Here is a 72,089-nt window from a genome sequence, read left to right as displayed (position 1 = left end):
GTTTTGGTGTGCATCTGTGTGTGATCCTAGTGGAAACTCTCATTTTATTCTATGTATCTGCATTCTGAAGCGCATCCGGGTAATTCTTTTGTTTTTCGTGTTTTAATGGTTAATCTCAGTGTTTATGGTTAATCGCAGTCACTAGTGTTAATAGCAGGGATAGAAGATCATAAAAGGGTTTGATTGGGTTGAAGTCTCATACACAATCGTGACCACTGATCGAAAGTTCAACTGCTGACATCATAGTCAACAGCGGGATTAAGCCTGTGTTTAAACCGTGTGTTAGATGGAAAGCCGCTAGTCGTAGAATCTGAATGAACGTTGTTATCCAAGGGATATCGGGGTCTGAAGTAATTGGGATTTAAGTCTAAAATCCGGACCCGAACTTTCATAAACCAAGGTTTATAAACCATATCGGCTCCGTGAGGCGGGTCAACATCATGCAAGTCCCCCGATGTGATATCACTGGCGACCGTTAGATCTGGTCAGATGAGATCAACGGCGTAGAAGGAAGTGTTGTTCAATCGCTAGACTGTTGTTCAAATACGGATTTTTGTTCAATCTGACTATTGTTCAAATACGGATTGTTGTTCAATCCGACTACTATTCAAATATGGATTGTTGTTCAATTGCGGCTATTATTCAATTGCTGTTTAGTTGTTGTTCAATTGGTGATCTGCGTCAGTAATGGTTGCAAATGGAGGAACCATAAATTGCTCTGGAAAGTGCCATAATATCAAGCTATACATGGGAGAATATGTCTTCAATAGTACAATGCTTTCCATTCCAATGGGTGGTGCAAATTTTGTACTAGGAGTCCAATGGCTACAATCTTTGGGTACGATAGCTTCAATTTTCGAGAAATTTTCTTCAAATTTTTTTGGGAAGGAAATGAAGTTGAATTAAGGGGTATCGCAAGGAAATCGGGAAAGATAATCAACTCTAACAGCATGAAAATTCTTCTAAATAAAGAAAAACGGGGCGTAATTGCACAATTATGTTCACTAGAGGTTCCCACATCGAAATCATATATTTCTCCAGATCTTCAAAACGTTTTGGACAATCATTCCAAGGTATTTGAGACTGCCAAATGCCTCCCACCTATTTGTGATCATGGTCATGCTATTCATTTGATTCCAGGAAGTGTTCCCCCAAACATCGGGCCTTACAAATATCCATATGCCCAAAAGAGTGAAATTGAATGTATGGTTGCAGAAATGCTAGAGGTTGGTATAATTCAACCTATTCAAAGTTTTGTCTCTACTCCTAGAAGGATGGATCATGGCGGATGTGTCCAGATTATAGGAAGCACAACAAGCTTACCATTAAATATAAATTTCTCATTCCTATCATTGATGAATTATTGGATGAATTACATGGATAAATTTACTTTACCAAGTCGGATCTTCGTTTAGGATATCATCAAATCATAATGAAGACTGAAGACATTCCAAAAACAAATTTAAAACTCACGAGGGTCATTATGAATTTTTGGTCATGCCCTTTGGTCTTACCAATGCACCTTCTACATTTCATGATTTGATGAATTCCATTTTCAAACCCTTCCTTAGAAAAATTGTGTTAGTATTTTTTAGTGATATACTAATCTACAACAAGTCTTGGAAGGATCATGTTTAACATGTTGATAAGGTGCTCAAACTATTGGAGGAGAAACAATTATATGAAAAAATCTTGAAATTTTTCTTTGGAGTACAAGAGGTGGAATATTTGGGTATTCAATTAGCTCATAGCTTATCTTATCATCCTCAATTTAATGGGCAAACTAAGAAAGTGAACAAATATTTGGAAGGATATCTTCATTGCTTTATATTTAATAAACAGACATAATGGGTCAAGTGGTTGCCTCTGGCTGAATGGTGGTATAACACTTCCTTCCATTGCTATAAGGATTAATGCATGGGTGTTCGCTAATGTAGAAACCCTCAAGGATCTTCCTGAGATCCTTGGAAAATAGTCAGATTAGTTGCAGCTGTCACAAAGATGCATGCATATCTATGCTTAACAAATGAATATCAAAGCAAGAAGGACTTATTACCTCGAGTCTTAGTGTGGTGTTGTTGGAGAGCGCAATGTAGCTAGGCGGAAGAACCCTGAGCTAGCTCTAGATCAAAACTTGCACATAGAAAAGACAAGCATAATATCACAACATAAAACCTTGATAAAAAATGCATGAACATATAAATATATCTAGTTGCATATATCTAAGCCACTCATGCTGACAATGTTGCATAAACATATAAACAAGTTATACTACCAACATCACGTAGTGGACAACACAATTGCAGTTCTATATTGATGTAGAAAGAGTGATTATAACCATTAGTTTTATCAGCCTTCCCTTACCCCTCCATCTCCTCTCTCTCTCTCTCTCCCTTCTTAAACTCTTCTGATGCCTTAGTCTAAGACTCTGCTCAACAGTCAAATAGGAAATCCTTTCAAATGGTTCGACCTCTTTCACAATGGCCCTACCCTTGCATATATAGCATGTGAGGATAGGGTTGCCAAGTCCTTCATGAGTTCCATTAGGCAAAAGCAATGATGTTTCCATGCCTTTGTTCTCTTTCCCGTTTGCTTACTCCATTAGGAATTAGTAATTCCTCCAAACAGGTCGAGTTTTGATGTTTCCCTGCTTTTGTGAGTTGACATATGAGAAAATATCGGGATATTTCTTAGTCAACTCGTTCCCTTGACCCATATAAACTCATTAGGGTTCACTAACGCTCTTCTCGAGGTAACAGACAGAGTTACCCTAGGCACTAACACACCCTTAGCCTTGCCAAGAAGCTTTAGAAAGTAGGGTTCCAGTGTTTAGATAGCGTTAGCTTGACAATTGGGCATGTGAACTTGATCAGTACTTCAGTCATCATGTCTTTCTCCTCTGATTTCGTGAGGAGGTCATTTTCTTGTATAACAGATGCCCCCTAAAGTGTGAGATCAAAGGCTATGACGATGGCCGAAATACTTTATATTTAATTGTCATTTTCTTTGAAAAAAGAGAGAGAGAGGATCAGATCTTCGGGCGGTACGAGAAACCCGATACAACACATATATAAAAAATAACTAAAATCATGTCCTGAGTCAGGAATTCCCACGCTCAGTAGCTATGTCAGAGTGATTTTCTCAATAAATAGATATGACGATGCTAGTCACCAATAAGCACAATGTGGAACCTATATCATAATAGGATCATTCTGATGAGTTGTCTCCAAAAAAAATTAAACACAACTTGGGAGAGGAAACAAGGCTGAGTGATGCAAGCCTCTACCCAAGGTCTTGATTTCTGCTTCACTACAACAACATAGATCGATACATGTGAATATAGGCATTGAGATCGAACATGCATGAAATAGTCTGATTACCAGTCAATAATGGAGATCGTTAACAGACGCGAGGATGGCCACCGATAATGATGATGGTCTCCAAGATGCACAGTGCAATCTAGCAAGTGTGAATAATGTTTTTGTCGCCAAACACTCGTAGAATCGTTTAACCTGGAGCCAATAATGAAAACCCCTAACCAAGCACAAGGTGACCTACCACTAATGTCTGTAAGTACCAAGGCACTGAAGTGTTTTTGGGTCTTCTTCCTAGATAGAGTGATAAAGTCGATAGTAAGAGACATGTCGAAAGGTAGGTAATAAGGCATCCTACATCAGTTGACATGAAACGGGACAAGAATGATTGTTTTTTGAGGAATCTTTTCAGCATTGGGTCAAAGCTACAAAGGGCATGATGATAGGATATGCTTGATGGTTTGATGGAGGAAATAGAAGATAAAGGTTTTCCCTTGAACAATAGAAGGCACGACAACGATTTTAACCATGTAGCACTAGACTCATGTACACCAAAGAGTGTTAGGATACAAAGATGCAATAACATCGGGGTATAAGAGCTAAACTCATAGGATGGTAAGATTCATATTGAGAGTTTGTCACAAGGAAGGTTTATCTAAGGGAGTGCCATGTTCAAGGGAGTGACTACTGCCAAAAAACTCTTTTCACAATACAAAACACAAAGCAATTATATTGTCCACTTTCCCCATCTGATTAGTTTAGTAAGTCCAGACGAGTAAACTCATCGATCTTTTCATGTTTTAGGAGTCTTGAAAAGGATCATAAAAAAAGCGACTTTATGCCCTATCTGATTAGTTTAATGAATATAGACAGGAAAACTCATCGATCTTTTCATGTTTTAAGAGTCTGAAAAGGATCGTAAAAAGAGCAACTCTATCCCTCATATGTTTAATTTAATGATTCCAGATGAGACAACTCAATGGTCTTTTCATATTTCGAGAGTCTGAAAATGATCCAAAATGGATTCAGTTTTGCCTCCAGATCAAAGTCTTCAAATGCAGATGAAAGTGGTATCAGAGCAGCGAAGCACAGTCGTTGGATCAATCAGATCAATGAACGAGAGTGAGGGAGATAGACGGCTCAGATTAAGTCGCGCAAAATAAAGTTAAGAAATGAACAGATCAGATTAAGCCACATATTAGCAGAGCAGAGGAGTAGTATTCGTAAGCGGTAAGCAGTATCTCGCGCGCTTATAAAATGGTAAACAATATTCCTCAATTTCACGCGATTAACCTTAGCTGGCGACATGTAGCATGAGAAAACCACTTTTCTCACGCGCTCTCAATCTAATATCGATCGTGCAAGAATTCACATGAGATTGCGTGATAGTCGTTGGATCACGCAGGATTAATCCATGGTGGATATCGGCCAAGATAGTTGGTGAACGGGTGATGTGATCGTTGTTGGATCGGACAGGACTTGGTAATGGATATGATAAACTTGTATTTATTTTGGTGTCTGGATCTCTACCGGAAAAAATCCAGACAGTAGGGGTCAACCCCATGGCTATCGTTCCTTTGATTTTATGTTATCACATTATCCCACATTCACCGCAGATTGCAACTACATATGGTATATCAATACCATATCACTGAAACAAAACCAACATGCCGAAGGGTGGGGCTTGGTTAACCAAGCCACCAATTTTTCAATAAATCATTGCAGGTGTTGAACCTACCCTACCACCAGTGCATAGTTTGAGGTGGTTTTATGTAGGATGAGGCGGTTTTTGCCAAACAGAGGGTGGTTTTGCAGGGACATAGGTGGTTTTGGACCACTCCAAGGGGTCTGGAGGTCACAATGGCCAAATATGGTCGAGTTTATACTCGTTTGACTCGAAATCTCGAGCTAAACGCAGTGGTGATGTCCATTTTCTTATTTGAGACTTTGTTTTTGAGCTCATACCTATAACAACAATTTGAAGACAAAATAAAGAGGTCAACACTGGAAGCGGAAGGACCAGGAGACATAGCCAGAAAGTTTGGTGAACTGCTTTATTAAATTTGACTATGTTGATGTGTTTGAATGTGTTTTCAAGTTGTTTATGTGTTTATGTTATTCGCAATCTTTTCAATCCATTGCACTAAGTAACATAAGAAAATTCACACATAGTCTATAATACCTTTTTCATTAACGGATCAAGTGGTATCAGAGCAGCAAGGTTTTTAAGGTTTGACAAGTTTGTGTGGAGATTTGAATGCTTACTAGGTTGAGGCTTGGACGAGGTGAAGGTGAACTTGTTGAGGTGAATCCAGAGATTGGAAGGGTCTTTTCACAAAGAAGGATGGCAAATGAAACTCCACTTGGGTCAGAATCTCAATTCTTGGATAGTTTCATGACAATGCGTGCAATGGTGGAAGAGATGTATCGCGAATTTAAGAAGAACAAAGATGAAGGCACTTCATCACCTAAAGATCAAGAAGATAAGGGAAAGGGAGGAATCCTTCCTCCACCATCTCCTCCATCATCACCATCATCATCATCATCATCCTCTTCTTCTCATAAATCTAGTCCTTCTAAGAAGAACAAGAAGAAATACTATTTGATCAAATTAGATGTAAATTTTGATTTTCCAATTTATGATGGAGAACTTAACGCTGAAAAGCTTGATAATTGGATAAGACAAATTTAAGTATATTGTAGGGTGCAAAAAGTTGTTTCAGAAAGAAAGAAGATCTAGCTTGCTAGCCTTCAACTTGGAGGAACTGCACTTATATGGTGGGAAGGCAAGACACAAGTAGATCTCCAAAAGCATGGTAAAATCATTTCAACTTGGAATGAATTTGTTTCTGCTATTAAAAAATAATTTTATCCTTTGGCTTATATGCAATGAGCAATGATGAGTTGGAAAACACTACGTCAATTAAAAGGTCAAAGTGTTCAAAGTTATACTCAGGAATTCTGTAAGAGATCTTTAACACTAGGCATATCATTGGGCTCACCAGAGACATTGTTGAAATACATAGGTAGTTTTCATAGTTATTTGAGGCATGCCATACTTATGTTTAATCCAACTATCTTAGATGATGTATCAGTTCAAGCAACTCATCTAGAAACTAGAGGCAAAAATGTAACCCAAGATGTTGGGAAATCATCCAAACCTATTGAAAGCAAGAATAAAGGCAAAAAGAAACTTAAATGGAAGGAGAAGAAAACAAACACTGTGAAGAAGGATAAACCTTCATGAACTCATTGTAAGAAGGAAGGACATGATGAGGCACAATGTTGGTCATTGCATCCGGAACTGAAACCTAAGAAGTTTGGGAGTAAAGAGCGAAAGAATGTTGTTGTTATTCAAAAGGACTTGGGATCAGGTAACGAGACAACGGTTATAGCTACTGGTATAAAAGGTAAATATTCTAAAGCATCTACAAGTACTTCTTCACATTCTGTTGATAACGATAAGATGAGAGGAAAAGAAATGAGTTATTTCATATTAGATTCCTTTCCAAGCATACTAAAATTGATACATCATTTGATAGTGGGTCACAAGTTAATTTGATTTCTGAAGCAATGGTAAAGAAGTTGGGTCTAGAAACAAAACCTCATAAAAATCCATATCCATTAGGTTGGGTGTGTGATAAAACTAAGCTACAAGTTACGAAACAATGTAAACTTCATTTTGTTATTGGGTCAAAGTCTGTAGATGAGGTTGAGTTAGACATAGTCCCATTGGACATATGTGGAATTGTATTAGGAAGTCCATACTTGTATGATAGAAATGCTATCTTCTTTCAAACTGAAAATAAGTATCAACTCACTAAGGATGGAACTGAATATATTGTAAGGGCTCATAAACTCAAAGATAATTTCTCTCTCATAAATTCAGGACAGATGAAAAGAATTTTAATATCAAGTAAACAATTTTTACTTATGATCGTAAAAGCAAAGGATATTGATAAATTTGATGCATTCCAAGATTGTAATCCTTAACAGAAAGCAGAGCTAGTTAAATTTGTTTCCAATTATGATATACTATTCAAGAGCCTAAAGGGCTTCCACCCAAGCAAGAGATAGAATATGAGATTTATTTGCAGCAAGATGCTCCACTACCTAACATTGGAATGTACAGGTTATCAACTCTAGAGAATGCAAGGATAAAGAATCAGGTACAGGAGTTGCTCGATCAAGGGTTTATTCGACCAAGCACATCACCGTGTGGATCACCTTTTGTGTTAGTGCAAAAGAAAGACAGTTCATGCAGAATGTGAATTGATTTTAGAGCATTAAATAAAATCACAATAAAGAATCGTTATCCTCTTCCTCGTATTGATGATTTGTTAGATCAGTTAAAAGATGCAATTTACTTCTCTAAATTGGACTTGTGAAGCGGCTACCATCAGATCAGAGTTGCAGAACAGAATGTATGAAAGACTTCTTTCAAAAGAAAGCAAGGACTCTATGAATGGATGGTTATGCCTTTTGGCTTAACTAACGCTCCAGCTACATTCATGCGAGTCATGAAAGGTGTATTTAGACCATTCATTGATGATTTTGCAATAGTCTATTTAGATGATATTCTTGTTTTCAGTAGAACATGGGATGAACATGTAAAGCATGTAAAGCAGATTTTAGATGTTTTGAAAAGAGAAAATCTCTATGTAAAACTATCAAAATGTGAATTTGGTAGAACATCTTTGAATTATTTGGGTTATATTGTAGGGGATGGTGAATTGAAGATAGATCCCTCTAAGGTCGAAGTCATTGAAAATTGGCCTAAGTCCAATACTGCTATAGAATTTAGAGGTTTTTTACGGGCAGCGCAATATTGGAGAAAATTTATTGCTAACTTTTCTTTGATTGCAGCTCCTTTACATGCTTTGACGAGTGTGAAACAGGTGTTTTAGTGGGGAAGCAAATAGCAAAAATCCTTCGACACATTGAAAGAAAGGATTAGTAGAGCGCCAATACTAGCACTACCAAATCTTCAGCATCCATTTGAGATCGAGACAAATGCAAGTGAATATGCCATGGGGGCAGTGTTGATGCAGCACAGAAAGCCTATATCCTTTCATTTTGAGACATTCACATCAGCAGTAGTTAACTATCCTACATATGATAAGGAACTATATGCATTAGTTAAAAGTGTTAAAAAGTGGAAACATTACATAATGGGTAAAGAAACAATCATACACACAGATCATCAACCACTACAATACTTACACTCACAAACTAAATTGCAACAATCACGACATTACAGGTGGATGGGTTTTCTACAGCAATTTCATCTTGTTATCAAATATAAGAAAGGCATACTAATAATGTTGCAAACATGTTATCAAGACCAATTATAAATGCATCCACAATACTTAAGCATAATTTGGTAATTCATGAAAGTTACAATGAACAATATGATCAAGACACAGATTTTAAGGATGTATATGCAACTTTAAGTCATGGCAAGCAGGTAGAAGAATTGGATTATTTCATAAAGGACAAACTCTTATATCATTTGGGAAAGTTATGCATTCCACAAACTGAAAGAGTTAATATAATTTGAGAAGCACATACTTCTCTCATATCAGGTCATTTTGGTGTAAGTAAAATAGTTGCACAATTACAAACATTCTTCTATTGGCCACGAATTAATTAGACAATTTCTATATATATTAAAGGGTGTATTATGTGTGCTACAAGCAAGAAAAGTAATAGAAAATTAGGCTTGTATACTCCACTTCCAATTCCTTCTCATCCTTGGGAAATTGTTTCCATGGATTTTGTTGAAGGATTGCCAAAGTCTAGAAAGAGTCATGATTATTTGTATGTAGTTGTGGATAGGTTCAGTAAGATGTATATTTTGACACCATGTAATAAATAGGTCACATTTGAATAAACTGCAAAGTTGTTCTTTCAAAATGTATGGGTTCATTTTGGGTTACCCACTTCTATTGTATCTGATCGAGATTCTCGATTTGTCGAGAAATTTTGGTCAAGTCTATGGGAGTTAATGGACACAAAGTTAAAGAAGAGCACGGCATTTCATCTGCAAACAGATGGTCAGACAGAAGTGGTCAACAGGATAGTGATACAGTTGCTTCGAGGATATTGCAGCAAGCATCCCAAACTTTGGGATGAGAATTTGTGTTATGTGCAGCATGCTTACAACCATGCAAAACATTCTTCTACTCAGAGATCTCCTTTTGAGACTTGTTTTGGTTTTATACCAAAGTATCCCTTGGATTTTGTCTTTGGTAAAGACATAGCAGTTGATGGACACAGTGATGTGGACAAAGCAACCAAGTTCATTGAACAAATCTAGGAAATTCACCAGGAAGTACAGGAACAGCTGGAAAGAAGCCAAGCAAAGTATAAGGTGCGACATGACAAGCATCGAGTTTAGCATAGTTTTCTATTTGGTGATCAAGTTTGGTTGTACATCAGCAAAGAAAGACTTCAAGGGAAAGGTAAAAAGTTGAAACCAATTAGATATGGTCCTTTCAAAATACTTGACAAAATTGGTGAAAATGCCTTCCGCCTAGATCTACCACCTTACATGCAAATATATTCTGTCGTAAATGTTGAAAACTTGCGATTATATGAGCCCTCATTGATTGAATATCCCGAAGAGCAAGGTCAGCTACCTTCCATTGAAGATCTTTTGCCCGAGTATCTCAATGAGCTACAGGAGGACACAGTTATTGACAGGACGATAAGGACTTCGCAATGGGCAAATGTTGAGTATCTTCGAGTTGGAATCAAAGGTACAAATCCAAGTAAAGCACGACAGATAGAGATTGGAAAAGTGAGGGAACTTTATCCTCACTTACTCGACAACTAAAACCAACTTTTGGTGGACTAAAAGCTTCCAGTAGGGAGGAGTGATCCAAAATGGATTTAGTTTTGCCTCCGGATCAAAGTCTTCAAATGCAGATGAAAATGGTATCAGAGCAGCAAAGCACAGTCGTTGGATCAGTCAGAACAATGAACGAGAGTGAGGGAGATAGATGGCTAGGATTAAGTCGCGCAAAATAAAGTTAAGAAATGAAGAGATCGGATTAATCCACGTGTTAGCAAAACAGAGGAGTAGTATTTGTAAGCGGCAACCAGTGTCTCACGCACTTATAAAATGGTAAAATACATTCCTCAACTTCACATGATTAACCTTAGCGGGTGACACGTAGCACAAGAAAACCACTTTTCTCGCGCACTCTCGATCTGATATCAGTCATGCAAGAATTCACGCGAGATTGCGCGATAGCCGTTGGATCACACGGGATTGATCGATGGTGGAGATCGGCCAAGATAGTTCGCGAATGGGTGACGCGATAGCCGTTGGATCGGACGAGACTTGGTAATGGATACGATAAACTTGTATTTATTTTGGTGTCGGGATCTCCTCCAGAAAAAGGTCGGATGGTCGGGGTCAACCCCATGACCATCAGTCCTTTGATTTTATGTTATCGCATTATCCCACATTCCCAGCAAATTGCAACTACATATGGTATATCATTACCATATCATCGAAACAAAACCAACATGTCGAAGGGTGGGACTTGGTTAACCAAGCCACCAATTTTTTAATAAACCATTGCAAGTGTCGAACCCACCCTTCCACCAGAGCGCAGTCCGAGGTGGTTTTATGCAAGTCGAGGCGGTTTTTTCCAAACAAAGGATGGTTTTGTAGGGACAGAGGTGGTTTTGGACCATTCCAGGGGGTCTGGAGGTCACAGGGGCCAAATATGGTCGAGTTTATACTCGTTTGACTCGAAATCTCGAGTTGAATGCAATGGTGATGTCCATTTTCTTATTTGAGACTCTGTTTTCGAGCTCATACTTGTAACAACGATTTTAAGACAAAATAAAGATGTCAACATTGGAAGTGGAAGGACTAGGAGATGTAGCCAGAAAGTCTAGTGAACTCCTTTATTAAATTTGACTGTGTTGATGTGTTTGAATGTGTTTTCAAGCTGTTTATGTGTTTATGTTATTCGCAATCTTTTCGATCCGTTGCACTACGTAACATAAGCAAATTCACACATAGTCTATAATACCTTTTTCATTAACGGATCAGAAAAGATCGTAAAGAATGACTCCAGGGTGGTCCCTTTGTCATAGTTATTAACCAGGTGCGACAAAGGTTTAATAGTATACCTAGAATGGTTCCTTTTCTGTAAGTTAATCCATTGAGTCCGCATAAAGAGAAACCTATGCTCAATAGATGTTTGCCTCATTTTGTTACAAGTACGAGGAGACAGATTAAACTTGATATTCTTTGTGAAATTTTAATGAGTCACGCGATGACAAACTCAATAGACCTTCATCGAATTTTAACGAGTCAAATGAAGAAAACTCAAGGTATCTTTTTTAGTTTAGTGAGCGAGGAAAAAGAGGTAAAAGAATTGTTCATTCCTTCTTCATAGATTTAACGAGCCTAAAGAAGGGAAAAACTCAGGGGATTTTCGATTTAAGAGCAAGAAATAGTCCCAAAAAAGAAAGCGCTCATATTTTCGTCATAGGTTTTTAATGAGTGCGATGAAGAAAACTCGGGGATTTTCTGATTTAACGAGTGAGAAAAGTTCCTAAAAATAATGCTCGGAGCTTCTTCATAAGTTTTTAATGAGCCTGAAGAAGGAACTCGAGGTTTTTTCAATTTTATGAGTGAGAAAAAAGTCCCAAAAAATAATGCTCAGTCAATCTTTTTCAGTTTAGTGAGCTAGAAAAAGAGACAAAAAGAGTTGCTTAGACCATCGTCATAAGTGTTTAACAAGCCCAGCGATGAAAAACTTAGGTATTTTTTAGTTTTAGAGCGAGAAAACATCCCATAAAATAAATCGCTCATTGAGAATCAAACATGGTCATTTTTGTTGTTCAATCGTGAAAGTTCTTTCATCAAAACATGAGCAATTTCTGCCAATATGGGGTCATGGCGCATGATAAATATCATAGAAAATGGACTACTTCTACTTTAATGACTTAAAATTAAGCTAATTCATGTCTCCAAAGTGACTATAAGGGAGTTCTTGAGCCTCCACTTTCACCATTTGCATCATTTGAGAGCTGTGAGAGTATTTTCGAGCTAAAGAGGAGCAAATTTTCCACGGAAAATTGCGGGAGATCCGAGTGACCATTCAACTTGTCGTCATTCCCAGGTAGGTGCCAAAAACCTGATCTTGCATTATTCAACCTTTTTTAGCTACTTTTGGGGTGGATTTTTAGAGATCTTGGGAGCCCTAGATCATTTATTGTGCCTAACGCCCCTTTCTAGGCCTGTAGGGAGCATTAAACGCCCTTTGCGGCCTGGGGGAGGGCGTTAGTGCATGAGGGTGCACCCCAAAACCCTAGGCAATGATTTCTTGAGCTTTTTTGCCCCATTTGCACTGATTTTTGGGTTGATTTGTGCAAGTTTTGAGCCATTATGACTAGTCTATGGAGAGAACGGGCCCATGACCAACAAGAATTGTTGATGCGAAATGATCCAGCTTGCATACTTGCATTGCGCCACTGTGGGTTGATGAAGTATGCACAGTTGGACTTGATGAAAGGTCAGGAGGACCTTTTGAGCTGGATTATTCAGTGCTGGGATGAACACGAATAGGTGTTCTAGATTGGGGACCATGAGTTGGCCATTGACCGAGATGATATATATTTCTTGACAGGTTTGTCATGTAGAGGAGCATGAGCAAACTTGACGGATGGTAAGCCTAATCCCGGATCCACCTTAGAGTTGGTCCAAGCTTACTATATCCCTGAGAGTGGACTCGTCAGCAATAAAGTCCCTATAGAGAGGATTAGATCCAGATCTATGAGGGCCATTTTATGGATGATTGTGCATTTGGCAGGGTCTAAAAGTCCCCATGTTGTGACAAAGGCCCAACTGTTACTTGCAATTGACTGTGTCCAGCTGCAGATATTCAATTGGTGTGAGGCAGTGCTTCATCAGTTGAAGGTAGAGTTGACCGCATGTAAGACCCAGACCCAACAGAGTTTTTGGTGTGGCACTCTCATTGTCTCCTTCATACTTGAGAGGGTGTCAGTTATGCCCCCGCAGATGAGCTTAGGTCCCCTTGATCCAAGGGAGCCTAGACAAAGGCGATGGGCATCGCTTGATCCTCGCACAGGAGGAGGACCCATCCGACATTTTTTCGAAGAAGATTTCTTCGAATGGCTCAGTGGCCAGATTGTGATGATCGACGACTATGCCTACGAGGGCATGGAATTCACAAGTGACCCTGACTTGATTTTGTCGCTTGGTACAAACTAGGGGCCTCAAGGTAAGAAGGATTATTTGAGAGAACTTGAAGTATTTTTAAGCTTTTGAATGTTCATGTTATGTTTTTGTTGATTTTATGGGTGAACAAGCACTGACATGAAGCTTTTTGCTTGACACAGATGTGGCACCGGTGCGACCTGCAGGCGAGCCTCACCAAGTGAGGCGAGGATGCCAACTACCTGAAGGTGGGGGTCATGCAGAGAGTCTTCGTGAGATTCTGAGTAACCGGAGGGCTTGAGCATGGGTGTGCCCCCCCTTCCTATGAGGGATATCCCCGCTCATATGCAGCGACACACAGTTGGTGTGCCTAAGCAGTTTCTGGTTCCTCTTCGGAGGATAGCTAGAGCAGTGTTATCTTTTCATGAGCAGTAGGCTCTATTAGTAGGCGCGTGGTATAGCCAATGGGTGTTTATAGCTAGGCTTAGTAGCCATTTTGTACTTAAAACACCCAAGTTTTGGGAAATTTTCTAATGTAAAAGACTGGATTCGATATATATATATATATATATATATAGAGATATATATATATATATAGATATATATATATATATGTATGTATGTATGTATATATATATATATATATATATATATATATATATATATATATATATATATATATATATATATATATATATATATATATGTATGTATGTATATACATATACATATATACATAGATATGTATATATATATACATATATACATATACATATATACATATATATGTAAATGTATATGTACATATGTATATATGTATATATATACATATCTATGTATATATGTATATGTATATATATATATATATATATATATATATATCTACAAATATTTTGGTATTTTATGATGTAAATGTTTTTTAAGTGTTTTTGTAAATTTTTAACTATGTAAATATTTACTTTCATACATGTATCTATAATGAATGAGACGAATGCCAACCTAACACATAGTTTCCCAATGAATCAGCAATTGTATTAAATTCTTGAGGAATGTGTTCATATGTAATAAACTCAAATTCATGTTCTAAGAGTCGTACCCTTAAATAATGGCGCAACAAGATTGGATTATGAACGTGATAATGATTTGTCAATTGCATAACAACAAGCTGAGAGTCTAACCTGACCACTAGATTGGAGATGTACCTTGATGACGCTTCAGTGAGAAGTGAAATTATGGACACGTACTTAGCAATATTTTTGGTGGCAGTACTAAGAAAGACTCCCCCGGAACTAAAGAGTTCCAACTCAGGTGCGTAAATGACCCAAGTAGATGTGCCGTGTGTGGCGACTGGCACCATCCGCGTATCCTATGTATGCTAAAGGTGAAGAAGACATCTGCATAACGAGAAATAGGTATAAGACAAATACTTCAAGAAATACCAAAAAATCCAGTCACATCAAAAAGAAGCAAAACTTATAAATACATAAAATTACAAAGCACATGGCTAGTGCAGTACTAGGCATAATACCTTTTCAGATAGAGCCCATTTCAAGGCTCAGCGAGTGGGACTCCTTCCCAATCCTGAAGTTCATATGTCCCTTTTGAGATGGCTTTCATGACGACATATGGACCGAGCCATAAGGGTTGAATTGTTCCTGCCCCCAAGAGGTCATGTTTTCTATCATAGAGTAAAACTAGATCTCCCTCTCGGTAAGAACAAGGCTTGACCTTTTTGTCATACTGGGCTTTGACCCAATGCTTGTGGGCTTCGAGTGCCAATTCGACATCTTGACGGGTTTCATCTATTTGATTTAGGTATAGCAGGTGCTCTTCTTCGGCAATGGTTCTGAGAAAGAGTTCAATGGTGATTTGTAAGGAAGGAATCTGAAACTCGATTGGTAAAACTACTTCTAGGCCATAAGCTAGTTGAAAAGTTGTGAAGCCTGTAGCAGTTTTTACTGCAGTTCAGTATGCCCATAGCGCAAGATATAACATTCGATGCTAGTGGATTTTATGAATACCTACTAACCTATGGATCATGGTTTTTAAGATGCCATTGACAGCCTCTACTTGACCATTAGCTTGGGGGTAATAGCAGGATGATTGATCCTAGCGAAATCCGAGCAACAATGTCAAGTCAGACATCATGTGATTCTAAAAATGAGACCCGTGGTCTATAACGATTGTGCGGGCACACCAAAGTGAAAAATGACCTGATTAAATAGGAATAACATTGCGATTTCTCTATTGGCCTAGAAGGTGGGAAGGGCTTCGGCCCATTTCGTGAAATAGTCCACAGCTACAATAATATAGTTGTGTCTGGCAAAGGAAGTGGGGTTTCAAGTTACGAAGTCTATCCCCCACTTGGTAAAGGGGATGATGAAGATCACGGGTGTAGTAGGGCTGGAGGAGAGTGCATTTTCTTTGTAAACACTTGACAAGGGTGGCACTGTCGGATAGCCTTGATACAATCTTTGAATAAGGTTGGCTAGTAGTAACATGCACGTAAAATTTTCTGAGCAGTAGATATGCTAGAAAGATGACTGCCACATGCCCCAACATGGCAATCATTTAAAACATGTTTCGCCTCCTCGTGAATGAGGCAACGTCAAAGAATTGTATTAGAACCATGGCGATATAACATATCATTAAGAACTAAAAAGTGTCGCGCTTGGTGGCGAATGCGACGATGGTCACCTAATGATAGTTCAAGGTAGAAATGTTGCACTTGGAGGTAGACAAGAATGTCACCATACCAAGGGTCAGCAGATTCGATAAGATAGACAGCTTCATCCAGAAGAGAATCATCTATCTCATTAGGATCGACAATGGGAAGTGTTAGCTCTGCTACATAATCCAACATTTTAGGATCAAATGCAGTCCCAATTGGGTTGTTTGCGCACAGAAGGATGCCAAAAAATGGATACAAAGTGCCCCAAAAGCCTTCAAAATCCTCTTAAGGCCTTCACCGATCAAAACTATTGCAAGAGGAAAGCCCTTGGGAAGGCGGAAATACTCTATCGGGAGGCACAAATGCGCTAAAATCATGAAAAAACCAAAGTTGCAGGCTTAAGGGTCCAAAACCATATCAGTCGTTGGATCTGGCCGATCAACGGTCCAGATCGCGTCGGCATATCGCAATCGGCGAAGGCAGGCAGTGGCAGCGACGTGGGACACTGCCGATGATCGGATCGGTGGGTCGCAATGAAGGACTTACAAGGAGGTCAGGGCCTTTTTGCACATACATGTTGCCGATGCAATAACCGAACCCGACGGTTATATATTCTCCATTGTATATTTTTTCAGTTCCACCAACGGCCATTTTTCCCGTGTTTGCAATGTTTTTCGAGTATAAGTCAAAGTGTATCGCATCGGCGGGTCACAAGTCAGCATTTCGCTATCGGAAAAACCAAAGGGGCAGGACCTTTCACTTAAGATATGCTTGCGACTCGATGAGTCGGACCCAATGGTGCTATAAGTGATTTTTTTTAAAATCTCAGGTCCGCGCTTAGGCCACTTTCAATATATTTTTGTGTGTTTTCAATGTATAAAGGAATTACAAAGGAAACCTTGGCGAGCACCGATAGCGATGAAGCCCAAACCCGAAAGGGCCTGGGAAGTGAAATATATATATATATATATATATATATATATATATATATATATATATATATATATATATATATATATTCAGATCCGGCAGAGGCAATTCTTCGTGATGTTCAGTGTTTTGCATGTATTTGCAAATAGAAGGAAACAGGGGATCGGCCGGCTATCATGTGCGATTGTGACCCAAAACAGACACAATAACAGAAAAGAAACATTCGCAGCTATTGTCTGAAAGGGGCCGGTGCACGGATTTCATAGGAACGATCACCACTCCATTGCAAGTTCAGGCGGCAAGCCATTCTTAAAGGAATCATGCAGTTATGTTACATACCAGAAAAGGGATTCAGCAGAGAGACAGTGACCGGCAAACAGAGCCCAGAAAGGGAAGGAGAAGGGCCGCTACACGCCTCAGCCCAAATCAAATCAAATCACGAAGAATTAACGGTTCGGCCATCACAGCAGTCATCCTGACAAACATAATGGGGCATATTTGGCATGAGGGAGTTCCTAATCATCACAACAAGCCACCCTAAGCATCTGAATATGGTTATTCCTCTATCATAAGAGGAAAACCTCCGAGCCATGCCTGCCTATTAAGGGAATCAAACGGTTATGGGACAGATCAGACAAGTCTAAGACTCCAAGCCTTCTAGAGAGCTCAGGAGCATTGTAAAGTGCCTATAAAGGGCAGAAAACTAAATGTAACAAGGGTTCAACTTTTGGAGATTATTCCTCCCCTGTTTTCTCAAGATTCTCATCTGTAGTCTTTAGTAATACAAGCTTCTTTTGCTGCTACATGTTTAATGTCCATTTCTCTTATGTTCTATGCTTGCACTTGAACAGTTTGTTCAGGTTTTCTGTTTGTTTAAGGCCAGATAACTATCATCCTATCTCTGCTTTGATATACTATATTTGCAAGCTTCTTTGCTGCCTATGGCTAGCCATTTATATGTGTGATTATATGTGCATCTGCCAGTATAGTCAGTGAGTTCTTTTACTGCATGTAGCTAGCCATTCATATAGGTCCATGTATGCTATCTGCCGACATAGTCAGTGTTCTCCATCTATCCATTAATCTACAAACTATTGAGCATTAGCAGTCTAAAGCCTTGTGCTGTTGGGGGTGTTCATGCATGTCTTGAGTGTGAATATAGCTGGAATGGTTATCCGACTTGATCCAAACCATATTTCATTCCAATAGTTCAAAGAACAATATTGAAGATTATATGTTACCAGGCATCTCTGATTTACAACCTCAGAGAGTTTCCTGGAGTGATAACATAAATGGCGTCGTTGTCGGGGAGAGGAGAATCGAAGCTCAGCTTCCCTGGGAGAACGACACAGCTTCAAACTTTGATGACAGACAAGGTTTGAACACAAACTTTGGTTGTAATCATCTGTCTGGCAACTCCACTAGAGGAAGGCCATCCTTTGGCGACTCCACATTGAAGTTCTGGTCTAGTTCGTGAAGCATGCTCGGAGAAATCTTCAGAAATCACTAGCTGGCCAGTGCCTGATCCTAAGAGGATCAATAAGTAGAAAAAACTTTGCGGAAGGAAGCATCAGGATCAGGTAAGCCTTAAACAATTTTTATGTGTCTCTGTTAGTGAAGTTCACCTTCAGAGATTCATACCGCTCCCGGTTATTCATTTCCTTTTCGCACCTCAGTTGAAAGAAGCTTCCATGCTGTCTATCGTGTTCCTCTGTCTCTTTCATCCTTCTCATTGATACATTCCACTCAGTCTACCAGTAGCCTTTTATTTTCCTCAGTCATGGCAAGCCAGCGAGCTCTTACAAGGATGGAAAGAATCATTGCCGCTAGGTATGAACCCTTGGTCTTGCCTGTCCCGTTGAATGCCATGCCTGTAGGAGATTATCAGAAATACATGCCTAAGTTTACTGGTACAGAAGGAGTAACAGCTGAAGAGCACCTTGAGTCGTTTTACAGCTATGTTGTTAACCTGAATATCAATGACGATGATGTGTTGATGAGGGTTTTTTTCCAAAGCCTAGATGGGGAGGCTAGAAATTGGTTTGTAAATTTACCCCCTAGTTCTATTACAGACATCGAGACATTAGGTGATGTGTTCCTCGAGCACTGGGGGGGCAAAGAAGATCTGCTCTATGATTATACTGAGTTTGGGAACTTGCAGAGGGATGGTCTCTCATCATCCTCAGATCATAGGATCGACGAAATGGCCAGGGTGATTGAGTCTTTGGCCTTTGAAGTTTCCAAATTAAGAGCTAAGCAGTATTTTGAGGAAGCAGGAGCTCCTTGTTCCTTTACTCTGCCAAAGCCCAATCCATACAGAGGAGCACAGGAGCAGTTGCAGATTTTGCAGAAAAGCAGAGATACAAACGAAGACAAAAGGGTGAAGACCCTTTTTCAGAGTATAGTCATGGAAGAGGAGCAATACGAAGAAGAGGAGGAGGTCCATGGTTTGGAAGATAAGGGCAGTGCCCCTTTCCTAACCAGAGCTGCATACGAAGAAGCCGTATCCAAGGGCATTGCTTATCAGTTTGTTGTACCTGCAGAACAACAAGCTTATCAGCAGAAGCAGCCAACAGCAGATCCTACCTCCCTCCAGGAGTCTGAGCCCGAAGTCAGCTCATCTTCACATGGCTATGAAAATCTGCAAATTAGCCAACCTGCTATCATCCCCAGTCCAGTGATAAAGAAGGGAGAAGAATGCTTCCCATTGTTACACAGTAATTTGTCACCATTGGTCACCGTCCCTATCGCCCCATTCCCGGATGCATTCCGGGACCTGTGAGCAGTGACATAACCCAAAAACACTTGCATTATGTTCCCCTGAGTATGTACTTCGTGATCCCTGAAGACACCTTCTGCAAATTATCCCTGAAAAGTGCTCTTTTTCCATTGGCGCAGGTCCACAGTGTCCTACCTGCGCCAATCACTGAGATCCTCAAAAGGGGGTGCGACCATTGGCGCTCTGTCACAGAACATCACCCGCGCCAACCCAGTTTGGTAATGATTTTTGACAAACGCGCGCCCATGTGTTTTTTCCCTTCAGATCACGAAGTCTTTTGAGGGTAAAATCCATCGGATAGAGGTCGAGAGTCATCAGCTATCCTTGACATCTATCCTTTCAGAGATAATGCCAATCCACAATGGGTGTCCTGGTTCATTGAATCTTCCTCCCTTCTCCATCTATAAATGTCTGTCCTCATGCATTAGACAAGCTAGTTTTTGAGTAATGCTAGTTGTGATTATGCTTTTCGTGAGTGATAGTGAAGCATAGAGAGGTTATGCTGCCGGAGAGGAGGTATATTGCAAGACACACATAGCTGCTCGCCCAGCCAGAGGAGAGGTTCAACGTCAGAACCTTGGTTGTAACTTTTCCGGTCTATTATTCATTAATGAACGACTACTGTTATGGTTCCAATCCCATTGTCTACTATAATGATGTTTGATTTATTTCCTTTCTGACTGAAATATAGTTGTACTTTGGTGGATTTTATACTTGTATCTGCTTCGTCCTTTGTGTGTGCAGGTGTCCGTTCGCGAGGATCGCTAGGATTGTGACCTGCTGGAGCAAGGGAGCGAGGATATCAACTCTGCATCGACTTTAGCATTGGACTCCAGGTTGGTCTTCTTAATTCACCCTTAGTGTACAACTAGGAACTTGCGTAGCAGCGTGAATTGATTGTGGCTAGTTCTATCTTAGGCTAGTGGGATCGCCTCTGTCCGCAGAGGGGATTTACCTATCCAACAATTTGGCGACTCCACTGGGGAGAAGCTATTTGGAGTTTGTCTTGCATGTTAATTTTCTCTTGTTTGTTTGAGTGAATGAGCTTTCTGGGTCGGTTTTGAGATTGTTATTTACTGTTTGATCCATCTGAACACTGTCGGCCCGATCTGGGGTCGTGTTATTTATTTTTTAAGCCGGCAAGCTTTGTTGGCGCGTTTTTTACTCTGACAGTCGCGCCAGTTGGCGCATGTTGCCCAACAGCAACCCGCGCCAATCTTTTGGTAGCGCAAGTTGCAGGCTGACAGTCGCGCCAGCTCTGTGAATTTTGCCTGTGTGTTTGTTGGAAGCTCTTTCGACTCAGATTTTTGTCTTTTTATATCTTTTGCAGCTTCTGGGAGTGTGTTGAAACTCTGTTTGACTGGTTGTGCCTTTATCCTTCAGTTGTTTGCTTATTTCTATCGACTTTGTATTCCAGCGCTAGAACATCTAGTGACTTTGCATGTCGAGCCTTCTGTGGGAAGTGTCGGTTCTTTGATTTTCCAGTCAACCTTTTGGTTGTTTTTCGCACATATCTAGTGGTTGTTGAAGCTTGTTATTCTATGCTTTGAGTGATTCACTTCTAGCTTGTTTGAATTTTGCTTGACTTGACTTGAACTTAGATCACATGGTTCATTGAGAGTCTTGTTGTTTTTCCTTGCTTGGATAGTTCATTTTGGTGTTTCAGAATTGGTTCTATTTTATTGAGTGAACTTGGTTTGTTTATACTTGTGAATATCTCTTAAGATTTGTTTAAATGCATCATGCCATCTTAAAAGAAAGAAAAACAAAAGATCTTTTGCATCATATTAGTTAGCATTTATTGTTATTTGTTGCTTTTAAAAAGAAAAAGAAAAAAAAAATTCATTTCTTGTTATTAGCTGCATTAGGATCTTTGTTGTTTGCTGAGTGATCATTTCGTTTGTGTAAAAATCTCAACCTTCCTGTACATAGAATTCATTGAATGAAATGATATAGTTTTGGCATGTAGTTTGCATTTAAGAAGTTTTTGAGAAATCACATACGGTAGGACCAAAAAACTGAAACATAATTGAAGATAAACTTTAAAATCAACTGAATGAACATAACAACGCATTGGAACCTAACGCAAACATTTTAGAGGTCTAGGTTAGAGACGTGTTCCGGCGTCTTTAAACCTGTTAGCTTACCGTCGAGTGGTTGGGTGATTCCTCCACGGTGAAACGATAGGTGCCAGTACGGATTGTGCTCCCATGTACCGTCGCGTATACATTGGGAGACCCCTATAGGATTAAAACCTTTTATCCATAAGAAGCCGAGTCTGCCGCCTTACAAACCATAATGCACTGAACACAGCATTCGGGAAGATTGACTGCAGTACGGGAAGTCCTTGGTTTTCATCTGATTGCCAAGGTGTATAAGCAGTTTTACGGATTGTTTGGTAAACCTCTTGCCTAGTTCTCCAGAGCAGTCACTTTTGATCCTTTTCGGACTCTCTAAAAGAAAAGGTGCCAGTGAGCTTCTTGTCACTTCGTGCTCATTAAATATTCGAAGGAGACTAGAGTCATCTTTTTGTCCTTTTCTCGACTCTTAAAATATGAAAAGGTCAAGTTCAGTGTCTTAAAATTTATTTGCCACGATAACATACTACCCGGTTAGATTTTGTTTGCGTTAGTCTGAGTAGGGTCTTGTCTCGTTAGATTGCCTAGGGTTTTGTGAAGTCCCATCCTGGCAGAATTACCAATTTCGTCTTCCGAGATACCGGTTGTGAGTGAAACTCTTTCTATTGTTCCAAGTATACAACCGCTCAATTCTCGTGCTCCGGGCGACGAGACTTATCAGTTTCATTGGAACCCTATTTGGGAACCTTCTGAAAACGGTATCCCTTTTTGGGAATACACTTCTCCTCGGGTTCCACCACCTCCATTTCCTTCCGACATGGAAGACACATCACCTACTACGACTGACGAATCCGGTATGCCCAGTGGTGAAAATCCCACCTCAATGGTCTCTACACCTGTCAGTGGCACTCCTACTGCTGAGAGGCTACCTCCAGGTTACAGAGCAATAAGCCATGTTATGTCTTCTCCCTTTCCGACCTCTATTTGGTCACAACTCAGTTTTTCCAACACGGGGCTTTTAACTCCACCAAATTATAGTACATCTGTTACCTCAGTCACAACCGCTCCAACGGTGTCTGTGGCTTCATCGACTCCTATGTTTAGTCAATCTTTATTCGGAGGTTTTGATCCTACATCGAACGCCCCACCTGAAGGCCAATACGATCAGTATTTGCCACCTCATGGGTATTTGACAGGTCAACCGATGGTTGAGGTCTCAGTCCCATTGTCTATCGATTGGAGTTCCACCGTTTTCCATGGTGGTCAAGCTTCGTATGCACAACCCGACAAACCACCTCAGCAAAACCTACAAGGTCAATCCTTCCAAGGAAATCCTTTTGCCTCTGGTGGTCCGTTTTTCACCTCTCAACCTACTGGTAACCCAGGTCAACCTTCTATGCAACAAACCCAACCTGGCATCCAGCAAGGTTCGCCTACTGGACACACTGGTCAATCCTTTCCTAATCTAAATCAACCCAATGTCCAGTATGGTCCAATATCTGGACAAGTTACTCAACCACTTGGTCAGCCTACTGTCCAGTATTCTCAACCCTCTGGGCAAGCTGGTCAGCCTCAAACACAGTTGGGCCAACCAACTGCCCAGCCCTCTCAGCCATCTAGTCTGTTAGGACAACCTTCAGCTGCGCAACAACAGCTCCAATCCCAGCAGGTAGGCCAACCTCAGTATCAGCAGGTACAACCTTCTGGACAGGTAGGCCAACCTCAGTATCAACAAGGTTATCCTTCTGGCCAGATAGCCCAACCTACAGGACAGCCTACTGGCGCTGCTCAATCCGGTCCGTGGCCCCAAGCGGGACCCCAAAACCCATCTGGTCTTCAAATGCAGGCTGGAGCTCAGTCACAAACTTTTTATCAAACCCAGCCTGGTGCTCAAACTCAATTTGCAGTCCCACCACCGTATGGTTACCAGCAACCTCAAGGGCAACCTTTGTTCGCCCCATACCAGAATTACCAACAACTGCAGGCGAATCCTTCGCAGATGTATCAACAGCCCTATGGCGCATCTGCAGCATCGTTTGGTAATCCTTATGCTGGGGGGAAAAATACAAATCCCTACGGCCAATACAATATGGGGCCAAATCCGTCCGGACAGAGTCCATGGGGGCAACCACCACCTGGTTGGAACCCTGGTGCTCCATCCTACCAGCAGCCCCAGATGTCTTTCAATCCTCAATTACCATTCTTAGCGACTTTAGAATTACCGGATGTGTCCAAATTGACCAATGATCCTATTCTTCATAATCCTTATTGGCCTCTGGTTCCAACCAAAATTCCTGGTGACTGTCCAAAATTCGATGGCAAAGCTAATGAAGATCCGCAAGCCCATGTCATGACTTATCATTTGTGGTGTTCATCCAATTCATGGCTTGATGATTCAATTCGGCTTCGCCTTTTTCAAAGGACTCTCACTGGCTCTGCCGCTAAGTGGTATATCGAACTTAATCGCGGGTCCTTTCAGGATTTCAATTCTTTGGCTATGGCATTTCTCACTCATTTCCAGTTACCCATTCGATATGAAACGGGCACACACCTCCTCACTTCCTTAAGACAAACGACGGCTACGCATATCTCTAATCATATCCATGAATGGAGACGGCGTAGACGTATGATCAAATTTTGGATTCCCGACCAGCTTCTTACCGATTGGTTTACGACTTCGTTCGTTCCTCCAATAGCTCGGGATATTGCCATGGGGGCGTGTGTCACTGAAGAGCAAGCTATTGTGCGCGCTCAGTACCTCGATTTAGTCTATTCTCAATAAGGTACATTATATGATTACTTGCCTGATGCCCCAAGACCAGGAACATCTAAAGCCCCGCCAACACCAACTGTTGATGGTATTATCGGTTCAGTTAGTTCATCCTCAAAGAAGAATCCCGCGAACCCTGGGAAGCAAAAATCGACTGCTTCAAGTGAACAACCTTCCCAGGCACCACCCGTTTCAAATGTCACTTCCGAGGTTAATGCCGTCCAGTCCAATACGGCAAACAAGGCCTCGAAGGAAAAGAAGAAAGGGAAAGTGAAAAATAAGCCAGAGCAACCCAAACAGGAAGCCACTAAACCTCCAACCGAAGATGGCGCTAAACGCAAACCCAAGTATCCTTGTCTTATCTGTGATGAGGATCACTATACCAAGGACTGCCCGAGGCGGTCCGAAGTTAGTCGTTTGTTGAAAGGCGCCCCTGTGACTCCTGCAGTGCTCAAAGAGCCCTTTCCCACTCAACAAACTCAAAAAACTCAAATGGTGGCTGACCCTTCTCAGCCTCCCTCTTCCTTTGGTTCTCAAGTGTTTATGGCTGGTATGGTACCTATTAATATCAGTACTCGAACGAAAGATTATCCGCCATCTGCCGGGAAGGAGCCTGAGATTCCCTCTAGTGCTCCTCCATTCAGTTCAGGTCCACTCCACATCGAGAGACCTACCACTGAGACGCCTCTTCGACCCCCTCCAAAAGGAGTACTCTGGAAATCCTCTTACAACCCGAATGCTCGTGCTGCTCAGCACTACAATATCGTTGAGGACTTAGCACAGACTTCGTCGGCTATGTCCGCTTTAGAAGCTCTCCAGAGTTGCCCTTCTCAGAGGAAGTCATTGCTATCTGCCATTGGTGGCATAGACCCGGCTGATTCGGATTTAATCACTTTTGACTTAGAACGCCATACTCAGAGACTGCCTCCCCAAATCGCCTTCCTCATACAGGTTATCATTGATTCCAAGACCATTCATCGTACAGTCATTGATGAAGGTGCCTCAAATTGCATCATGTCTGTTGCCTGTTGGAAAGCTATTGGATCTCCAACTCTGAGCCAGTCTCCTACTACCTTGGAAGCTTTTGATGGAAGAGCGTCCCGTCCTTACAGTATACTCCCACGGTTACCCATCTCTTTGGAAGGTGTTATAGAAATTTTTGTGCCTTACAGCATGAAGCATGAAATGTCAATAATCTGAGGGATCCAAAGTCCCTAAACAAGTTGTTCCTACCCTTAGAGGAACAAGGTCAGCAAACCACAGCACTGAATATCAGTTCTCCACCTGAAAACACTCAAAAACAAGCTAATTCTGGATCATGTCAACTGCTCCACTGAGCATCTGTGCTGAATGTCAACTGCTCCACTTTGTACCTGCGCTGAATGTCAACAGTAATGAAGGCTACCTGCGCTGGGCGAGATTGGCCAAGTGGCACAGTCATTCCACAAGGTGTCAAATGCCCAGGAAGCTTCCAAAATGACACTTGGATCAGGGAATTCGCCTTGTGATGAGTAAGAGGATCTAGATCTCCAAGTGGAAGCAAGAAACTCCAAGTGGACTCAAGAACTGAAGAATAACTGAAGTGGGAGAGGACACTAGTCAGCTCCATGCCAAGCTCAAGCTGACTCATCCTTTCTCCAAATCTCCTATATATAGAGCTCTCTCATGAGGTCTATGGAGGCTGGAATCTTGTGAATGTAAGGAAGTGATGTTGGTTTGAGTATAGAACTATTGGGTGATTTGCTTGAAGGAGGTGAAGAGGAGATTTCTTTCTGCTGGGAGGTGTTGCTGGATTGGGCCTCTTATGGTTGTAACACTCTCAGAACTTTACTTCTTCCATTAATAAAGCATTTGAGGTTCTTCTATATGCATGTGTCTCTATGGCGAATTGATACTTGTATATTTGATTTATTCTAATCCTTGAATCAATTATGAATGTATGCTTCTTGTAGTTTCCCTCTCTTGTTATTTTGCAGGATCTTGGTGTAGCTGGGCCAGTGAAAGAGCAAGGAGCTGGGAGCAAGCAGCAAAGAGGGAAGATTGGATCAATCATTAGCGGAAGATAACGGTTAGTGGATCTCTTTCTCCTCTCTCTTACATCTCATAAAGAAGTAATCTTGAATAGCTTTGCATTCGGTTGTTGCTGAGGTACTATCACCCTTAGAGTGGGATAGGGTCATTCCGTATTGGATACTTTTCCCAACAACAGAAGGGAAGACGGTCGAGATGGAAGTCGAAGTCGTTGATGCTACTCTAACCTACAACCTCCTCGGACGTAGTTGGATATACCCGATGCAAGTTGTCGCTTCAACTTTCTTTCGTATCATTCGTTTCCCTCATCAAGGGAAGATCGTTACCGTTGACCAGCTATCCTTCTTTGCTTCTTCTTCCGAAGGCACCATCCCGTTTGTGGAGCATACCTCCAAATTATCTGAGAGTCTGGGAGCTGGAATTTTCAAAGATCCCGCTCTTATGGGTGTTTTTCCGCTCCCTCCTCCAAATATCGCCTCTGTCAATATGATCACTACTGGTTCTGACCCGTGGATCATACCTCCCACAGACCAAGTAGATTCCTGGGGCGACCGGATGCCATTGAGTCCTGCCGAGCTTAACTATGTTGAAATCATTGCTGCCTCGGCTCCCTCTTCCACGCTTACTCCATCCTCAGGGCTTCTAGAAGAGGCTTCTTCGGATTCCTTAAGAGAAACATTCCTCTCCGACGAAGCCATTATTGAGACCATGTCTCTAGAGGAACCTCCTTGGCATGATTCTCACCATCGTTCCTCATTTCTACCTGCCCAGCAGAATTTTCTGACTTGCCTCGAGCGGTTTGCTCCTTGTCTCCCATCACAAATCCTTCAAACGCCTATTCAGATTGATCAGGTGTTTTCTGAAGGGAATATGGCAAACATTACGCAAACCCAACCCATCGACATCTCTGTCAAACCAGGGATTGTCGAGCATCTTCACATTGGAGTCACTTGTACTCCAGAGGAGATTCAACTTTATTCCAAACTTTTTCGCGAATTTCGTGATGTCTTCGCATGGTCCTATGAAGAAATGCCCGGCATTGATCCTAGTATAGTGGTGCATGAGATAATCACGTACCCAGGTGCTAAGCCTGTTCGTCAACGTTTACGCCCTGTACACCCCCGAAAGGCTGCAGCGATTAAGGCCGAGGTAGAGAAGCTTCTTAACGCCGGTTTTATTTATCCTATTCCTCTCACAGATTGGGTTTCTAATATTGTACCTGTAACCAAAAAACAGGGTACAATCCGGGTTTGTGTCGATTATCGTGATATAAATCGAGCCTGTCCTAAAGATAATTTTCCCACACCATTCATTGATCAAATTATTGACGAGTGTGCTGGAAGTGAAATGTATTCTTTTATGGACGGTTTCTCTGGTTATAACCAGATCAATATTGCTCCCGCTGATCAACACAAAACTGCCTTTATTTGCCCATGGGGCACTTTTGCCTATAAGAAACTCCCTTTCGGTCTAAAAAATGCCGGTGCTACCTTCCAGCGTGCAATGTCTTATGCGTTTCATGACATTCGACACATTGTACAGCCTTACCTGGATGATCTCCCTGCTCATTCAGCTAAACGTCAGGACCACCCTACACACCTTCGCGAAATCTTTCTTCGCTGTCGATACTACCGAATTAGGCTTAATCCCCACAAATGTGTCTTCTGCGTCGAATCTGGCCGACTTCTCGGGTTTGTGGTCTCCCGAGAGGGCATCCGCTTGGATCCCCTTAAAGTCGAGGCCATAGTGAATCTTCCTCCCCCTGCTTCTTTACAGCAATTGCAAAGATTGCAGGGTAAAGCAAATTTCTTACGTCGTTTCGTTCCAAACTATGCCGAGGTAGCCAAAGGTTTTACACGGTTATTAAAACGTGATGTCCCTTTTCATTGGGATACCATTGCTCAGGAATCTTTTGAGCGTCTCAAGGGTCTCCTTGTCTCTGCTCCATTACTCCGTCCTCCGAATTATTATCGCGATTACACGCTGTATTTGGCTGCCGCCGATACCACTATCGGCATGGTTCTTGTTCAAGCTGACGATGATGGCACTGAACATGTTATTTACTATCTCAGCCACAACCTTCTAGATACGGAAACTCGATATGCTTATGTCGAGAAGTTGGCTTTAGCCGTGGTTTGTGCTGTCCAACGTTTCCGTCATTATATCCTGCTGCGAACAACTACCGTGATTTCTGATTGCAACCCCATGACTTATATATTGTCACGCCAGTTGCTGGGGGGCAAATACTCGAAGTGGATTGTTATCCTCCAAGAGTTTGACTTGGAATTTACCACTGCCAAGTCTAAGAAATCCCTTGTGTTTGCTGAGTTAATTTTCTCTTTGCCATCTTCTTCCTCGACCTCGCATGTAGAGGATCAAATTCCGGATGAGACCCTTTTTCTCATTAGCACCCTCGATCCATGGTACGGAGATATAATCACATATCTGCAAACGTCCTCCTTTCGCCCGGGTGTGTCTAAAGATGCTCGGCGAAGGATTCGTCATCAATCTCAACCATACCGTATCATTGGAGATACATTATATCATCTCGGCGCAGACTCTGTTCTCCGCCGCTGTCTTACTCTCGAGGAAGCTGAGCGGGTTTTGAATGACTGCCACTCTGGTGCCTGTGGCGGACATATGTCCGGATATGCTACTGCCCAAAAAATCCTTCGTGCTGGCTACTTTTGGCCCTCTATCTTCAAGGATTGCATCCTTGCCGTCCGCTCTTGTCATGAGTGCCAGATATACCAGCGCAAGATGCGAGCGCCTCCTGCTCCATTGCACCCTGTTGTCACCGTCGGCCCTTTTGCAAAATGGGGCATTGATTATATGACCTGTAACCCTCGCTCGGCCGGGGGGCATGGGTTTATCATCGTTGCCGTCGATTACTTTACTAAATGGGCCGAGGCAATGCCTACATTAACTGAAGACGGTCACACAGCGGCGCAATTTTTATTCAATCATGTTATTTCACGATTCGGCGTCCCTCAAGCCATCGTCACCGATCACGGAAAGCATTTCCGTAATCATATGATGTCGGAATTAACAACCCAGCTAGGCTTGCAACATGATAGTTCAACTCCATACTACCCTCAGTCCAATGGTCAAGTTGAAGCTGTCAATAAGATCTTGGTTACAATGCTTCAACGTATCGTTGGCGTGCATAAGTCTAACTGGCATTTGATGTTGTTCCCTGCCTTGTGGGCCTACCGAACCTCCGTGAAGGATGCCACTGGTTTCACTCCATTTCAACTAGTTTATGGACTAGAGGCTACCCTTCCAATTGAATGTGAGATCCCTTCATTGAAATTAGCTGTCAAGCTACTTCCCAAAACCACTCCGTTAGAAGAACGCCTTCTTTATTTAGAACAGCTAGATGAGACTGGTCGCCTGGCCTCTTTGGCCATCGAAACGCAAAAGAAGCGAGTCAAGACTCACTTCGATCAGACCGTCCGTCCAAGTTCTTTCGTTGAGGGAGACTTAGTCCTGCTCTATGATCAGGCAAAAGATAAGCTAGGAGCAGGAAAGCTCGAGTCTATGTGGCTAGGCCCTTACATTGTCAAGAAAGTTCTGCAGAAAGGGGCCTACGAGCTGATTGATTATGAAGGAAACCCTCTTGGGAAGCCCCGAAATGGGCTTTATTTGAAAAAGTACTATGCGTAATGCTAGTACATTTTATTGTGTACATACATGTACTTTAGTGTGTTGTGTGTGTGTGTCAGTTTTCAAGACATAGCTACCACTTATTGTGTTTTTCGCTTCTTGTGCAGATGTCGGATGCACCTTATGTTGGTTTCGCTGATGGTGCCTACCGCAGTACTCGCGATTTGTCTTCTGCAGCATGGGTGATCTACGATCCTCATGGCGAGCTAATAGATTGTCAGGGTGTGTGTTTAGGTCGTACTACTAACAATGTCGCCGAATACTGTGCTGTAATTGAGCTACTTGCTAAAGCAATTAATTTCGGCATTCGCGCATTGGTAGTGAACCTGGACTCTCAACTTGTTGTCCACCAGCTCAACGGGCAATATTCCGTCAGAAACCATCATATTCTAAGGTTGTATCTACGTGTAATATTGTTAGAAAGGAATTTTGATTTTATCACATATCAACATGTTCCAAGACAATTAAACACATTATCTGATGCATTGGCCAATCATGTATTAGATAGACATTTGCATAATTTGTAACTAAAACAGTACATAAGCAAGCACATGAAAACACAATAGTAAACCATAGGCATATGTATATATATATGTGTGTGTCATAATGTTTGCGCCACGCGCATTACATAACCCAAAAATAATACATGTCTAAGTCCCATACAGCCGCTGACAACATGTCTCTCAAAATATGCAAAAATGAAACCTAGGCGTCTAAGCACGGTGATGCTCATGATAGCATGTCACCGCCCGCACCAAACGTCTCAACAGACGATGGACGCGAGTAGATACTCCCACCGTGTGCCTCTGGTACGCTCTAGGCACGTCGGCCAATCTGCCATAATCTGGAATTCCTCGAGTAAGTGCCTCAAGGTTCTGAACTAGATCGTCATCACCCTCTACCTGAGGGTCTGCTGCAGGTTGTGCTCTCCGTACGTTATGAGGCAAGTCAGTTGGTCGCTCTGCACCAACATCTGCATACATATAGATGTTGTAAGAAACAGACATGTATTATACAAAAAAAAACTTAAATACATAAAAACATCAAAAACACAGCGAGTTCTTACCTAGCTCCTCGTCCCAGTCTTCCCCTGCAGGCAATGGGAGATCGGGATCTCCAGTGAAATCCGTGCCCGCATAGGGCCAGTCCTCTATGACAATCATCTGGTGACGGAGCCAGATAAAGAACTCGGGCCTCCAGGCCATCTGCTGGCCCCCTCCTCCTCTGGGCATGAGTTCTGCCCATCGATTCAACCTCGGCTCCCGTGGCACTGGATCTGCCACTATACCCCCCTGTACCCGGAATATCGGCAGTCGCTCCAGGAAAAAGGTCACTATGATAGATCCATATCCAAACTGTTTGTTGCCATCACGCTTACACTTGGTAAGCTGCCTTTTGATGTTTGTTGTCACTGTCGTGGCCCAATCAAACAATGTAGGATTCAGACACTCAGTTGCCAGCAGCAAGTGATTCTTGCTGGCCTCGTGGGGTGCCTGTACCCCAGCCGTCCGGGTGATAGTGAATAGTACCACTCGTAGCACCAGGTCCGGAATAGTGACAATATCTACCTTGGCACTGTTAGATCCAAAATGTGCCCCAGGACAAACTCTTTCCATCACCTCTCCCATCTTCTCACCGGAAGGCCTGCTACCAGTCAAGATGGGTCGTGCACCTCGCCGCGATAGACCAGTAATAAAGTAGACATCGGAGACATCCAACTCCAATGTCTGGTCCTTCAGGCGGAATACCTGATCCTCCGTGTCCCAAGCATCCACAATAAATCTCAGTAACTCAGGTTGTGCACGTAGATATGAGGTAAGGAAGAATTTCTTCAAGCCGCAATCTCTTAAAGCATCCATGCATGCATCATCCTCCAATGCCAAGGCATCTATGGCCTCATGTTCCCTTTCTCTCCATTCTATAGCCATTCTGACCAAACCCTGCAACCAAAGAGTCGAAAATGTCATCATTAGATCAATGGTGAAGACAAAAACCAGGAAAAATTGCAAAACAAACGGTGGGATTTCTTGGAAAATCAATTCGCGCGGTTGGCGCGACTGTTTTCAAAACAGTCGCGAAAATGGCGCGCCTCCTTTTAGGAAAATAGCCCATTGGCGCGAACCCGCGCGGGAAACTCGCGCCAATGGGCGCAACCCTAGTTTTTGCAATCCCCCTTGCAGAGGATCATGCTGTGGATGGAAAACTGAATAAATGGAATGAAAATGAAGCTAAGGAGGAGGCCTCTTACCTGCTTCAGACAGCGGCTCGAATGGTCTCCTGGATTGATCGCAATCAGCGCTTGAACTTTGCACCCAAAACCCTCCAATGGTAAACTCACAAGGTAAAAAGTGAAAAGTAAATTTATTTTTTTACCATTTCACTATTTATAGCATTTTTTTGACCTAAAAATACTTCAAAAATGATATTTTTTGAGTATTTTTGGAATATATTTATGTCAAAGTGGGTTTTACACTGTTCTTTGTATGATGACAGGGGTTGGTGCAACTCAAGCAACAAAACGAGCTCATTTTCCTACTTTTTCAGGCTCAGTAAAATAAATGAAAAGGTCACTCTAAGGTCTGCTTTCAGCTCTTTTTCTGACCGTTTAAAAAGGAAAGGATGGCCGAGTTACTCCTCTTGACTCGTTAAACGTTAATAAGGGGCGGTCGTTTTAAGTTCTTTTTATCGACCATTAAAACATAAAAAGATTATCGGGTTTTGTCGTTTCAAACTCGTTAATGGTCACGAAACGACGTGATTTTGACTGCTTTTTTACTTTTTCAGGTCAGAATCACTATTTATGAAAAGTACTCCTCGATCGTAATGGTCGGGCGGTTCTTTCGAGCATTGTTTTATACTTTTTCGGGCTCGAGAGACACAACTTTACGAAAAAGGACACCCCTGGAGTTTCCTTTTCTGCTGTCTTTTCAAACTCTCTAAACATGAAAAGACGTCGAGTTCTTCCTTTGTCAGACTCGTTAAAACCTGATGACATCGGATTTTGTCGAAATGACACACCACAAGCATATGCTATCCCCATCAAGCTTGTTAAAAATAATCGGGGTACTCGCCAGAAATGGTGGGGGAAAAGAAAATTTTGGAACCATAATTATTGTCGTGTCGGCAGTATGTCGCTCTTGAACATGGCACTTGTCTGCTTTCGTGTCTGGGTGGGGATATCTCATCTCATTTTTCACTGGCCTCCATGGATTTGGGTAATCCTATTTGACCTCTCATCTGCTCATTGCCTCGTCATCATGACCTCTGATCCATTGATGTCAAATACTGCCAATTCCACTGTCGTGCCGCCGATATGTTCAAGAGAAGTTGACCTCTGAAAAGAAACAACCTCCATCTGATAGTTCACATGATCTTGATTCACAACATTATCTCTCTGTCTCGTGTCGATGATGTGGGAAACATTATGGCCCACCTTCGATCAAGGTCACTTCCTGTCGACTTCAGCTCATTATCCAGGAAGCTGATCTAGAGACTCCCTTCCGGTGCCTTGGAGCCTGCATGCCTCAATGGCAGGTTCTTCATGTTCGACATGAGGTTTTCATCATTGGCCTCCGATCGAATGATTCTACGGGTGTTCGACGTCAGCTCATTAATTCGCACGCTGTAGATTGTACCTATAGTACCTTGAGGGCCATTGTCATTATTGGTGGTACCTCTCGCGTCTGTTAACAGTTTCCATTATTGACTGGTAATCAGACGATGTTCATGCATGTTCGACTTCAGCTCACATATTCGCATGCTTGAACTTGTACTCTTGATCGGGTCGAGATGGAGCGCAAGACCCTGGATTGTGTCTGTTGTAATCCAGGCGTGATTCTTGATACATGACTCATTCACTGGATGGCTGCGACCATACCTGAGTCAATTCATTGATCCTAACCAGATGGCTGCGTCCATACCATGGATCTAGATTATTTATGTACTCTCTTATGGATGGCTGCGACCATACCATGTACATCATGTAATTGAACTATCAGTCATTCCTCTCAATGCAGATCTTCGGCGGCAGCTATATGTGTTCTTGTAAAGCATTTCACCCCTCTCTCCCTCTCGGGCCTCATGCTTTGGGGGGCATCTGTTACACAATAATTTGTCACCATTGGTCACCATCCCTATCGCCCCATTCCCAGACGCATTCCGGGACCTGTGAGCAGTGACGTAACCCAAAAACACTTGCATTATGTTCCCCTGAGTATGTATTGCATGATCCCTGAAGACACCTTCTGCAAATTATCCCTGAAAAGTTCTCTTTTTCCATTGGCGCAGGTCCACAGTGTCCTACCTGCTGCAATCACTGAGATCCTCAAAAGGGGGTGCGACCATTGGCGCTCTGTCACAGAACATCACCCGCGCCAACCCAGTTTGGTAATGATTTTTGACAAACGTGCGCCCATGTGTTTTTTCCCTTCAGATCACGAAGTCTTTTGAGGGTAAAATCCATCGGATAGAGGTCGAGAGTCATCATCTATCCTTGACATCTATCCTTTCAGAGATAATGCCAATCCACAATGGGTGTCCTGGTTCATTGAATCTTCCTCCCTTCTCCATCTATAAATGTCTGTCCTCATGCATTAGACAAGCTAGTTTTTGAGTAATGCTAGTTGTGATTATGCTTGTCGTGAGTGATAGTGAAGCATAGAGAGGTTATGCTGTCGGAGAGGAGGTATATTGCAAGACACACATAGCTGCTCGCCTAGCCAGAGGAGAGGTTCAACGTCAGAACCTTGGTTGTAACTTTTCTGATCTATTATTCATTAATGAACGACTGTTGTTATGGTTCCAATCTCATTGTCTACTATAATGATGTTTGATTTATTTCCTTTCTGACTGAAATATAGTTGTACTTTGGTGGATTTTATGCTTGTATCTGCTTCGTCCTTTGTGTGTGCAGGTGTCCGTTCGCGAGGATCGCTAGGATTGTGACCTGCTGGAGCAAGGGAGCGAGGATATCAACTCTGCATCGACTTTAGCGTTGGACTCCAGGTTGGTCTTCTTAATTCACCCTTAGTGTACAACTAGGAACTTGCGTAGCAGCGTGAATTGATTGTGGCTAGTTCTATCTTAGGCTAGTGGGATCGCCTCTGTCCGCAGAGGGGATTTACCTATCCAACACCCATCATCTTTTGTTTCCTTGTCTGCTCAAAAGGAAAGCCCTCATTGCTGCCCCTTGAACACTGAGGCAGAACATAATTCAGTGCTCAAGGCTGAGACTGATCACCTCAGTTTTGATATTTTGATACCTACTCAGATGGCCTCCACACAAACTGAAAGGGCAGCTTGTCAGATAACAGAGGAAGAGGATGTGCAGTTTTGGGAATCCTCCTTGGATGAGGACTATTCTAAAGAATATTATGGAGCATGTGATGTCTGTGTGTCCTGCACACAAGAGTACATTGGTTTGCCATTCATTTTAACGGTGCAGTCCACAGATAGCACAAAGAAGTACACAGCAGCCATTGTTTTCCAGCAGGTGTACAGAGGCTCCAGTAAAGAACATCCAAGGAGGAGCACACATAGAAAGGGAATGAAGTTCAAGCCTCCTCTACCTGATGAGCTCAAATGCCCCAAACTTTTTAAGGTGGAGGATCAAATAAATCCAGTCCTGCTGATCTATGATGAACCGGGCTGAGAGCAGGAGAAACAGTTTTGATTGCCCTGCTAATGGGCAATTGTTGAAGTTTATGTTTTCTAGCTTTAATGTTTGTAATTAGTTTCTTTTACAGTTTCCTATTGTATTCTTAGTTGACTCCATGCCCAATGGACACTAGGCAAGTGTTTTTATAGCTTTTTTTGTATGAAGGCATTGGTCTGTAGGTTCTTGAGACCTAACAAGGAGGATCTCATCCCCAGAAGGAGTCAGTGTTAGCTCTGCTACATAATCCAACATTTGAGGATCAAATGCAGTCCCAATCGGGTTGTTTGCGTACAGAAGGATGCCCAAAAATGGATACAAAGTGCCCCAAAAGCCTTCAAAATCCTCTTAAGGCCTTCACCGATCAAAACTATCGCAAGAGGAAAGCCCTTGGGAAGGCGGAAATACTCTCGGGAGGCACAAATGCTCTAAAATCATGAAAAAACCAAAGTTGTAGGCTTAAGGGTCCAAAATCATATCAGCCGTTGGATCTAGCCGATCAACAGTCCAGATCGCGTCGGCATATCGCAATCGGCGAAGGCAGGCAGCGGCAGCGACGCGGGACATCGCCGATGATCGGATCGGCGGGTCGCAATGGAGGACTTACAAGGAGGTCGGGGCCTTTTTGCACATACATGTTGCCGATGCGATAACTGGACCCGATGGTTATATATTCTCCATTGTATATTTTTTCAGTTCCGCCAGCGGCCATTTTTCCCGTATTTGCAATGTTTTTCGAGTATAAGTCAAAGTGTATCGCATCGGCGGGTCGCGAGTCGGCATTTCGCTATCGACAAAACCAAAGGGGCAGGGCCTTCGCTTAAGATATGCTTGCGACCCGATGAGTCGAACCCGATGGTGCTATAAGTGATTTTTTATAAAATCTCAGGTCCGCGCTTAGGCCACTTTCAATATATTTTTGTGTGTTTTCAATGTATAAAGGAATTACAAAGGAAACCTTGGCGAGCGCCGATAGCGATGAAGCCCGGACCCGAAAGGGCCCGGGAAGTGAAATATATATATATTCAGATCCGGCAGAGGCAATTCTTCGTGATGTTCAATGTTTTGCATGTATTTGCAAATAGAAGGAAACAGGGGATCGGCCGGCTATCATGTGCGATTGTGACCCAAAACAGACACAATAATAGAAAAGAAACATTCGCAGCTATTGTCTGAAAGGGGCCGGTGCAGGGATTTCATAGGAACGATCACCACTCCATTGCAGGTTCAGGCGGCAAGCCATCCTTAAAGGAATCATGCAGTTATGTTACATACCAGAAAAGGGATTCGGCGGAGAGACAGCGGCCGGCAAACAGAGCCCAGAAAGGGAAGGAGAAGGGCTGCTACATGCCTCAGCCCAAATCAAATCAAATCACGAAGCATTAACAGTCCGGCCATCACAGCAGTCATCCTAACAAACATAATGGGGCATCTTTGGCACGAGGGAGTTCCTAATCATCACAACAGGCCGCCCTAAGCATCTGAATATGGTTATTCCTCTGTCAGAAGAGGAAAACCTCTGAGCCATGCCTGCCTATTAAGGGAATCAAACAGTTATAGGATAGATCAGACAAGTCTAAGACTCCGAGCCTTCTAGAGAGCTCAGGAGCATTGTAAAGGGCCTATAAAGGGCAGAAAACTAAATGTAACAAGGGTTCAACTTTTGGAGATTATTCCTCCCCTGTTTTCTCAAGCTTCTCGTCTGTAGTCTTTAGTAATACAAGCTTCTTTTGCTGCTACATGTTTAATGTCCATTTCTCTTCTATTCTATGCTTGCACTTGAACAGTTTGTTCAGGTTTTCTGTGTGTTTAAGGCCAGATAACTGTCATCTTATCTTTGCTTTGATATACTAGATTTGAAAGCTTCTTTGCTGCCTATGGCTAGCCATTTATATGTGTGATTATATGTGCATCTGCCAGTATAGTCAGTGAGTTCTTTTACTGCCTATAGCTAGCGATTCATATAGGTCCATGTATGCTATCTGCCGGCATAGTCATTGTTCTCCATCTATCCATTAATCTACAAACTATTGAGCATTAGCAGTCTAAAGCCTTATGTTGTTGGGGGTGTTCATGCATGTCTTGAGTGTGAATAGAGCTGGAATGGTTATCCGACTTGATCCAAACCATCTTTCATTCCAATAGTTCAGAGAATAATATTGAAGATTATATGTTACCAGGCATCTCTGATTTACAACCTCAGAGAGTTTCCTGGAGTGATAACAGGAAGATCCAACAAAAGTTCAGCGAAGACTAAGGAATTTTTTGCCTTGGCAATGGTGAAAACCAAATTGAATTGTTGGAGGATCACTATCCATTTGGAATATTTCCCTCCAATTACTTGACAAGACAAAATGTGTCTCATGGGATTATCCAAGTCGATGACAGTAGTCTGTCGCAATAGTATGTAATGTTGGAAGCGGTTGACAGCAAAGACAACTGCCAAGGACATTTTTTCCACATGTGAATATCTGATTTTGGGCCCAGCTAGGCCTTTTGATAGATAATATATCACATGCTCACTTAGTTCATCGTGAGTTTGAACCAAGACCATTCCTAGAGAGGATGGCGAGGTTGCCAGGTATAGAAGAAAGTCACGCCCATAGTTGGGAGCACTAAGGAGTGGGGCTAATATAAGCGCCTTTTTCAAGGCATCAAATGATCATTGAGATTGATCATCCCACAGGTACGACACTCCCTTCTTAAGTAGGTGCATAAAGCCTTTCGTCAACTCAACATAATTTATGATGAACCATCGTAAGAAGTTTGCTTTCCCCTGCAAATGTTGGAGCTACAAAATGGATTGTGGTTCGAGCAATTGAGTAATTGCCTTTACCTTATCGGGATCAACCCTAATCCCGTACTTGGAGACAATGAAACCAAGTAAGCATCCAGACTCGACAAAGAAAATGCATTTATGCGGATTCAGATGTATGTTATACAATCGGCACCTAAGAAAGATAGCTCTTAAGTGATCTAGGTGTTGTGCTCACTTCTTGGAATGGGCTGGAAGGTCATCCAAGTAAGCTTGAATGATATGTCTAATATCGTGAAATGCGTAGTCCATGTCCCTTTGAAATGTTGCTCCAGCATTCTTTAAACCGAATGGGAGTTTTCGGTAGGCAAAGATTCCCCATGGGCAAATGAAGGCGGTTTTATGTTGGTCTATTGGTTTTATGGAAATCTGGTTGTAACTTGAGAAACCATCCATGAATGAAAATGATTCACAACCGGCACAGTAATCGATGATTTGGTCGATGAACGGTGTCTGATAATTATCCTTCAGACACGTGGCATTCAAGTCTCAATAGTCGACACATACGTGGATGGTTCCTTGTTTCTTATCGACAGGAACCAAATTGGAAACCCATTCCGTTAAGGGAATGGGGTAGACAAAACCAGCATGTAACAACTTTTCCACCTCAGTCTTGATGGCTATAGTTTTGCGGGGGTGGACTGGTCGAAGCCTTTGGCGGACAGGCTTGGCATTGTCGTATATCTTGATCTCATGCTCGACAATAGACGGATCTATGCCAGGCATTTCCTCGTAAGACCAAGCGAATACATCATGAAATTCATTAAAAAGGTAGGTGAAGCTTGCAATTTCCTTAGGAGTGCAATCGGCTCCAACCTAGATGTTTTCCATGATGCCTGTCTTGATAGAAATATCGATGAGCAATGTCTTTGAAATATTTCCCATGTTTCCCTCTGAGTCCAAAGTTTGGATATTCATATAAGGTGAGGAAACGATTTCAGGTGCATCAAATGATAGGATTTGAAGAGGCATCATGTCTGAATCAGATATTGAAACACGATGGTGAGAGTCCTCCCAAGGTCGCTCTTCTAAACACATGATCTCTCTAATAGCTTCGTCCAAAGGTAGGACTTGATTGAGAAGATTGAAAGGAGTAGTTATGGGAGGGGAGGTGGTACCATTGGCCGTGACCAAAGTGACCATAGATTTGAATGCAAATTGAATGGCCTAGTAGGCCAATTCAGCTGGTGACAGCGGTATTGGTTCTTCGTAAGTGTCAATGTCTGAAGGGGCCAAGAGGATCCAAGGATCGATCAGTTCGTGAGGAATGGATGAAACCATAGAGACCGTCTGTGGAACCGCAAGTGCTGAAAGAGGGAAACAACCCATCATGGAAGAGCCCTTCAATAAACCAGTACCAATAATGATGTAAGAGTCAGGTACACCACCCACTAAGGGTACAGAGCTGCTGGGTAACGGGGAATAATCAAGGGTGAAAAAGGACAGCTGGTCCACTATGACTATCTTTCCATCCAATGGAAATAGGATGATGTGAAAGACAGTAGACACAATGGCAGTCATGGCGTAAGTCCAACTGCAACCCAACAATAGATTATAGTTGAGCTTTCTATCTACGACTTTGATGTCCACCATTATCGTTTTCCCATTCAAAGTGATGGGGTAGCTAGCTAGGTAACCTTTTGGGATGAAAGTGTGGCCATCAAAATCTTTAAGGGAATTCGACAGTAGGGATAGGGTTGGAGAACCCAAAGCGAGCCAACATGAAGCCGACATGATGTAAGTTGAAGCACCTTCATCAATGACAATTCTATGTATTCCTCGCCCTTTCGAAAATATTTGCACCTGAAATGCAAGCTGGTGTGAAAGGGGAGGTTTACATTTGTCCATGTCAAAAATTGCAAGCATGGAATCCTAAGGGTCGATACCACCAATTGTCGAAAGCAGAGCTTTCCTTTGTGTTGGACAGGTTTGTAATACTTCAAGCGCCGACATAGTTGACGGTGCTTGCACCAAATCTTCTACAATATTGTAGTTTTGGGCATCACGTGCAGATGTATTATGCATTGTGCGACGAAGTGCCCCTTTTGGGGGGCGAATCACAAGATCAGCAACTGGCCTTTCAATATGAAGATCGTTAGGCGGTGGTGGGTTTTGACTCGAGGAGGCTTCCTCAGCATTAGCAACTGGAGCTCCATAAGATTTGGCTTTGGTTTGTAGATCTACCATTTCAAAGGTGTAAATGGTAGATGGTCCTTCACCAGCTGAAGGATGATGTGAACTGCCATTTCCCCCTTGTAGGGGTTGGGGTTGGTTTGCAACTAGGTGTTGTTGTTGTTGAGCAGGGAAAGGATTATTTAGGACCACAAGGGTCCTATCGGTGTCCTTTTTAGTGATGAAATCTGTGCATTCCTGAAGACGCGGACAATGATATGTCATGTGGTATTCCACATAGATTTTGCAAGGGAACCGGGCGAGTTTTTCCTTTCCATCGTCAGAAGGCACAACAACCTTATGCTTTGGGTTGTACTGCTTTGTTGACTGCTCTTCAAAAGGAGCGGTCTTTTTCTTATTCTTCTTGTTCTTACCACTGAGTTTTTGTGTAGACTGCACAGAGTTTATCATGGTGGTAGGAAGAGCAATCGATTTGGTAGAGGGGTCAACTGACAACTGGGCAATGTGACCGCTGAGTTGTTTTACAACAACCCTAGAGGTAGCGCCAATAATACCATCGGCATGCACTCCAGGTTGTTGAGTAGTGGGAGCATTGGAGTTGCGAGGGGCATTGGGAATGATGTCGTATAAAGTGCCAGACTGTGAATATATCAAATCTAAGTGTTGGGCATGACGAATGGATTGGTCTTCCATGACCGCACCACCTAAGGCGACATCTTTAGTGATTTGGGGGAGTAGAGACTTGCAGAACCAATCTGCTAATAGATAGTTTGGGAGGGGAGCTTTGACTAGCCTCTACCTACATCTCCATTCATGGATATGATCAGAGATGTGGGTGGCAGTGTCCTGATGTAATGAAGTGAGGAGTTCCATCCTAGTTTCATAGCAGATGGGTAGCTAGAAGTGCTTTAAGAATTCCATTGCTAAAGTGTCAAAGGTATTAACTGACACACGTGGTAACTCAATGTACCACTTGGTTGCATTGCCAGTAAGGGTGCGGGGAAAGAGCCGTAGCTGGATACTATCATCCACCATGGAGTTAGAAACACACCATAAATGATAGGTGGTGATGTGTGTACCCGGATCCTCCCCTTGTTTCCCTTTGAACTTTGAGATGTCTGTCGGGATTTTATGCGGGATTGGTGGCCAAAGTAAGTTGTGATAGATGGGGTCATTTGTGAGTTTGTACAAGTTGGGGATATCAAGCGTTGCCAAGAAAGGCAAGGTGTTTGATGCCCCCGAATCGGACCAAGGCGATGACATATGACTTGAGGATCCTTGCGGTCCTCCCATGGTGTTGATTCAAATATTATATACAGGTTGCGTGGTATAGTAATTTCCTTGGGGTATAGTTGTGTACTATGGGTTTCTATAGGGGTTGTTAAACTGGGGTTGGAAGTACCCCCAGGATAAGGAGTGCCCCCTTGACTTATTTGAGGTTGAGAGTAGGGTACCCTTATGGATTGTGTTATCTCAAAATCAGGCCCTGGAAGGCTGCAAACCAGGAAGACTTCAAGTAACTATTTCAACCAACTTTTGGCTGAGGCTTAGCCTCCTCAACCTGAGAGGGCTCTCTCAAAGGTTAATGATTTTGATAAAGATTAGATGGCTAACTCTATGAAACAAGTGAAAAATATGAATGGTTGAACATGATCAGTAAACATCCATTGGGCTTATGGAGTCAACAACACCTCAAAATAACAATGAACTCAACCTTACATGGAAGTCAGGGCATTCAGCATTTAAACATTCAGAATATAAACTCATATGAGACCACACAGTTTATAAATGTATACAGGAAGTCAGAGCACATTCAGTGAATTCTGAGTGATTATACATCCATACCACTGTAAGAATTAAGAAAAGGACAACATCACATATTCTGAACATAACAAATCCTTCATGAATCCTGAGAAGTAAAGTCAAGCATGTATTACTGAAAATGAGTCTTTACATAGGCCAAATACAAGCTTTTCATAAAATTTCCAACCCTTTGTACATCAGATCTTCTTCTATATATAGAGCTCTTTACATAACTGAGATTCCTCCTCCAGCATGAGGGAAATTCGAATTCATCCTACTATGACACCTATTGATACATAAAACTAATTATTAAATGCAAATGACACCTAACTAGCAGTCCTAGAGACCTAATACAACTAGGAGTGTAACTCCTTATCATGATTCAACAACCTTATCTAAGAATTTAAAGCATTATTTGACAACTTGCAACCTCAAGAAGTCGAATTTGATGAAGCCGCCCACGTGGTCACCCAACTGCTGATGACAAACCCTAGAAATTAGGGAACATGTTTCCCTGTTTTTAGGTTTAGATCCTTGAAAATTGGCACGTGGGACAGAGCCTTTATCTCTTCATCCATGACACATTTTATGAAACTGAAGGAGTTTTTTGTAGCCCATGTTGTCTAGAACAAAAACCTCTCCTGGTTTTTGAAAACATTACTCCAGCTGTCCAGAAACTGTCCTTGAAAAACACGTGGCAAACAGGAAAAATCCGTTTTCTGAAATTAGGGTTTCAAAGAAAGCTTATTATCTCCCAACTGAAAACACTTATGAAGAAATTGAGATAGGTTATTGTAGTAGGAGAGTTGATTAAGATAAACCTCCTTCATAATTCCAAAATACCCTTTCATGTGACCAGAAACTGATCTTGAAAAAGGCTGCTAAAACAGAGAAATATGCCTGTGGAAAACTTGCACCTACAGCAGTTTCGTAGCGCAAGTTTGATCATAAATTCCTCCCACCTCAGAATGGATTTGAAGAAAATGAAAGATGTTTTTGTATTTTGGTATGTTAGGAATAAAAGCCTCTTTCAGTTTTCAAAATTAAGTTTTCAGCTGCTCAGAACCCCTTCTGGAAATTTACTAGTAAACGCAGAAAACAGAGTTTTTTCTGCTGAAACAGGCTGCTACAGGGGTTTCATAGCGTGCTACGAAAACTCCTAGTTCAGTGATTTCGCAGCTACTTTCAAAATTTCTCCAAAATGATGTGAGATATGACTTACAAAATCATGGTGAGGCTTCTAGGACATGGAATGAGGCTGTCAAACTTTGATGGAAAGGAGATATGACCTTGAAAGACTTCTAATCTTATGACCTAACTCTTAAAGCATGAAATGACCTAGAGACCCTTTAACACCATGACTAAAAGAAGGGTTTGTAAATGAGAATGACACTTATTGTGATGAGCTGACTCAAAACTTATAAGACTATGATTAGAAACAAGGCAACTTACCAAAGCTTAGAGACAAAGATTTTAGGGTGATAACAGTGGCTCCACTAGGGATAGTGTGCCCTTGTGGTATACTAAGAACTTGCAGCTCCAGTGCCACTATCCATCCTCTAGAATAAAACTCTGAACTTCTGCCCAATTTTCTCCTCAAGCCTTGAATGATTTTTTGTAAGAAGAATTCAAACTGTACCTACTGAAATAGATGCTCAGTCAACCTACCCTGAGCTTATTTGCACATTCCTACCTACCCTATCAGCTGCAATCTCCACTTGTAACTCAAGGAACATGAAACTTCCAATAAAGCCAATCAATTGTCCTTTCTGATATAGGAGGCTCTTGACTGCATTCGACCTCAAAATAACCATGATAGTGAGATGACCAAATCAACTTATAATGTACCTGATCTTCATAATGCAAATGAAAATGAAATACTGGTGTGCAAAACTTTGCCATGTATTCACTTATAGGGTCAAAGAAGACATGATTATTTTGATGACCATCATAACACTCTAAATCCTCAGACAATTGATTCTCAACCACACAATACCCCTTTGATGTGCTATCCAACTGCCTTTCTGCATGATGCCCACAAACAATGTAATTTTCTTCATTATAAAGATCATTCTTTGATGCAAGCTTCTGCAAGGAATTACAAAAATGAACAACCTTTTCCTCTGCCTGAGGGTTATTAAATCTATCTTCCAGTACTTCTTCTTGGTGTTTGCAATCAATTTCATATTCTTTATGATCAAAAGACTGACAAATCTGCTGCATCTTTTCATTCATATCAAAGGATGAAACATGGTTTTCACAAATAAACCCCTGCTGATCTTCATGCTGCGTTTCATGAGATGTTATACTTTCTTCTTGGTGTTGAAATGCATTGTTATGAAGAGCCTCTAAAATTTCTTCATCCATAAATTCATCATCATCATAACAATCCTCCAAATATTGAATAAAACTCGTAGAATGTTTACAACAATCTTTGACCAGCAATAAGGAGGGATGACACTCTTTATACATGTCATAGAACACATCATGGAAATCAGCAAGAGAATATAATGAACCATTTTCTAAACTTTTATACCAAGACCATGCTTTTCCTTCTAAAGTGGTCATAAACATCCTCATGAGACAATCTTCAGGGAACTGAACCTTAAGACTGCGTACATGCATATGGAACCTAACCAAATGAAGAGCAGCATTGTCTTTCTTTTCATCTTTGAATATTGGAAGATCAGCTAACCAATCAACCTTTGGCATAGGATTTGGAAAACCAGGGATATGAGACCGATTCATAGGAGCATACCTGGCATTCATTCTTGCAGTGGAACTCATCTTGAAACTTCATCAAACTACTGATCTTCTAGCAGTGGAGTCACCTTCCAATTTCTTATTCGATGTGTGGAGTCGCCAAGGTAGTTTTGCAGCCTCAAATAGATGTCTGAGCTCCTGCTACCTTCAGAAGTTCAACCTCTTAATTTCGGGAATGAATAGACTTCAGGCTCCTGGCAGATGCACCAAAATGTTATCTCAAAATCAGGCCCTGGAAGGCTGCAGACCAGGAAGACTTCAAGTAACTATTTCAAACCAACTTTTGGCTGAGGCTTAGCCTCCTCAACCTGAGAGGGCTCTCTCAAAGGTTAATGATTTTGATAAAGATTAGATGGCTAACTCTATGAAACAAGTGAAAAATATGAATGGTTGAACATGATCAGTAAACATCCATTGGGCTTATGGAGTCAACAACACCTCAAAATAACAATGAACTCAACCTTACATGGAAGTCAGGGCATTCAGCATTTAAACATTCAGAATATAAACTCATATGGGACCACACAGTTTATAAATGTATACAGGAAGTCAGAGCACATTCAGTGAATTCTGAGTGATTATACATCCATACCACTGTAAGAATTAAGAAAAGGACAACATCACATATTCTGAACATAACAAATCCTTCATGAATCCTGAGAAGTAAAGTCAAGCATGTATTACTGAAAATGAGTCTTTACATAGGCCAAATACAAGCTTTTCATAAAATTTCCAACCCTTTGTACATCAGATCTTCTTCTATATATAGAGCTCTTTACATAACTGAGATTCCTCCTCCAGCATGAGGGAAATTCGAATTCATCCTACTATGACACCTATTGATACATAAAACTAATTATTAAATGCAAATGACACCTAACTAGCAGTCCTAGAGACCTAATACAACTAGGAGTGTAACTCCTTATCATGATTCAACAACCTTATCTAAGAATTTAAAGCATTATTTGACAACTTGCAACCTCAAGAAGTCGAATTTGATGAAGCCTCCCACGTGGTCACCCAACTGCTGATGACAAACCCTAGAAATTAGGGAACATGTTTCCCTGTTTTTAGGTTTAGATCCTTGAAAATTGGCACGTGGGACAGAGCCTTTATCTCTTCATCCATGACACATTTTATGAACCTGAAGGAGGTTTTTGTAGCCCATGTTGTCTAGAACAAAAACCTCTCCTGGTTTTTGAAAACATTACTCCAGCTGTCCAGAAACTGTCCTTGAAAAACATGTGGCAAACAGGAAAAATCCGTTTTCTGAAATTAGGGTTTCAAAGAAAGCTTATTATCTCCCAACTGAAAACACTTATGAAGAAATTGAGATAGGTTATTGTAGTAGGAGAGTTGATTAAGATAAACCTCCTTCATAATTCTAAAATACCCTTTCATGTGACCAGAAACGGATCTTGAAAAAGGCTGCTAAAACAGAGAAATATGCCTGTGGAAAACTTGCACCTACAGCAGTTTCGTAGCGCACGTTTGATCATAAATTCCTCCCACCTCAGAATGGATTTGAATAAAATGAAAGAGGTTTTTGTAGTTTGGTATGTTAGGAATAAAAGCCTCTTTCAGTTTTCAAAATTAATTTTTCAGCTGCTCAGAACCCCTTCTGGAAATTTACTAGTAAACGCAGAAAACAGAGTTTTTTCTGCTGAAACAGGCTGCTACAGGGGTTTCGTAGCGCGTTACGAAAACTCCTAGTTCAGTGATTTCGTAGCTACTTTCAAAATTTCTCCAAAATGATGTGAGATATGACTTACAAACTCATGGTGAGGCTTCTAGGACATGGAATGAGGCTGTCAAACTTTGATGGAAAAGAGATATGACCTTGAAAGACTTCTAACCTTATGACCTAACTCTTAAAGCATGAAATGACCTAGAGACCCTTTAACACCATGACTAAAAGAAGGGTTTGTAAATGAGAATGAAACTTATTGTGATGAGCTGACTCAAAACTTATAAGACTATGATTAGAAACCAGGCAACTTACCAAAGCTTAGAGACAAAGATTTTAGGGTGATAACAGATTGATTGGAACCCTGTTGAGGGTTCTCGCTCGCCACGTAACTAACTATATATCCTTAACTGACATAAGGAGGGTTCATATCAATCAATGACTGTCCCTGCAGTCCTGTAAACAGAGGGGGAACTATTATGTTCTCGGCCAGTATATGCATATTGGGAACTGTGCCCCCAAGCATCTGAACTTGGGGGTTAGAACTAAACAATGGATGCCAACCATAGGGGTGGTTGACAGGACCCTTGCTAACCATGCTATATTGAGCATTATAAGGAGTGTTATATGTAGCACTTGTCGAAGGTCCGGGGGCTGACACAAAAGGGGTGGAACCCGGAATGTATTGGGTTCCACTTGTGGTGGGTGTCATGATGGGGTTTGAACCTGGGACAGATGGGATAGCCGGGTTTTCCATCAGAGGTGCGGTACTGACTGTCGACTGGGGAGGTGGTGGTGGACCAAAAGTGTCCACAAAAGCCTACGACTCGTTAATCGTCGATGGGATGGGTGGAAACATTCCAACAAAAGACAAAGGAGGTACAAATGCAACGGGAATCAAGAGGGGTCCCAACATATTCGTGATCGGAGGATTGTATGGAGGAAGGAATCCTTTAGTAAAGAAATCTTTTGGTAAGCTTGAATCGTGGGATTTCCAAACTGATTCTGTGTTAGATATTGGAGACTGATTTCCCAAAGATGGGGAATCCAGTTCACTGGGGCTCGGCGGATCCTCCACAATGAGTGGGGGAAGACCTAACAACCGTCTAGATTGATGACGAGGGCCAGATGTAGCCATGGTGATCGATAAATTTTATCAATAGATTTTACAGTGATATTTGTTAAAGTCTCGGTGATAACAATCTGACACTTAGAAAATAAAAATACACTAAGGAAATCAATCAACAAGCAGAGGGAAATGACCATGTCTGATAAGCACCAATAATTGGAGATGAAACCTAGTATATCAATGAATAACAGAGAGAGTTGGCCAAATGTACAGTTACGATTACTCTTGAGCTTCGCTCGAACCTTAGATTAAGGGGTCAAGTACTCTCGTGAAGACGAGCACCCTCCCAAAAATTGAAGACGAAGTAGGTTTGTCTGTGTTAGGTATCAGGGCAAACCTCCCTAGTCACCTTGTGTTCATCCCTAAAAGTATGGCCACTAAGGATACCTCAAATCACAAACACTTCCGGGGGGGGACATAGTCGCAGATAGTACATTGTGTGGACATGATACTTAAGTCCCTGACTCAGCTCTGATATCCCCAAAGGGATCCCCGATACACAGAATACCCAAAGGAGATGTAAGCAAAGGCAAGCTACCTTCACTTATAGTCCGATGTTGTCTCGTATTTAGCTCTACTTTTACTGGAGTGGTCCCGGATAGTATGAGTGCAGAAGGATTTCTCTCTTTAATGACACTAGTTTCGGTGTATGATATTGGGCAGTTAACTCACACTGCCTATCCTAAGATCCTAGCCTAAACTAATGTGTGTTTACTCTAAAAAGAGTTGTTGATTGATTTTATTAGGTAGATTTTAAATGTACTTCATTAGAGTCTTCAGTAGGGGTGTTGACGTATGAAGTTATATGGGACTCTGACTCAAATCATGCAAAAACAATGCTTGTAAATTTTCACTTTCGATGAATAAGTTGCTTCTACAAAGGGAGAGTCATTCATACATCAATATATATACCATGCATCCTATTCAGTAAAACACTAGCATAACCGACAGAACTTCAATTCTCACTAACAACTTTTGAAACCAAATAATGCAGATCTAACCAGCTAAGTAGAAAACAGTAAAAAAAAATTGTATTTTTTCTTTTATGAAAACAAAAACTTTAAGAAGTAAAGCTATTTTCTTTATAAAAAAAATTGTTCAGAACACAGATCAGTCAAACAAGCACAGCTACAGATCCCTGATCAGTCTACAAGAAGATTTCCCAACCCATGAGGTCACAGAGAAAACAATTTATCAAGAAATGGCTGACTAACGCTATGTACTAGAGGCTATAGAGAGTTACTTGTAGCACTAATGCACTGTTTGTGAGGCCACAGTGCTTTATAAATTCCTCATTGTAAGATAGCTAAGGAATTGAATTGCTTCCTATATTTAGCACCAAAGTGTCAAGTAATGGTTGCAAATGAAGGAACCATAAATTGCTTTGGAAAGTGCCATAATATCAAGCTATACATGGGAGAATATGTCTTGAATAGTCCAATGCTTTCCATTCCAATGGGTGGTGCAGATGTTGTACTACAAGTCCAATGGATACAATCTTTTGGTACAATATCTTTTAATTTTAAAGAACTTTTCTTGAAATGTTTTTGGGAAGGAAATGAAGTTGAATTAAGGGATATCGCAAGGAAACCAGGAAAGATAATCAGCTCTAACAGCATGAAAAGGCTTCTAAAGAAAGAACAATGGGGAGTAATTGCACAATTATGTTCACTAGAGGTTCCCACATCAAAATCATTTATTTCTCCAGATCTCCAAAACATTTTGGACAATCATTCCAAGGTATTTGAGACTCCCAAAGGCCTCCCACCTATTCATGATCATGATCATACTATTTATTTGATTCCAGAAAGTGTTCCCCCAAACATCAAGCCTTACAGATATCCATATGCCCAAAAGAGTGAAATTGAACATATGGTTGCAGAAATGCTAGAGGTTGGTATAATTCAACCTAGTCAAAGTTTTGTCTCTACTCCAGTGTTATTGGTACACAAGAAGGATGGATCATGGCACATGTGTCCAGATTATAGGGAGCTCAACAGGCTTACCATTAAAGATAAATTTCTCATTCCTTTCATTGATGAATTATTGGATGAATTACATGGAGAAATTTACTTTACCAAGTCAAATCTTCGTCCAGGATATCATCAAATCATAATGAAGACTGAAGACATTCAAAAAACAACATTTAGAACTCATGAGGGTCATTATGAATTTTTGGTCATGCCTTTTGGTCTTACCAATGCACCTTCTACATTTCACGGTTTGATGAATTCCATTTTCAAACCCTCCCGTAAAAAATTTGCATTAGTATTTTTTTGGTGATATACTAATCTACAACAAGTCTTGAAAGGATCATGTTCAACATGTTGACAGAGTGCTCAAACTATTGGAGCAGAAACAATTATATGCAAAAAGCTTGAAATGTTTCTTTGGAGTACAAGAGGTGGAATATTTTGGTACTCAGTTAGCTGATAGCTCATCTTATCATCCTCAATTTAATTAGAAAATTGAGATAGTGAACAAATGTTTGGAAGGATATCTTCATTGCTTTGTATTTGATAAACAGACACAATGGGTCAAGTGGTTGCTTCTAGCCAAATGGTGGTATAACACTTCCTTCCATACTTAGCAAAAATGACCCCATTTATGGCACTTTATGGATATCATCCACCGTCCATCACACCATCTTTAAAAGAAAATTCTAAGGTTCAAGCAATGGAAGATCACATCAAGCATCAACAACAAGTTATAAAATTATTAAAGGATAACCTCACTTTGGCGCAAAATAGAATGAAACAACAAGGAGATCAACATCGTAGCGAAAGAAGTTTTGATGTAGGTGACTGGGTATTTCTATGACTACAACCATACAAACAAATGTCCCTTAAGCAAGCTAATAAGGATAATAAATTATCACCAAAGTATTATGGTCTGTACAAGGTGTTACAAAATATTGGTACTATTGCATACAAATTGGAGCTTCCTGCATTTTCTCGAGTGCACCCTGTTTTCCATGTTTCATGCTTAAAGAAGGCTATAGGTGAGAAGATCCCAGTTCAAACAATATAGACAGAACTTCATGAGGAAGGAAAAATTATAATGGAATCGCAATCAGTCACAAAACAAGAAATCGACAGCTACGAAATCGATCAATTTTAGAGTATCTATGTTATGAAACCATCTCACAAAAAGATAGAAAAGATAGATCAATGCCTTAGAAATAAGCTTCTTCGAGGGGGCAACCTCCTGTACATTACACAAATGAATAATTCTTGGATGATACAAATGACAAAACCTCCTTTCTATATATAAGAGTCTAAGGGGTCATAATATAATCAAAGTCGACATAACAATAATAATGTAAGGGCACAACAATCACAATAGTGGGCTTCTATGGGGCACAATAATAACAATATGGGGACTACATGGGCACAATAATTTAATAAGGGGGTTGTAATAATAACAATAAGGGGATACACTAGTAGTATAGGGACCTAACATGCCCCTCTCCTTCAAAAAATTTTGTCCTCAACACTTGAGTAGTTCTTGATGCTTATGTATAAAATTCTCCTCCCAAATGGAATATTCAGCATTTAAGTTCTTCCACTTGATGAGATACTCGGAAATTGATCAATTTCGTAGTTATCCGATTCTTCTTTCTGTGACTTCTTCAAGTTCCACTATGATTTTTCCTTCCTCGTCAAGTTCTGGCAATATTGTTTGAACTAGGAGCTTGTCACCTATAACCTTATTTAAGCATGAAACATGGAAAATTGGGGGAACTCGAGAAGATGCAGGAAGCTCCAATTTGTATTCCATAGTACCAATATTTTGCATCACCTTGTAAGGACCATAGTAATTTGGTGATAATTTATTATCCTTCTTAGCTTGCTTGAGGGAAATTTTTTTGTATGGTTGTAGCCATAAAAATACCCAATTTCCTACATCAAAACTTCTTTCACTACGATGTTGATCTGCCTGTTGTTTCATTCGATTCTACACCAAAGTGGGGTTATCCTTTAAGAGTTGGAGAATTTGTTGTTGATGCTCAATGTGATCTTTCACTGCTTGAGCCTTTTTCTTCTTGATATGTCCTTCTATATTGAGAATTTGAGGGGTGGTAATTCCTACCAATGCATTACAAGATATGGTCGAATTCATTTCTTGATGCTCGATGTGATCTTTCAAGATATGTCCTTCTATCTTGAGAGTTAGAGGAGAGTTAATTCTTGCCAATGCTTTAAAAGATATGGTCAGATTCATTTATTCTTTCTCTGGGGTTGGTTCCTGGTGTATATCCTCTTCTTTTGATGTTTCGTGATCCTTTTCTTCCAAATCCCTTTTTCTCGTTTTTTCTTCCAATTGTTGTGGTGTCAACCTTGTAGGTGATGAAAGGCTAGGAGAAACAACACTTCCATCTTTATAGTTATGATTGGTAGGCTTCCTTGTTGCCATAATTTTTCTTTCAATTTTTCTTGCCAACCTGTATGCCTTCTCCAATGGATCAGGTTCCCAAAGGCAAGCCTCATGTTGAATGTTATCATTTAAAGTCCCTATGAAGACATCAATCCTCTGCTTCTCCAGAATATCATTTAACCTTATATCAAATTTTTGGAAGTCCTCGATGTGCTCTTCCATTGAACCCTTTTGTTTGAGATTTATCAATTGGCTAAAGAAGGTGTTTCTCTGTGTATCCTCATAATTTTCTATCATTTCCTTCGTCAAAATTGACCAGGTGACAAGTGGTTTACGAGCAAAAATCCATTTATACCATAGAAATCGATTCGGTTCTAAATATAAAGATGAAATACATAGCTTTTGTAATAGTTTCACATCATGTAGATCAAAATATTTCTCCATCTGTAGTATCCATGTTATGGGATCCTTGCCATCAAACTTCCTCATATCGTTTTTTCTTGATTTTAGGATCTCGATCTTGAATCTGGTGTATCTTTGAAATTTCGGATCTCCAAGGTCTGAAATTGCAACCTACAGTAGCCCTCTGTGTCCTCTTTCCAATGCCACCAGTCTAATCAATATTGGATTCTTCAAGGAAGAGTTATGCCAAATCTCCTACGATGACATGATTATATACTTTTTCAGTCGAGCGAACTTGTACGAAGTGCCACGTGCTACAGTTTCGACCTTCAAACCTGGAAATAATACATAGAAAAGCAACTTCTATCCTCTTTCTATAGCTTCTTACAAAATTTCAATCTGATGCTCAGAGAGAAAGTTATGATGATTTGCCCCAGGTTAGTTGTTTGGGATTTAATTCGGGAGCCTGCAAAAACCCTAAATATCTTGGATTGTATCTCTGAAAATATAGCGAAACAAGATCTGAAATTTAGACCCGAGCTTCACTGATATTTCATCTCAAATGGGTTTTTGTTTTAGCTTCTGAAAGGTATCAAAAAAAAAAGCTATAGAGAAAATTCCACAATGACTTGTTTTGGAGCAGTGAAACCCAAGAATCCAAAGCTCTGATACCAAATGTTTTGAAACCAGCTCACAAAAAGATAGAAAAGATAGATCAACGCCTTAGAAATAAGCCTCTTTGAGGGGGAAACCTCATTTACATTGCAGAAATGAACAATTCTTGGATGATACAAATGACAAGACCTCATTTCTATATATAAGAGTCTAACGAGTCATAATATAATCAGAGCTGACATAACAATAATAATGTAAGGGAACAACAATAACAATAGTGAGCTTATATGGGGCACAATAATAATAATATGGGGACTACATGGGAACAACAACATAATAAGGGGTTGCAATAATAACAATAAGGGGATACACTAGTAGTATAGGGACCTAACAATCTCATCAAATGGAAGAACTTACCCGCTGAAGATTCCACATGGGAGGATGAGAATTTTATACAGAAGCATCGAGAACTACTCAAGCGTTGAGGACAACACTTTTTGAAGGAGAGGTGCATGTTAGGTCCCTATACTACTAGTGTAACCCCTTATTTTTGTTAGTGCAATCCCCTTATTGTATTATTGTACCCATATAGTCCCCATGTTGTTATTATTATGCCCCATAGAAGCCCACTATTGTTATTGTTGTGCCCCTACAGTATTATTGTTATGTAGGCTCTGATTGTATTGGGACCCCTTAGACTCCTATATATAGAAATGAGGCCTTGTCATTTGTATCATCCAATAATTGTTCATTTGTGTAATGTAAAGGAGGTCGCCCCCTCGAAGAGGCTGATTTTTAAGTCGTTGATCTATCTTTTCTATCTTTTTGTGAGTTGGTTTCATAACAAGGATGATCAATCTCTCCTACACCAAGTTGTGCCAATAGTACTCCCAAAACTATAGAAGAGGCATCCACATGGACATGGAATTCCTTATTCCATTTAGGGAACACTAATATAGGTGCAACTACCATTTTTTCTTTCAATATGTCGAGGCTCTTTTGACATTCTTCGTTCCACTGAAAAGTTACATCCTTTTTTTTAAATTTCTCCATAGGTGCAGTGAACTACGCATACCCCTTGATGAATTTCTTGTAATACCCATTATGTCCCAATGTAGTGCGAAGTTGTCTTACTGTCTTAGGTGGAGGCAAATTCACAATGATAGAAATCTTAGCAAGGTCCACCATTAGTCCTTGCTTGCAAACAATATATCCCAACAATATGCCAAAAGGTACACAAAATATGCACTTCTTTAGGTTCAAAGAGATCTTATATTGCCTACATGTTTTGAACATAAGCCTTAAACTTCCAATATGTTTTCTTAGCAACCTAAACACTGTCTAATCATTAAAATATACCTCTAAAAATTTGTGGATATATTCCTTAAAAGTTGCAACCACCACTCAAGAAAGTACAGTAGGGGCATTCTTTAATCCAAAAGGAATTATTTTGTATTAATATGAGCCCCATTCTGTAGAAAATGTGGTATTGTGTTGATCTTCAGGTGCAATCCTAATCTTATGATAACCTGAAAATCCATCTATAAATGAGTAGGCTTCCTGACCTCCTACATTATCTATCACTTCATCTATGGAACGGATAGGGAAGGGATCATGTAAAAATGCATCATTTAACTTCCTCAGATCAACACAGATCCTAATTTCTCCTTGAGTCTTCTTTTCTTGCACCACCATAGGACTCACCCATTTTGATTCTTCTACTAGTTCAATAATTCCTGCTAATATCATCTTATCAAGATCTATCCATACTTTCTCCTTATACTTTGGGTTCAGCCTGTAAGGTCTTTGTTTGGCTGGCTTCACTTCAGGATTAAGGGGAATATTCATGACTCCTAGATCTCTTATTATACCCTTCATCTATGAAAACTTGGTGGGAAACAATTCTTGGTATTCATGAAGTAAATTTGTAACTTTGTTGACTGCCTCTTCATCCCAATAGTCTACTATTGTTGCAAACTTAGGTTGCTTCTTTGATCTTATGTTCACCTTCTTGGTCTTCAGTGGCTTCATTATATTTGGTATTTCTAGCTCAGGTGCAATTACTTCGTGGTATCCATATGATTCCGCTATGTCGATGTTGCAAGGATATTCTTCTTCTTCTGCAGTAAGGTTATAGAATTCTAGTGCATTTTCTATCTGCATAGCCCAATTAGGTTGTTGCCATGTCAATGGGGCTATATTCTGAAACATCTTATTCTTAACTGTTTGAAGAGCCAAATCTATGTATGGGCAATCATCCTCAAAGTTGAATGTTTGTATGAAGTCATCAACCATATCTACCCAGTTTACTGTACCATGTCGAAGCTATGTTTCTAAGTATCAGTTCTTAGGGATTGTCGCTAAGGTATGAATGAATTCATGTACCCATTCTTGCAGTGTAATCTCATTCCATGTTGTAGTGCATAGTTGGATATGCTTCCTAGGATTAGTTTCACCATCATATTTTATCTCTATCTGTATCTATATGTCCAAACCTTATCCACATCAATCTTCGACATTCCTACCAGTCTTCTATATTATTCTTGTGTCCATTCCACCATCTAGCAGGGGTAGCTTTCAGGGCTATATCCAAGGCTAACAACCTTTGATTCTCTGGAACCTATTCTTCATAATCATCAAGAAAAGTATTTACATCACCCAAGCCATCATAAGAAGGCAGATTACATACCTCAGATATCATACAGTGAACTGATTTGGTAATTCTTACACAACACCTTGTGGATACTTCATGCAGCCTATTCTGCCAGTTTTCCAACTCTTCTTCTAAGTCTGAGGTACAAGAACTATCATGCTCCCAAGTCAACTTGCCTTCTGCAGTAGGGTTAACCCAATCATGTTCCTTTGTTGTCATTTGATAGATATTATCTATATCAGTTGTGCAGTATTCTTCTCTAACTAGTTCTGTATATCTTACCCCTTCTGATGGATCCAAGGGAATAATTACTCTCATATTATTCCCTTCAAATATCATCTGTCTCTTCTTCATATTAATTATAGCCATATTTTCAAATTCCCAATCAAGTCCAAGCAATGTAGGATAGGGATTATTGTCATCAACAATATTTTTTACTTCAAAATCAATAGTAGTGTGAACTCCTTCAATATCCACTGTTACACCTGGTATTCTTCCTAAGGGGAAGATCTTTTGTTGATTTTCCATCCTTAACTGAATAGGTAACCACTATAGCTTCAAATTACCCATTAACTCCCATGTTTGCTTTGTTAAGACATTAGCATCAGATCCCAGATCGAGGATAACTTGATCCATCTCATATACTCCTATCTACGCATTAAGCCTCATCTCTCTTCTAGTTCTCTTTTTTCAATGAAAATTATTGACTGCACGCATCTCACTTCATAGTGCTTCTTTGGATGCACAGGAATTTATTACCTCCTAAAGCCCTTCTACAGCCTTTTGATCTCTTAATAATTTTATACAAGTCTGTAGAAAAGACTTTAAAATCCCTGCTTGATTTGTTGAATCCGGGTCTTATGTCGGAGATAAATCCTATGTCGAAGCTCGACCATGTGTCGAAGCTTGATTTTGTGCTAAAACTGATGATATGTCGCAGCTAGTTCTCTACTTTGGCTATGCACTGGAGGTCGAAGCTCCATCATCCATAAAGCTTCGCTTTGCTTCCATAAATACTTATTTTTCCTTCTGAATAGCAAAAATATGATCTTTTTGAACAATTTTTCTAACCCATTTACTTTTAGATTCTTTCTTCTCATCTACCTTATCACTTCCAGTCACAACTCCACTTCTAGTGAATACTAATTCAAGGTTCGTTGGTCCTCCTTTCAGTAGTCATCATTTGAATATTCTATGTCGGATGTTGATTCCTTTTTTCTTGCATCTTTGCCATAAGTACATGGCATTCTTCAATTACATGGTTAAAGGATTTACAATACTTACATGTTGTTGTAGGGTTCTGACAATCTCTCGCAAAATGACTTTCCTAGACACAGTTATAGAAAATTATCTGTCCACGTCCTCAACCAACTCCAGCGCCTCGACCTCTTCCTTGGTACCCTCCTCGACCACTAAATTGTCCATTTCCTTCATGTCCATGTTCTTCTTCTTGCATTCTATAAGTATCAACACCGTGCTCCATCATTAGTTCATAAGCTCGACAATTATTCTCATCATGTCCTACTAATTTATAGAATTTTCAATATAGGTTCCTTGGAGTCTGCACATATTTCTGTAACAAGTAACAATCTTCTGAGTGATGTTGACCTCTAGTCTTACATATCTCGCACCACAAACTGGATCCTGTATTTAAGGGATTTGGTGCCCCACTAGCCATGTAATCCCTAAAGATAGGACATTGTTCATTAGAATGGCCCTTCGATCTGCACTTCATACACCATACTTCTTCTCTGACTTCTATGCTTTTCTTGATATCTTGTATCTGTGGGGTTAGGTTTTCCAGATGACTCTGAATCTGTTTCATACCCACATTAGTATCTCCTATAGGCAAAGCTCCCAACTTCATCGCAATCTATAAGGCTTTGGGCTGAGTTGTTATCTTTTGTTACATTAATGGTAATCTGATATGCGGTAACAGCGCAGCTATAAACTATTCTTGATGTTGTTGCAAAGCTATTTTGAAGCTCAGTTGATCCAACAATACCTTAAATCTCTGATCAAATTCCCAAATAGACTCAGTAGGTTTCTATTGAATTTCTTTCAACTCAGTGATGCAGTGTGACACAGAGTTCGGCTTCTTAAATTCTCTAATCAGTGTTGCTTTAATATCTGCAAATGTTCTGATTTGATTATTTGAGTACTTCATATACCATTTTAATGCTCTATCTCGAAATGTTGTAATGAGATGTGCTTTCTTATATTTTCATCGTTGATCTTCTTCGCGATCCATATAGCTTCACATAAAAACCAAAATTGTTTTGGATCCTCTGATCCAGTTACTTTGAAAACAAGTAGCTTAATATCATCATCCATATTTCACCTTGGAGGGGGAGGGGGTTGAGTAAGGGGAGGGGAATGAGGGGTAGGAGGAGAAGGGGGAGGGGGACAGCCAAAAACACCATGGCTATTACTGAATTCTGGTTTCTGTGAACTCTCAGGCTGGGGAGGTGAATACTGCAAAGTTACGTAGGGTTTATCAGGGTGGTTATCTTCTCTTTCACTTTCAAATTCACTCAATTATACTCAGTTTCTACAAAAGTCTTCGGATCTTGTCCATGAGCTCTTTTTCTGGTATTTATTCTATATCTCTTTCCACTTCGCATTACCGCGATCTCTGGCTTAGATTTATTCTCTTTTCTTCCAAACATAAGTAAACTAGCAATCTGACTACATCCGTAAAACTCCCTTTTCACATAGAAGCATCTTAATCCAAAGTTTCAAAGACTTCAAATAATTACCTCGCAGACCTTTGAAGAATCGCCATTCCACTTCGTTGTCGGACACAATCAAGTCTACTACGAACTCAATAATGAATCCTCCCAATATGCTAACAGGTCTTTCTTTCAGTCAACCTTGATATCCACTCATACAGTTTGACAGGAAATGATGCAAAGAAAATTCTGTATCGGTCTGTAAAAATATACTTTTGTAACCAAGCTTTCGATGTTAGATGACGGTTTTTGTTCTCTTGATTTGCAAATTCTCGCTCTTTAAATTCTAGTCAATCTTGAATTTCCTTATTCAATGGTTGCCACATCCATATATCCCTCAAATAGATCCTGGTCCCAGCAATGGAACCATTTGTTGGTTATGGTTTGGGTTGACCCATGTTCGATCTATACTACGCACCAACAAAACCCTCAATCACTGGCCCTTTCAACAACGACCTGCAGGTAGATCACAATCTCACCCGAAGTGACTATGGGAGGATGCAGAACCAAGTTTCTGCAACCTTGAAGGATGATGCGATGTGGTGTTTTATAATATCTTGTATTCTTAACATACATGAATTACTTCACCGCATTCATTTAGTCACTTAAACATACCATATAAAGCCATAAATCATCATTGTACTAAAATAAAGTGCAACTGTAATAAATTGCTACACTACAACAAATAATAAGCAAACATACACATGAAGACACCATTTTACCATGGTTCACCCCAATGTGGGGCTACATCCACAAGAATTGTTGCTTATATTAAGAAATATTGTACAACAAACAACTCTTAACTTGCACACTAAGTTGTAGGTCGTTTCCGCACTCATCTGCAGACTCAGGCCTTTGCGCACTCAGCTGCAGAGCCTCGCCTTCTTTCCCCAACCAAAAGATCACAAAATTTCAACCATAACATAGATCTGGATCAATTCGATCTCCCTTTCTTCTTAATATTTGACCCTATATATACTATTACGTCGAGGGTTACATCGTTACAATACCATGGTCCAAATACCATGGACTCTCTAAAACAAGCAACTAAACACATTGATCCTTTACATTATCACATGCTTTTACAAAAAGGAGGGTCTTCGACCCACTCCAACACCTTTATATTGCATGATATATTCCAACTTCTTCGCTATGCGGTCCACTTCGCGCTCCGCTCCACAATACGCAAAGTCTTTACCAAAAACTAGGCCAAATTGGGTTGCGCCCAACACTATTTCCTTATATTATTGTTTAATCATTCGAGTTACTGATTTAATAATCAAAATCATTTTGTGAACTACTTCCTAAATGTTATTGATTAGTTATTCTTGTTAATAGATCTCTGAACATAATGTGTTTTGGTATTCATAATACCAGATAATTGAACTACTTCGCTAGCTTTATATTCATTATAAACCAGACATATTTAAATTCCAATCCTTTAAATAATTCTCTCTCGGTTGGGTTAGATCTACATCTTCCTAATTTAGATAGGCTTAGGATTTATTTATTTTTGCTTGCACTTAGATTTAATTCTACATTTCTAGAAGCCCTCTTATCAACGAGGCAAACTTTAAGTTGTGGCTTGGCTAAGCCCCAGATCAGCTTAAGAATCACTTTCTTTCCTAATCAGCAAGAGGGCTAATCTAGTGTCTCTTCTCTATTAGCAAGTGAAAGTGATACTTTAAGCCAGTAGAGGTAGAGAGAAGGTTTACTGGACCTAGTTTAACCAGTTGGAACCACCACTCCAAACGGAAAAGGAGCTGCTCTAAGGTCCCAACGGGGTGGTCTCCCTTATAATGTTGAGGCAGAGAATTTCGAAACTTTAACATTTTTAGCGCTAGAAGGAGGACATGAAGACTTGTTGTCTTTTGGATTTTTTGTATTTTAAAGTTTTATTTAATCACAATGGCTCCTCTTAAACTTCCCATTTGGAGTTATATCTCTGGACGTGTATCTGTCAATACTCCACCAAAAATAGTAAGACACTTGTCAAAGGTAAATTTTAATGGTAAGAAGATTTTTTCTGCATTTAATCATGCTTTACAGTTCATTCAAAAATTTTCAAACTCTACTTTTCATGATATTGATGAAGGTATTCTATGCAAGATTTTTACTCTTACATTCTTAGGAAAATCCAGAAATTCGTGTCAATCTCTTCTAGTTGCCTCTATTCATAGTTGGGATCAATTTATCACAATGTTCCTTTATAAATTTGATGGTTATGAGTATGAATAGGTATGTGATGAATTTGAAGATCTACGAAGGTTTGAAAATGAATCTCTTTTAGATTTTATCGTTAGATTTCAATTAATTTGCTTGAGATTCAAAGCTGAAGATAAACCTTCAGGAATTGAATTGATAGATTGGTTTGAATATATTTGTTCTCTTCCTCCCATTTCAAATCCATATGAAACAATTTCAAGCTTTGATGACTCTCCTTCAACTTCTAGTAATATTATCAAAAATTCTAATATAGAGGTGCATATTAATCATGATGAAGTGGCCTCAGCCATGTATGATAAATTCCTAAATTTAGTACATGCCTCTTACAGTATTAATGATAATCATGTTAATGAATCATTTTCACAAAGCTTGCAAGAATTTAATAATCAACCGCAAGAAGATAACAACAATAATCTTGAAGGACCATCTGTCATGAAATCTGAAAATTACTATTACTTACATTTAGAAAATCACATTATAAATCAGCAAGTACAGGAAGAAATTGAAGTTTTCAATAATATGCAATCAGCTGCAGAAATTTATGAATTCTTTCATGCTAATAAAATACAAAATTCAATCCCGAATGCGGGTGTGTAACATTGCGTTCTATACATGGGCGGCTTGGTGGGTTGGCGCGTGGCTTATTACCACCGCAATTTGGCCTCGCATGATGCCAGTCTTTAAGTATTCTGCTAACATCTTCAATGTTGCGTTAATGCAGCTCGTCCCTCCACACCAGCCTGCAAGTTCATCTATCATGGCGCCCCTCCAAGAATTCATTCATGCTCCTCCCCTGCACTCGTGTTGTTCCCTTGCTGCCGCAGAGCCTCGCTCTCGGACCAACCCAGGGAAACGTTGTGCTCTGGAATGCTGTGTTGATTTATCATCGAGATTTCATGTTTCACAAAGCCCATTCTGCAAATTCAGTTTTCGCTTGTCCTCAGTCTTTCCCAGTGCTCCTCTGCGAGCTGAAGCTAGGCCCTTTTCAGTCCCCCCGTGCCTTCACAATACTGCTGCATGTTCAGCACCTCCTGCTCTTTTCATTATGCCTAGATTGCGCCAAAGAATGCGCTGCAGGAGGGGAAGTTCCCGCGGGCGAGTTATCCGCCAGCCCTCCTCCTCTACTTCGGACTCCTCGTCTTATTCCTCGGACTTTTGCTCTGACCGCTATCCCATTACTAGGAGTGGTCATGGACAGGGTCGAGGGCAACATAATTCAGCAGCACGCTCTCATAATTCTCAATCTCACACCGCTCGTTTTCAGTTCCCCTGTACACTCAGTAATTTCTCCTTCATAGCTTCAGTCACCATTGAGCTTTGAGAGGATACTTCTGGTCTGGTTGCTGTGACACCAGGGGTGACTCTGGAGACGAGGGTGGAAGATAAGCATGGCACTTCTCAGATTGACAACAAGCAGAGTAAGGATCCTGGTGGCACTACAACCCAGGACATGAACATTCAAGCTGGTCCGAGCGTCCTTACTTGTGGTGGTTCTTCAAGCAAAGAGGGCCATCCCTCTGAGGATGAAGATCCCTACAAATATGGGTGTCGCATCGTTGAAGAGTTGCCTTCCACCTCTCATGAAGCTTAATCAGGTCTGTGTTGAATGGTTTTTGATTCTCTGTTGCTCGAAGGTGCCCAATTCCCTCCTATTTTATAGTCATTATATGCTCTACAGTTCTCATGCTCAAACCTTTTTTCTAAAGTTAAATTGTCGGTTTCCCCTACGTGGGCGGCATTCTTTTGTCTGTGTCTTTGGGTCTCAGTTACAGTTACAGTTGTTTAATGGGTCATATTTCAGTTTTGAATTAGGAAGTGCTTCCCTATTTATTTGTATGGGCCTAGTCAACCTGTTTTGGTCTTTGAATTACCTGTGGTCAGTCTTCAACTTCGATATTGGTGTATTCTGTTTCTATGAACTAGTCATGGTCATGGTCCTAGAAGCTCTTCTGGTCAGTCTTTAGCAAGTCTTTTTGGTCAATGTTCAGCTATGTAATGTGAGCATGTCGCATCTCTAGGCTAGAATCTCGAGGCCACTGCCTCTTTGTAAAAATATTTTTGTATCAATATAGGAGTAGACAAATTCAAATAAATAAATAAATAAATATAAATAAAATAAATAAATAAATAAATATAAATAAATACATAAAAATAAATTAATTAATTAAATAAAATAAAATAAAAATAAATAAAATAATAATAATAATAATAATAAAATACAAATACAAATACAAATAAATTAATTAATTAATTAAATTAAAAAAAAAAAATTAAAAATTAAAAATTAAAACTCAAAATTAAAAATTAAAAAAATAAAAATAAAAATAAAATAAAATAAAATAAATAAAAAACAAAAAATGCAAAATTCAAGGCATCCAGAGAATGTTCTTCAAGAAAGCACAATTAGCCAAGTAAATGATCTGGAATCTGAAATTTGCAATAGAAATAATTTACAAGAATCTACAAATAGAGATATTTTCAAATCCATTGCTTCTGATTCTCATTTTCACCTCTATCCTGATAGTTTTATTGATAACAATTTATCCTCTCTTTGCTTTAATGTTATTCCAGAAAAGAGAGAGGTTGATATAAATGAATTTCCTATTAGTTTTTATCAAGATAGAGAGAAAATTATTGATCATTCTTCTGATATTAATGAACATATGTTCCATATTCATTCTTGTTTTGATACATCAGATAAGAATAAACAGAATACTAGTGAATGTCCTTAAATCATTTATGATGGTTGCTTTAACATTAAGGATGTTGACTTGCCTCCTTCCCTATTAAATCCTCATGTTCCAAATTAGTTTATACTTGGAAATGAAGAGAAACTCAATACAAAAATTATTCCAATTGACTCTCATCTTCAAACAACTAATCATACTCATGACTTCACCATCCAAAAACCCATCCCAAACTATGAATGTTATGATGATCAAGCTCGCATTCCTATTCATAGTCATGATCTTCTCTCTAAAAGTTGGTGTTGGCGATCATTCTAATTGCATTATTATGGCCAATTCTTGTGAAGAGGAAATCACTTCAAACCAGTCTCATTTGTGTTGTAACACTAGTTGTAATAATAGTGTAAATTATTATTTGATTTCATTGTTGTTCCTTAATTTATTTTGTTTGATTTCAGATTTATTTTATGTTTTCATTTTTCAGTTAGATATCTTATGCTGGCATATTGAGAAATTCAGTATTTAACACTCAATTGATGCATTTACTGAATGGGAAAATGAAGTTTCAAATCATAATCATGAACATCAAGAGATATTATTCTTCCAATTCTAATTCCAATTCCAAATGATGTTCATTGACCCATTTGAAAGACATTTGGAAATTTTTCCTACATGAAAGATTATTAATAATTTAACATATGTACATAAGACTTACATGCAGGCCATTGTGTCTAAAAGTTCATTTCCACAATCTAGCCTGTTATCCTCTCTTTTGAAACTCTCCCAATCATTAATGGAAATCCATCCATATTTCTATGATCCAATTGAAATTCAACCGGAAAGGACATTTCAAGAGAAGGTGATTGTAAATAAGTTATTTCTTGTAAATATATTAGCAATTAGTGTACATACTATATTCAAATTTAGTTTTATTCATTTAACTATATTCTTGTTACTAATGTTTGACATGTACATACATGCAGGAGTTAGAATGAGAGAATGGTTACATTGGAAGTATGACTACACCTAGTCATGTCTCCTTCCATTCATTTTAAAAATAGGAATAGATTAATTTAGAATAGATTCATTTTCTATTTGCATTTATTTTATTATTTCATATTTTTAATAAACAAGTAATGTATCTGAGTTTTTCTTAGCATCCCCTTTCATTTTCTGGAAAAGTGGCTTAGAACATATCAATGTTCTTATATAGTCGGATTATATACACTTGTGATGCACTTGATTGCATTGTTTTTGCATAACTTCATCACATTGTTAAAAAATGTTTTTTGTGATAAAATGTATGAAGAAATTCCAAGGAATTGAAATGGCTTGGAAATCTTTGATTCATGAGTATTTATGAAAAGCTCATTTTCACCACTCTTGTCCTCTGATGTAAATTTGAGGTGGATGCAATTTGAAAATTCATTACTTAGCATTTTAGACTAAATAAGTAGATGATGTTGAACATATGTGAATTTTGAGAAATGCATGGGGGAATTTGAAGATTCATGAGGTAAACTTACAGTCAATATTCTTCTAGGTATGCATTTTATAGGTTCATCTTCATCTATTGTTAGTTTTCCTTTTTCATAGTTTACTTCTTATTTCTGTTTTGTTTCTTTTGCAGGTCTTCATTAGCTTGATTTTGGAGACTTGAGATAAGCAAGCAGCCAACCCTTTCTAATCTGCAACATGATCAGGGAAGTATTTGTTGTTTCATCAGAATTTGAGGATTCTTTAATTTTGCTTCTATTCATTAAAACCCTAATAGGCCTTTAATGCATTATCAGAAGATTCATATCGGATCCTTATAATATCGTAAGTTTCCTCATAGCAAAACTTACGATAAAATCATTCTCCGACCTAATATTTCTGATAATTAATATAATTATTAAATGGGATTTTGGTTAAAAGGCGAAGTTGAGTTGGACACTTTCTTTTGAATTAAATACTTTAAGAGATGTGAGCCCCACAACTGTCCTTGGCATATCGGCCTTCACAAGTATCCTAACTTATAAATTGTTCTATGCTCAAAACCTCTGATGTCTCGATGTTTCAATGCCCCAATCTCCCAATGATCCGATATCCCAGTCTCCCGATATTCCATTACTCTAATATTTTGATCATCTAGTATTCCAATACTCCGATATCCTGATCATCTGATGTTTTGATACTTCGATATCCTGATATCTCGTTACCCGAGATCTTGATATTTGGTCCTCCCCAATACCTCCATCTTTATCATATCAGACATTTTATAAGAAGCACCTATTCACTACACTCTCGGTATTCCCGATGCCTCTTACTTCTGATATCTGATATTCTCGTCCTCATCCTATATCAGGAATTTCATATCGTATGCTTGCTCTTTAAATCCCCGATATACTATTGTCGATATAGAAGTTATGATATCACTTCTTACCTCCACTTATTAGTTGATATTTATTTAAATATGATTTATCAAAAGTTTCATATATCGTATCTTTCTAAAGCATAGCCAAGTGATTTCTCTGATATATTTCTTCTGATATGTCGATGTGTGCAGACCCACGTGAATTTACATTTAGCAATATGAGTAAATAATAATAATTTGCCTCTCAACAATGCAGCTGAAACGAAATGTTTATACTCTTTATTACTCTGATTTGCTACAAACTGAGGAAAATTCACACAAAACGCTTGCAGCGAATGATCTTATCCATGGTTTTATCTATGCTTGTTCCAAATCTTACAACTGCCAAGTTGAGATAAACCATTGCATCACACTCATTCATATTGTTTTCCCTTCAGTGATATTCCTTTCTTTCGAAGTAACTCAGAGCCTCTAATTGGTGAATTTTAGAATCTCGATCCTCTGTTTTTCATTTTTCTGAGATCTTTCCTCATAATTTCAAATTTACTGGCTTATTAGACTCTTGGGTTTTGTTGTGGCCACAACCACCACCCTATTAAAACATGCTCTGGTAGCAAATTTGAATGAGTCCCCTAGAATTTTGATCTTTCACTTCTCCGAATGATCTGTTTTTATCTCAGGGATTTTAACTCTTTGCCGAGTCAAATCTTCAATTCTTAATGGTTAAGCCCCCCTTAACAAATCTCTGATGCATGATTCATCTATAACCCTTTCTAGCCCTTCATTCATATCCTTCATCGGGACTTTTTTAATCCTCATAAACCTTCACCAACCCCCCACTCTCTACTATGGTTGTTTTGGGATCCAACCCGCAAAACCTTCTATTGCATCCTTATTTCTATCTCAACACTTTTGCAATGGAAATACTCTGCAAACATCCTTAACTTACCCTTTTCGTGCCTTTTCAGTCTTTACACATTTCTGCCTTTATCGATATCGCAATTTCCACAGTTACACTACGCATTCCCCTCTTGCATCCGATATGCAAAGACTTTCCGGACTCCAAATACAATTAATCGCATCCATATATATATCGGGTCCACCATTACATCGCTTATCACAATCGGCAGAGTCCATGGCATATACATAAAGCACGATGCGATATGGTGGACCCGCCGATGTTATTAACCACAGCACATATATTTTCGGGTCCGCTCCCCCAATCGCAAGTGCAATCGACGGAGCCCAGGGCTTAGACATAAAGCACACTGCGATATATCGAACCCTCCGGGACTATTAAACATAGCATATATATTTTTCATGTTCGGTGTATCACTAATCGTAATCAACAGAGTTTAGAGCTTATACATAAGGCGATATGCGATATGGTAGACCCGTCAGGACTATTAACCGCAACATATATATTTTCGGGTCCGGCCTATCGCATATTGCAATCGGCGGAACCCAAGGCCCATACACAAGGTGCTCCATAATCTAATGGACCCGCTAAGATTATTAAGCGCAACATAATATTATTTTGGGTCCACTTCCGCCATCGCAATATCGGAGTTCGACAATTCAATAAGCCTAGTTCCTCTCCACTGAAACAATGCGATGCGATAGTGTTTCGTGGACCCAATAGGGTATGGGTTCCCATCTATAATATTTCAAGTCCGGATTTCAGATCCGGTTATGTGTTATGTGACAATTTTCAATGTAAATCAGATTTACGCCTTCGGGACTTAATCAATGCATGAATTAAAAACCAGAGGCTGATTCTTTCACACTTGTTCCTTTTCATGTTATAAACATTTTAATGAAGACAAGATTTGTGTTTTTAAGCATTTCTATCATATTTTCATAAGCATAGCTGATGTTGGTTATCTCTGCGAGTGAGGATCAAGAGAAGGCAAGCGAGGTCAAAGAACGGATGCATAAGCATCAAGTATGGCTCCGGGTAAAAGAGGCATGAGCGGATCTGAAGAGTCTATATATGTGATGTGTTTTATTTAAAGATCCAGCTTTAGGTGTTGGCGGTCATGTTTCCATGTGTTACCTATGTGTTCTGAAGGTTATGCGGTCTTGGTCCTCATCATGAAGAAATGACACGCATACCTCCTCCTTCCAATTGGCATCCATTCATTTCCCCAGGAAATGAAACACTCCAGTAGATGTGGCCATTACGTATTAGCCGTTTCACTGATCAATTCGATGCCTATATATTTTAATTTGTATATTGAAAAGAGGAGTGAGGTGAAAAGTCAGGGGAGACTGAGGGTCAAGGGCTTCTGCATAAGTATTACCTCCGAAGATGAAAGGAGGAATTTTTTTTGGGCATAATAGCTTTTGATTTATTGTGAATAAAGAAGATTGTTTGGTCGAGAAAGAGGTTTTTTTTTCAAATTCATTTGCCTCTCCTTTCATGTGTTTAGAATCAGGATGTCATTGCTGGCATAAATATAAATGTGATCTGTTTTGTGCATATTGATAACATACAGTTAGTGACTAGTCTTGGTTATTCAAATATGATTTGTTACCATGGTTAATTCATGAGCGATTGCTGATTTGAGACCTTGTTAAACATCAGTTGCAAGTTTTATTTCTATGGAAAGGAATGTGTATTCCCATATAAGTAATTAGATTGCAATTAAGATTTAACACAGCCTTATTCATCTGTGAACCAGTAATTGATTCATTAGGACTTGGAATTTATATGTAAGATAGACTAGAATAGTTAGGACTAGCATAAGTAGTTAGAATTAGTGTAGATAGGATTTGATACATATAGGTTAGTTGTTTCGTTTGTTGATTTAGTTGAATTATTACTCCAAGAAGCAATCTTTCAACACATATAACAGTTTACAGGATCCTCTAAAACCCATTGGAACTAGCCATTCCAAATGAAAGCAGATCTAATTGGGGTCTGCAATCGGGTTAGTTCCCCTTATTGGCATAGCGAACATTTGCCGCATCAACAAATTGGCGTTAGGAGGAGGGCCTGAACCGCCGTCCACATCTTTTTATGATTTCATCTATAAATGTCGTGCATAGATTCGAAAAGATTAATGCATGGATCATAAAGGTCGAAAAGATCCTTCCTCCCATTTGGAAAAGCCTCATTTTGAAGAAACAAAGATCCCTCTAAGTCCCGTGCTTGGGTCACCCAAAGAACAGACACTATGGGAGTATCTTGTCACTCAGGAACAACCAGTCAGAGTACTTACTCGGGCTTACACTTGTTCCCTCTCTCAGCTCCCCATCTTTCACTCTTTACCTCCGACAACTAAAAGAAAGCCAAGGATTTGTTCCATAAACGAAGAGACCTCTACAGCCCCATCTCTTGAAGATATTGTGTTAGAGTCCTTGCAAAGTATCGACACTCCTTGGGAAGAAATTCCTCAAGATCCACTCTCTGAAGGTAATCCCTGGCCCAATTCGGGAAATACTAATAAAGAACGCCTTGAAGAAACCTTCAACCAGAACCTCCCTATCCATAATATGGCTAACGTTCCTCTTCCAGGTGGGAATTAGCTTCAACCAGGTGGGAACCAACTCCCACCTCCTCTGGGAGCACTCCCTCCCTGGCTCGCTCAGGATGTCATAGTGGTACCTGGGCAGCAACATCCCTTACCCAAGAATGTAGAAAGAGTACTGCCTAAATTCGACCCTGAGCGGGGAGACACTGCTGATAACCATATTCACTCTTTCTTCTTGTCCGTGCACATGTTGGGGGTAGCCGATGAAAATATAGTATGTCACCTATTCCCTTTTACTCTGATTAGTGTGGCCTCCACATGGTACTTTAGCTTGAGAACAGGATCGATCACCTTGTGGGCTGCCTTTCAACGAGCCTTTTTAAACAAGTATGGCAATGACAAAACACCTGCAGCTTTAGTTTTAGAACTATCACGTTTGAAAATGGAAACCAAAAAAAAGGGTCGAGGATTTTAACATCTAGTTCAACACTTTGTTCAACAGCATCTCGGCTAATGATAGACCTACTGAGGAGGTGCTCATGGAATTCTACATCACTACTGTTGGTCACTTTAATTGCTTATTAATTCAAACAACCAAGTACTACATAAATTGTCAACCCAGGGAAGTTTGTTTATTTCAAAGGCAACTGCGTACTATATGTACTCAATCTTAAAAGCAATGAAAGTTGTAGTAAAGACTAGTCACACCTTGCTTAAGCAAACTGAAGCTCCACTCTAAGTTACAGCAAAAACAATCTATTGCAGACAGCTACCAAAGAAGGCTTAATTTCATTAAAGGAGTAATCTAATGAAAAAGAATCAATCTGCAAAGGAAAGCACTAGCTATGTTGTAACAGAGAATAGGACCCTATTCCCAGAGCGGGAATCTTCAGCACCTATTTCTGATTACCACACTGCCAACTCACTCTGTAAACTCAATTGCCAATGAAACACTCATGAATGAACTGTGGATAAACTAAATAATGCAGCAATCAATTGGAAAGAAAACAGAGTTTCAGCAATAATGTGAAAACAATATTCAGTAAACAATACTGTTAACAAGGCATGGATAAAAGACACACTTAACACACTGCAGAAATATAATGGGTGAATCTTGTGATGAAGGTGGGCCCTGTCCTTCTCACAAGATTCCCCAGGAGACGAGAACTAGAAATGAATGTTCAGAACAAGATTTTATTCATCCATCAATATGCCATGTTATAGAAAAAAAGGATTCCAGTTCTGCTCCTTCAACTAAGCCTTTCCCCTCAATCTGTTCATCCCCCTCTAATGTAGATGTCTCCTCTTTTTTAAAAAGGAGACATCTATTACAATAGATTACATTGTAAGTCCTATTTTAACCCTTTATACAAAAATAGGGAAGTCAGTTTTCCCATCAACAAAATGTTGTTACAATAATACTGTCTTTAGATCATGATCATTACATCCAATGTAGCAGCTCCTTTGGTGATCTTCTTCTGTTGCTGTCAAATCTAGACTGCAAATCACAACTGTTCAGCCACGAGATTTGTGTGTCGTTCCTACTGTTTCAACAACTGTAGAAGTAATCTTGCAATCTCCGGGTAGTTTCAACAACGTGGACTGCACATCGTTCTTTAGCCGTTTAGCAACTATCAATTCAATGATCAACAATGAAGATAGCGTAATTATATGTAAAATAATTAAACGTATAGTGATGAGAAGAAATATTGTGTACCTTTGGAATAATTGGGTTAAAACAATAACAAGGACTTTAAATGTAAGTTGAAAAAGGATGACATCATAGCAAAATGTATGGTCAAAAAGAGACAATATGAGGTCCTAACATCCCCCCCAACTGAAAGGGTTGCATGTCCTCATGCAACTTTTACTCTGAGTCTGAGTCTGAGTATTGGGCTGTACAATGCAAATTACTTAGACAGTAAGTATAGAAGGTGCTATCAACCAAATCTCTGAAACCCTAGACGTTCTGTAATCTCTGCCATGCTGTGAGCTCCTCCTTTTTGGACAACATGAAATAAGCCTTATATTGTTGTGCTGGCAGCCATAGAAGAGGGAAGTGAAAATGATATCCTAACCATTTTTCAGCACACTGTTGAATGCATTTGACATAGTTAGGTAGCCATGAAATTGTTG

This window comes from Pinus tabuliformis, chromosome 1_2 (assembly GCF_031772625.1).
Source record: "Pinus tabuliformis cultivar Carrire ecotype Pingquan chromosome 1_2, CPIR1, whole genome shotgun sequence".
In the NCBI taxonomy this organism is placed as follows: Eukaryota; Viridiplantae; Streptophyta; class Pinopsida; order Pinales; family Pinaceae; genus Pinus; species Pinus tabuliformis.
This window is presented reverse-complemented; position numbering follows the sequence as displayed.